Source organism: Coregonus clupeaformis, unplaced genomic scaffold (genome assembly GCF_020615455.1).
Source record: "Coregonus clupeaformis isolate EN_2021a unplaced genomic scaffold, ASM2061545v1 scaf0095, whole genome shotgun sequence".
Taxonomy (NCBI): Eukaryota; Metazoa; Chordata; class Actinopteri; order Salmoniformes; family Salmonidae; genus Coregonus; species Coregonus clupeaformis.
In genome coordinates this window covers 689,692-761,017 of record NW_025533550.1, presented here as the reverse complement: position 1 = coordinate 761,017, position 71,326 = coordinate 689,692, and the positions used below count along the sequence as shown (strand labels likewise).

Genomic DNA, 71,326 nt, shown 5'->3' with positions numbered 1-71,326 from the left:
GCTGGAAGTGGGTGTGCTTCATAATCTCAAGGCTTCTCTTGACGGATGAGAGGACATGAGTAGCATACTGTGTCTCACCTAACATAACAATGTTCTTAAGATTTTATTTTCATGGGTGAAGATAACTATGCCCAACTGAGTAGGATAATCTGAGTATTTTCTGTGCCCTGGAGACTATGTGATGGCAAAAGACTACAGAAGAAAGAGCTGGAAAGACCCTATGTGGAGGGGCCTGTACCAGGTGTTGTTGGCTACCTTAATGATGGTAAAACTGGTGGAGACAGATACTAAGATTCATGTTTCCCACTATAGGAGTGTTCCAACCTCAGCCATTGGGTAGCATTGTTGTCTTTTGTGTGTGTCTGTGCTTGTTTCTTTGCAGCAGTAACTCTGAGCTTCTCTATGGGAAGGCTGATAGAAGGACACTTTTCACAGACCGATGTCGATAGATTGAGAGGGACTTGGGTTGATCCGGAGACCCTAGTGACGGGGGAAGGTTAACAACAGAAGTGACCTACATATCGTTGTCCAGGTTATACCAACGATGGTACTGATAGAGGGGAGTATCGGGTATCATCTTAACCATTGTACCAGAGTGAGGGAACTGATGATTGAGAGATTCCAGACCTCCAAGATGCACCAGATATCCTCATCATTGATTTCTATGTACTTGACTAGTTACCTGAGAATAAGGGGAATGGAGTACTGATAATAATAATAAAGAGCAGAAGAACAAGACATAGAAGGGATATAGACAGGAGTAGAATGTAGATTCTTGCACAGGCAGGAACCATAACTAAAAATACAGGAAGGGATCACTATTAAAATACAAGGGTTAAAATATTATTGGTGTGTGAGAAACCAGCACAAAGAGTATGGGGAAGTCACATGGGGTAGTGTGACCTTAAGGAAATGAAAGAAAGAGACAGGTGAATCATAGACATAAGGAAAACAGTCCAAGACTTAGATAAACAATTTGATGTAGTATTTGGTGTTAGATTTCCAGGGGAGAGTGTTATTAGAAGAGAGAAGTGTAAGCAATTGTTAGAATAGGAACAAGGAAAGGGAAACACCAGAGTAATGTCAAATAGAGTATGAGCAAAAATATAGGAATGTTACAATAAAACAATTGGGTTATATAATTTGGAAGAATTCAAGGGAGAATGTGAAACATAATGATTTGTCATGTAGACAATGTTAATAGGGATGTTTTGGATTGGAAATTAACTCAACTGAACTGTTATGATCTGTCCTTTCCTGAGGTTACAACGGATGGTGTCGTAATGCATTGCAGAGATCAATTGGCCCAGAACGGTGTAAACCTCAATAAAAAAAAACAAAAATCCTTTACTCGGCTGAAGAGGAACAACAAAGGCGTTGAAGAGGTTCCTGTCTGACCCACCTCTGCCCTGAATCCAGCATCAAATCAAAGCAATCAAATGCCTTCTCTTTTGTGTTTTTTCTTTCAAGAATGTGAGGAAAGAGGTCTATGCAAATGCAACGTTCTTCCTAGTTTGGGTATACTGGTTTGCACATGGACAAAACAGGATGATGGTGGAGGTGTGGTGGTTCAGGTGTGACATTGGAATTGGGACATTGCTATGGGTAATACAAGATGAACTATGAAGAACATAATGAAGAACATAATGAAGACGCCAGAAGATTGAGTGCCGGTAGAGGAAGGGAGTGTTAGTTGAGGTAGTATATTGATTAAGGAGGTATTATACACTACTAAATTTATAGTAATTTGGACAATGCATTAGGGTACTGATCTGATGTAACGGTTGTTATGAGGAAGTTAATGCTAGAATTAGTATAATATAAATGTACATTCGGCCAGTATCGATATGTGCCAAGGTGAGAGTTTTAACTTTGAATGATGGAACAAAGGTGACTAATTAAGAATTGTCATTCTAAAGTTGTTTTGGGTAATTAATTTGATTATGATTATAAATTATAAGTGGATTGACTGATCTGAATAACTTATTAATATTAATGCTTAGTGATGTTGACATGGCAATTACTTGATTAGATTTGGATATTGATTATTTTGATTGTTATAATACTTGTGATATGGGTGATTAATCTTTGTATTGATGGGACATTGGTGGAATGTCCCATAGGGGGGATATATGGTATTATTTTATGTATCATTAAGGCAAATATAGGGAAAGGTCAAAGGTAAAATAATAATATTAGTAATAAGCATGGATATGTTGTAAAATTAAAAACCTATATGCCTTAAAATTTTTATGGATTGAGAAACCAGTTGAGGGGTGAATACAGAGCAGAGACATTTATGTGTTTTTCATAAAAACTCCCTGCAGCTGGTCTGGGAATGTCAATGACGTGATGGCTGTGTGGAGATTTAAGTAACAATGGAACTAGTGTTAGCATTTCTTTATGCTTATGACCTTATGACCTGACACATGGCCACATGCACATAATCTCAGGGGCTGGAGAGGATGATGAATGATAAATGTTTTATAATGTGTTATGAAATGATAATGGTGAAACAGAATGAACATGTTTGATATTTTATAATCCAGATATATGTTTAAATAATTAATATAGACATTGAGTATATGATGTGTTCTTTCACAGGGGCTCTTAAACTGTGGCCATGGGTTTGTTATAGACATATGGTATGCATTACATTAGTTTTTTAAGAAGGGGCTTTTAAGAAGGGGCCTAGGCACGCAGCCAATAGAATGATAGAATGAGAGGGGTGGTACAGAACTAAAAAAAGTTAGGAATGTACGAATGTTTTTTCCATATGGGTCTTTATAAGAGATCTCTTAGCCAGAGGGAGACAGTTCTTTCTCCATGGAGAAAGGCTCAGGCTTTGTTCTTCAATAAAGTCTAAATTCTTAAATTCACAGGCTCTGATGTCTTGAGAGATATTTTTGAGTTGATTATCTAGTCAAATGTTTCTACAACACAGGACAACAACCTCTCCCTCAACGTGACCAAGACAAAGGAGATGATTGTGGACTACAGGAAAAAAAAGAGGACTGAGCACGCCCCCATTCTCATCGACGGGGCTGTAGTGGAACAGGTTGAGAGCTTCAAGTTCCTTGGTGTCCACATCACCAACGAACTATCATGGTCCAAACACACCAAGACAGTCGTGAAGAGGGCACGACAAAGCCTATTCCCCCTCAGGAGACTAAAAAGATTTGGCATGGGTCCTCAGATCCTCAAAAAATTCTACAGCTGCACCATCGAGAGCATCCTGACTGGTATGGCAACTGCTTGGCCTCTGACCGCAAGGCACTACAGAGGGTAGTGCGTACGGCCCAGTACATCACTGGGGCAAAGCTCCCTGCCATCCAGGACCTCTATACCAGGCGGTGTCAGAGGAAGGCCCTCAAAATTGTCAAAGACTCCAGCCACCCTAGTCATAGACTGTTCTCTCTGCTACCGCACGGCAAGCGGTACCGGAGTGCCAAGTCTAGGTCCAAAAGACTTCTCAACAGCTTCTACCCCCAAGCCATAAGACTCCTGAACAGCTAATCATGGCTACCCGGAATATTTGCACTGCCCCCCCACCCCATCCTTTTTACGCTGCTGCTACTCTGTTAAGTATTTATGCATAGTCACTTTAACTCTACCCACATGTACATATTACCTCAACTACCTCAACTAGCCGGTGCCCCCGCACATTGACTATGCAACGGTACCCCCCTGTATATATAGCCTCCCTACTGTCACTTTATTTTACTGTATATATAGCCTCCCTACTGTCACTTTATTTTACTTCTGCTCTTTTTTTTCTCAACACTTTTTTGTTGTTGTTTTATTCTTACTTTTTTTGTTTAAAATAAATGCACTGTTGGTTAAGGGCTGTAAGTAAGCATTTCACTGTAATGTCTGCACCTGTTGTATTCGGCGCATGTGACCAATAAAATTTGATTTGATTTGATTTGATCCATGTCCATGAGGCCAAACAGACAGTCGACTACAACAGGCAAATGTGTCTTAGTTGTGTCAATGTTTGTGAATAAGTCCCAGGTGACACCTTATGCTAGCTAAGCTTCCCTGCTAGTGCCTACTGGCATTCTCTTTGGATCTTAATGGATCCATTTAAGGTCTGAATTCTCATACTATGCAGTTCGATGATTTCACCAACAATACTTGGTTTAGAAAAGTGTACATGTTCTAAGACGATCTGTAGTCTGTACAGAATATATTAGTTCATTGATAAGTTAAACCGTTCCAGGCATTGTAAAGATCAAGTACACTGAATCCATTCTTTAGGAGCCTGTGGTGCGATAAATGGACTAGCAGGAGGAATGAGCTACAGGTTAAAAATCTGTTGACGCACATGTGAATCAATTTGGGTAATATAAAAAAATCCATCAGTTTAAGCTAGAAATATCAGGTTTTTGCATGGACTGCTTCTCAATCCACTTCATCCGCCTATGTCGCCCTTCCGCATCTGCGGTGGATGGGGGCCGAGCTACAGCAGAGTTTGTCAGACCATGTGACATCACAAAAATTGGTCTTCTCACGACAACATCTGAACGGTTTGGCCTACAAACTATAATGACCACTATTTTGCATTTATTAAGATCCCCATTAGCTGCTGCCAAGGTAGCAGCTACTCTTCCTGGGGTCCTGCAACATTAAGGCAGTTATATACAATTTAAAACACATTATATTTCATAACACTTTACCCAGTACATTTATTGTGTTCCCTCAGGCCACTACTCCACTATCACATATTTACAATACAACATTACATTTTTTACATTTTAGTCATTTAGCAGACGCTCTTATCCAGAGCAACTTACAGTTTTAGTGAGTGCATATATTTTCATACTGCCCCCCGTGGGAATCGAACCCACAACCCTGGCGTTGCAAACGCCATGCTCTACCAACTGAGCTACACGGGACTACATCCATGTGTACGTGTGTAGAGTGAGCGTCTATATGCATGTGTGTATGTACCTGTGAGTGTGTCTCTTCACAGTCCCCGCTGTTCCACAAGGTGTATTTTTACCTGTTTTTTAAAATCTGATTCTACTGCTTGCATCAGTTACCTGATGTGGAATCGAGTTCCATGTAGTCATGGCTCTATGTAGTACTGTGCGCCTCCCATAATCCATTCTGGACTTGGGGACTGTGAAGAGACCTCTGGTGTCATGTCTTGTGGGTTATGTATGGATGTCAGAGCTGTGTGCCAGTGTTCCAAACAGACAGCTCGGTACATTTAGCTCGTCGACACCTCTCACATAAACAAGCAGTGATGAAGTAAATCTCTCTTCCACTCTGAGACAGGAGAGACTGACATGCATGTCATCAATGTCAGCTCTCCGTGTACTTTTAAGTGCCAGCCGTGCTATGGAAAGGGGAGACTCACGAACATGATTCCGTTTGCTCTATGGCCCCCACAACTTTCACAGACTCCTCTGAAGGTAACCCATACAAACAAATGGAAGTATGGAGGTAGTTGTGCCAACATACGTAAGGGGTTAAAGATGTGCCCAAAAAAACATTTATTGAGCCATCACCTAGATATAGGACAGACTTCAAAACTTTGCATTTATAAAGGTGTCATTCAATGCGTTTCTATGGGCTATAGTAGTAAAGGCTAAGTTATGTATTTATCAAATAATTTAATATTTTGATACCTAAAGGGTCCCACAAATTCATATAGCTAAACAATTCCATATGTTAGCTTAGTACTCTCCCTAAGGCTTAGAATGAGGTTGATGAGTAAATCAAGATTGTCTCAACACCGTATACAATGCATGCCTACATATAACTACATCTAAAGTGCACTACATGACCAAAACTATGTGGACACCTGCGTACATTTTTCAAAATTATGGGCATTAATATGGAGTTGATATCCTGTTCATGAGTATCCCTGTGTGGTGTATTGAGAAATGTATTATGTGAGGTATGTTTTTCGGAATAGGAAACAGTTGGCGGGAGAGACGTTAGCTGAGTATATAGCATCGCTAAAGGGACTGGCGGCTACATGTGTGTTTGGGGCTGCACTAGAGGAGTAGCTGAGGGATCAGCTAGTTTATGGAGTTGCCAGTAAGGAGCTGTAGGGTATTGGAGATTTATTATTCTCCTAAATTGATGGGATGACTAACTTAGAAAGAATGCATTCTTGACTGGGCTAATGTAGGTTGTGACACCTGGCAAGCTGTGATTGATGTGAATAGCTGTTTTAGGGGGTAAAGTGAGATAGGGATTGTGTCTCCAGATGCTGGAATATACTGGTTCTTTGTGATCTGTGAGCCTTCCTTGGACGTAGGAATGGTGTCTAAGGGAGCTGGCTCTTCTCACTATGACAGGTTGTTATGATATGGACATATGCCTGGTAACAGCGATGCATCAACGGATTGACTGAGTAAGTCTAAACCACGCTCAAGTCTCTACTCTAATTGGTCAGCAGAGAGGTGGGAAACTCCCTCTGTCAGAGTATTTGAGCAAGAACCCAGAACAATGGGTTAGTTCTCTGGGGTGCCCTGCGAGGTATCTCAGAGAGCCCGTATATACGAAACATCATATTTACCATTGAAGGTTTTTGCATTAATTAAAATAACTAGTAGATCTTAGAAGTCGTGTTGACCTCTTCTGTTCCTAATACCAGATTTGAATTGACGCGACTTTGACAATTGGTGACACTCCGACGTGATCTGGTAGAAGGGACTACGCTGGGTAATGTCCGGCCCATTTGGTCACCTCTTTCATCGAACCGTGTGTTTCACAAAGTGCCCGGGCTTCTAAAAAGGTAAGCAGATACCTATTGTTAAATAACTAAACTTCTGCACATTGGCTTTATTCAAATAAATTTTGTGAAACACCTGTCTGATGTAAGTGAACTAAATTATGAAACTATTATGAGTAGATAAGCACAATATTGTGACATGCAAACCTGTGATAAATGTGATGTTAAACCATGGTACCACAGAGAGTATTGGTTCTACCGGCAAGGTCCGTGAGATACGGCTAGGTTCAGGAGACAATACTGACATCTACCGGCAAGGTCCGTAATTGCGACAATACGGCTAAGGTTCGGAGATATAGGGAATTATTGATTTAAGTAATTGCTATCGGCAAGGTTCATAACTATGACAGTACGACTAAGGTTCGAAGAATTACACCGGCAAGGTCCGTAACTACGAGGATACGGCTAAGGTTCGGGAAATTTTAGATATAGGGAATAATTGATTTAAGTAATTGCTATCGGCAAGGTTCGTAACTACGACAGTACGACTAAGGTTAGAAGAATTACACCGGCAAGGTCCATAACTTTAAGGATATGGCTGGGTTCGGCAAATTTTAGATAATACTGGTGACTGGCAAGGTCCGTAACTAAGGGTTGCGGCTAGGTTCAGCACAGTGTTTTGAATAAAATAGATGCGGCTGTGTGCCCAAATAGATTGTGTGTGGAGTGTAGGTGTGTCATTTATGACTGTGTGACATATTTGACTGTGTGATAGGGTTATGACTGTATATTGTGAGTGAGTGCGATAACTGTGTACTATTTTTACTGTGTGATAACTGTATACTACTTTAACTGTGTACCATTTTTGGCTGTGAATACAAATAATATTTTAAAACAGTAAATAATGAGAACTACAATTAGGAAATAAAGTTTAAAGTGTGCAAACGTTAACAAAAGACACCCATAGGAGGTACTATAAAAAGTTAGACAGTGCGAGTGTTGTCGTATGCATGAAAGTGTGAATGATAAACCTGTATACCTTGATAGAAAACAAATTGGGAATCAAAAGACGTCTGTGGCTGTCCAAACGGTATAATTTGGGAATAAATGTTGGATTTGTGGTTACTCAAACCATATAACCCATCAGTGACAATCGAAAACATGAAATGAAAAGTGATGAATGAGTGTGACTGAACTAAAACGTTTGAACTGATATATTTGAAATATAACATTTGGTGTTTGACATAGCATAATACTGCTTTTGAATAGTTGTGTCGAAGCAATTCGGTTTAGTATTTGATTTGATGTTTGATATTCGACATAGCATAATACTGGTTTTAGGTGCTTGGTTTGGGCTATTTGGTTTATTATTTGATTTAACGTTTGATGTTTGACCGTGCAAAATACTGGTTAAACAATTAGACCGAAATAATTCGGTTTATCGTTGAGATATAGATATGCACCGACTTTAACTAATTAGGTGGGAATTATTTGATTTAAATAAATAGACTAAAGTACTTTGAATAACGGCAGAATATTGGAAACGCGCTAAAACGAGAAACAGCTCCTCACAGCTCCCCAAAAAGTAGAGTTGCGAGGGGAGGGGCTGGAGAGAGCGAAAGTGTGGCTTTTGGAGCCATGAAAGACTGGAAGTTGGCTGGGAACACCACGGGGTGATTATTTGAGAGGTGCAAGTGGGTTTCTGACGAGAGATGTTCTAAACTTGTTCACCTGAATGCAGACGTGCGTCATGGGTGAGAAAGTAGAGAATATTTACATTTGCGGTAATTTGGCAGACGCTCTTGTCTAGAGCGATTTATGGGAGCAATTGGGGTTGAGTGCCTTGCTCGAGGGCACATCGGCAGATTTTTCGCCTGGTCGGCGATTGGAACCGGCGACCTCTCGGTTGTTGGCGCGGCGCTATTGGTCACTAAACTGCCTGCCGCCCCATATGAGTTTAAGATTGTGGCGTTGTTGGATAATATGATGGTGGAATAAACTGACCATAAGTAATGTTGTTTTAGACGTAATGTATAATATAGTACAAAGCAAATAGAGGGTTAAATTGAACTAATTATCATGGTAGAGCTAACGTAGTACAGTGAGGGAACTTCATTTTGTGTCAGAGGGTAAGATGACATCATTAATGGTACTATTGGTGGAAATCTATTTATCATTTCAAGGCATGGAGTAACAATCTGCATTTATGAGTGTAAATTCCACTGCTGATGTGTTGATCGAATGGGTACGATGGAGTAGTTGGTTTGGTAATGTTGAATGGACTATTTGTAGCGTGTTTTGGGGTTAAATAGAAAGACTCACTTATTCAATAGGGAATGGGTAAGAGAGAGATAGTTTTTACGTGTATTAAAAGTTGCATAAGATAGCTTTAGTAGTATTTTAGATAAGTCTATGAAAATATGTTACAGGTACGAATGACATTATTGCCTAAGAAGGAAGATTGTAGGGAAGTTTCCCACGCCTCCCCCATAATGCAGGAAGGAGCAGGAGAGGGGGAGGAGATGTAAGAGACAGGACATAGTTCAGATGGTAGGAATGTCATTAAGCGTATGCTGATAAACGATAGCAAGTATTTGTTTTATTAATTAGGGCCTAATCAGAGAGAACAGTTAAAGAAATTGAATAGCGAACTGAAATGGGTTAGCGGGAAAATACAAAATAGTTGGACAATTTTAGAACTATAATTTATTTTGGTTAGGATGAAAGTATGCATTGACTGTTGTGCTGGGGAAATAGCGCCAGCCTGTGGTGGGTTCTGGATTGGTGAAACAGTGGGGGCAGGAACAATAGAAGGGGAGACAGATTTTCCTAGGGGGTTGAACAAATAATTGATAATGGATCATTTGAGATGAGATCACATGTAGCAGAGTTAGGGTAATCAATTAAATAATCATTGTATAATCGAGGAATTTTGAGTGGTTTTATGGATTAGTTATGAAGAATTAGATTGATACAAACAATTATTGATGGGTTAAGACTGGGGATATCTGTATCATGTTTTGTGTATACTACCATCTTTAGATTATAACTAGGAGAAAGAGATTAGCTCATCTCAGTTAGGCAGTATTTAGGTCATAAGAGGGAGCTACCAAATTAAGTTGAGCCTAACTATATCTGATTGTTATTTTTCAATTGGGTTTTTCAAATAAATAAATTAAAAAAACACACCCAGCATGATGTTTATAAAGGGTTGTTATGTTGAATTTAGGGGGATTTTCAACAGATCATGGGTGGTGTTTACTATGCTGTAGGATGGAACGGTTTGTTGGGGGATATTTGAACCTAAATTAATGGAATAAACTGCAGTAATCAGAGGAATGGTTATCACTAGGTAAATGGATAAAACAGGGGAAAAACATTACTGACTGGCAGAATACACCAAATGGGGATCAGTATGGCCACTCCACTGGGAGATATAGAATAAAGTTAAATTGGAGAGCAAAAACCCAGCCCAGGGTCCACCTGGAGATAAGTTTTAACGGATGACAGGAAGAGATTTTCTTAACTCAGGAACAGGAGGCTGAGTTAGCAGCAATTCCGTTCAAATTATGGTCACAAGGACAACAGATGTAGGACTAATTAAGGGGGTAGCTCCAGTACAAGTGATTCCTCGATCCGATAATAGACCATACCAAAAGCAATATACTATGAAACCAGAAGCAATAAATGGGATAACACCTACATTTGAGCATTTACTTGAGGTAGGGGTGATAATTCCTGGAGATGAGGCACAATGCAACTCTCCAGTATTTCCTGTTAAAAAGGCGGCACCTAGCGCCGACTGGAGGATGGTCATGGACTTACAGTTAGTTTAATAGAAATATAATTCCCAGAGTTCCATGTGTACCAGATCCACATACATTGCTGAACCAATTGAAACCAGAGAACTCCTATTTTACAGTGATAGATTTAGCTAATGCTTTCTTTAGTATCCCAGTTCATCTGGATAGTCAGGGGTGGTTTGGCTTTACTTTTCAGGGAAGGAAATGGACTTACGCTAGGATGCCTCAAGGCTACTCGGAAAGTCTTACAATCTTAGCCCAGGCTATAACTAGGAATTTGGGAAAGTTTGAACCTAGGGAAGGAAGCAAATGTTAGTTTATGTAGATGATATTCTATTGGCTAATCCCACTCAGGAGGGATGTAAGAGGGATACAATCCAATTGTTAACCTTCCTGGCAGAACAGGGACACAAAGTGAGCAAAAAGAAACTTCAACTTTGGCAGAGCGAGGTCATTTACCTAGGACACACTATAACTCAGGAGGGGCGAATGTTAAACTCATCCAGGAAAACTGCTATATTTGAAGCGCCAAAACCGTTAAACAAAAAACAAATGATGAGCTTTTTGGTAATGATAAAGCTTGGGTACTCCATTATGTACTGCATACGGGTAAATTAAGTGATCTTATCTATGGGAAGGCAATGGCAGCTCATGGTAAAGTAATTTGGAACTCTAAGGAGGCATACATACATCAGGGATGTTATCCAAATAGTAGAGAGTAAAGAGGGATATGACATTGGTCGTGATTTAAAGATGATGAGGTTTTTTGGTGGGCTATTAGATATAACTGGGTTAATCATGAACATAGAGATTTTTATTCTTTGTTGCTAGACAGAAGACTTAGGTGACCTAAAAATAGACTTGTCATGTCCAACAATTAGTCTTCAGGTCAAGCCCGGGAGAGCCTGGGTAGAACAGAGTTTGAACTAAACATAAGTGTTTTTACAAGATAAGAGATTGATTGATTGGATTACTAAATGATTCTGAACTGAATAAAAGTCGAATTTAGCTGCCATAAAAGACAAAGGAAGTGGGAGGAGCAATAAAGAAGCAAAAGACAATCTCAAAAATGAAAGGCATGGCAATTGGATGATAAATTACATAAGGGATGGTTTAGAAAGGTGGTAATAGACACATGGGCAAATCATGTGTCAAAAAGGGGGAGTGATAGGATTAAATAATAATGATAGGATTAAATAAATAAAAATACTTAAAAAAAAAAAAATAATAATAGAAATTGAGAGCTCAACATGTATGTGTGAAGATAGTTTATTAACTACACCCGTATGTCAGAGGTTTTGTGCCCCACAGGTGAACTAAAGGAGAAGGTGACCCACTCTATCTCACCAGGAGACTGGGTGTGGATCCAGTCCCTAAAAGAAGAAAAAAACTGGAAGCAGGCCTGTTGGGAAGGGCCCTATCAAGTCCTATTAGATCCACCTGGGTGCATGTCACACACTGCAAAAAGGTAAACCCAGTTACACCTGATGAACAAACACAGAGTTAGGAGAAAGAACCGATCACCACTAGGGCTCGGGGGTTGGCGAGGGTGGGGATTCACAGGTCTCCTGACGGTAGGTAGCTGTCTGATTGTGGGGGCCATATTCCTAACACACTCAAACCCTTCTGATCAGCCAAAAGTAGTAGTTAACCTAACACAAGTTGATAAAATAATACCTGAGCACAGTCTACGAAGGCATAGGAGACAGCTAGACGTAGGGAAAGGGGAAGCACTAGGGACTTTAGGGGAGGACATCACCATATGTATGTCACCATGTACATCCTGGGATTATGTAGTTGCTCATATCGAGAGGGGGGGGGATATGTAAATCTCCATACACAGTTTAGGGACAGGTGTAGTATTGTGAAAGTAGGGAATTACCAGAAATGGCAGTGCGACCCATAGAAGGGTAGGTACTGTCTGAAAGTCTGAAGTACGCAAAAACAGGTTTATCCTCCATGCAAGCCACCTGGGAATGTGGTGAAAGAGTCTTATGGTAACTTGAACTATCTGTATCCCCCGATAACAAAGTCATTCCGACCTAGGTTGCCTACGTTTGAAGTCTCAGGGGATTCTAATTATTTTTCTAGGACTCGTAAGATAGGATACAGAGTAGGGCATCTTAGCTCCTGCTCCTACACAGAGAATATCACAACTAAAAGAGACCATGACTAATCTCTCCTCTTTGTTGCAGCCAGAGGATTTTAGGAACTAAAACCAGGCCCGTGCTGACATCTGATGGTTGTGTGGTGATTACTGATTGTGAATTCACCTACATACGCAAATAATCAACCGTGTCAGAGACTGGTGAGTTGTCACATAGAAAGTAGGACCTCCTCCCGGGATCCTTTGATGAATGGATCCTTTGATGGGATAGGAGTACCTCGAGGGGTTCCAGAAAAATTCAAAGCTAGGAATCAGATCGCAGCTGAGTTTGAATCAAGTATTTTTGGTGGTCAACAATTAATAAAACGTAGATTGGATGAATTAGATTTACTATAACCAGCAAAGATTTATAAACCACACTCGTGATGCAATAAAGGGATTAGCTGAGCAGACAGCGGCAACCTGCTTAATGACATGGCAGAATAGAATAGCTTTAGATATGCTTGTTTGTGTTCTGTTTGGATATATGTGCTGTATTTTCATCCTCAAACAATATAGCACTGGACGGGTCCGTGACAAAAGAGCTTCAGGGGAGTAACTACGCTGACGAACGAACTGGCTGAGAACTCTGGTATTGATAGCTCCATAAACGGTTGGTTTGATAACATATTTGATAAATGGAAAACTATTGTTGTAACTATTCTGGGTGAAGTTATAGCTTCTATGGGTATACTTGTTCTTTGTGGATGTTGTCTTATTTCCTGTGTCTGAGGTTTGGTGAGAAAGGAGATGGGGAAGGTGATTTCCCAACAGATGGTGAGATACGGCCCAATCCTGGACTCCAACCTAGGAATAAAGGATATGACCTACCAGGCTTGGTGGAGTGACACTAGAGGGTGTCTAAAGGGGGCCAAAATATACTTCTCTGTTTGTGTTTTATGTTTTAATAGTCTTATGTTTTGTGTTCTATTAATCCTGTGTTTTATGCTTTATTAATCAAGTTAACCATGTGAATGTTTGTCTTTCCTTATGTGATGGTTTGAAGTTTTTTGATGACTGGTAACAATTTGCAAGTGGGGTGTAGATGGACTGAGGGTTTTTATTTTTTACTATCATTATGGCCTATTAATAAAAGTGTGATTCTTTTTGTTTGTATTGTATTATAATGAATGACACCCTGTGTTTTCTTATTTTTTGAATCACACCTTAGTAGGTGTGAAAAGGGGGATTATTGGGGATTTATTATTCTCCTAAATTGATGGGATGACTAATTTAGAAAGAATGCATTCTTGACTGGGCTAATGTAGGTTGTGACACCTGGCAAGCTGTGATTGATGTGAATAGCTGTTTTAGGGGGTAAAGTGAGATAGGGATTGTGTCTCCAGATGCTGGAATATACTGGTTCTTTGTGATCTGTGAGCCTTCCTTGGACGTAGGAATGGTGTCTAAGGGAGCTGGCTCTTCTCACTATGACAGGTTGTTATGATATGGACATATGCCTGGTAACAGAGATGCATCAACGGATTGACTGAGTAAGTCTAAACCACGCTCAAGTCTCTACTCTAATTGGTCAGCAGCGAGGTGGGAAACTCCCTCTGTCAGAGTATTTGAGCAAGAACCCAGAACAATGGGTTAGTTCTCTGGGGTGCCCTGCGAGGTATCTCAGAGAGCCCGTATATACGAAACATCATATTTACCATTGAAGGTTTTTGCATTAATTAAAATAACTAGTATATCTTAGAAGTCGTGTTGACCTCTTTTGTTCCTAATACCAGATTTGAATTGACGCGACTTTGACAAGGGCAAGATGTTAAGTGCGGCATATACGGGGAGATTTTAACATCTGCTATTGCCTGCAGGGTCCAGCACAGTCGGAAATTACCAGTCAGAAAAGGACTTGGGACTTTTTACTGTGTGTAGTGATCGTGAGTATGTGAAACCATATATGGTCATGGTGAGATGTAATGGGGAAAATATAAAGATGGACGTAGATACTGGGGCTGCCATGTCTATTATCTCAGAGAAGCTGTACAACAGCAGATTTAAGAAGCATAAACTGCAACCATGTGATGTTGTTTTGAGAACTTACTCAGCTCAGCCTATTCACTTATTGGGAAAGCTGGAGGTTAAAGTTAAATGGGGTGCTCAGGTGTTACCACTACCCCTATTAGTGTCAAAAGGGAAGGGTCCTACGCTAATGGGGAGAAACTTGATTCAGCACCTAAAATTAGATTGGTCAAGAGTGAACCATCTGTCAGACCCAGTTGCACAGCTGTGCGATAAATATACAGAGGTGTTTAGTGGTGAAATGGGTGTAGTAAATGGAGTTAAAGCCAAAATCCAAGTGTCAGAGAAAGCTGTTCCAAAGTTTTGTATGGCTAGACCTGTGCCTTATGCACTCAGTGAGGCAGTAGACAAACAGCTTACAGAGCTAGAAAAACAAGGAGTGATCACACCCATAGAATATAGTGAATGGGCAGCACCTATAGTTTGCGTTCCAAAGACAAACGGGGGTGTCAGAATATGTCATGATTACAAGGTGACTGTAAATGCATGGGTGGATGTGGACCTGTACCCCTTACCAAAGACCCAGGACTTGTTTGCTACTCTAGCCGGGGGTAAACAGTTCACAAAGTTAGACCTATTACAGGCCTACCAGCAAGTGGAGGTACAGTGCCTTGCAAAAGTATTAATCCCCCTTGGCGTTTTTCCTATGATGTTGCATTACAACCTGTAATTTAAATGGATTTTTATTTGGATTTCATGTAATGGACATACACAAAATAGTCCAAATTGGTGAAGTGAAATTAAAAAAATTACTTGTTTCAAAAAATCCTAAAAAATAAATAACGGAAAAATGGTGCGTGCATATGTATTCAGCCCATTTGCTATGAAGCCCCTAAATAAGATCTAGTGCAACCAATTACCTTCAGAAGTCACATAATTAGTTAAATAGATTGCACACAGGTGTACTTTAAGTGTCACATGATCTCAGTATATACAGTGGGGAGAACAAGTATTTGATACACTGCCGATTTTGCAGGTTTTCCTACTTACAAAGCATGTAGAGGTCTGTAATTTTTATCATAGGTACACTTCAACTGTGAGAGACGGAATCTAAAACAAAAATCTAGAAAATCACATTGTATGATTTTTAAGTAATTAATTTGCATTTTATTGCATGACATAAGTATTTGATCACCTACCAACCAGTAAGAATTCCGGCTCTCACAGACCTATTAGTTTTTCTTTAAGAAGCCCTCCTGTTCTCCACTCATTACCTGTATTAACTGCACCTGTTTGAACTCGTTACCTGTATAAAAGACACCTGTCCACACACTCAATCAAACAGACTCCAACCTCTCCACAATGGCCAAGACCAGAGAGCTGTGTAAGGACATCAGGGATAAAATTGTAGACCTGCACAAGGCTGGGGTGGGATACAGGACAATAGGCAAGCAGCTTGGTGAGAAGGCAACAACTGTTGGCGCAATTATTAGAAAATGGAAGAAGTTCAAGATGACGGTCAATCACCCTCGGTCTGGGGCTCCATGCAAGATCTCTCCTCGTGGGGCATCAATGATCATAAGGAAGGTGAGGGATCAGCCCAGAACTACACGGCAGGACCTGGTCAATGACCTGAAGAGAGCTGGGACCACAGTCTCAAAGAAAACCATTAGTAACACACTACGCCGTCATGGATTAAAATCCTGCAGCGCACGCAAGGTCCCCCTGCTCAAGCCAGCGCATGTCCAGAATCCCTGCTGCAGTGTGTGCAAACCTGGTCAAGACCTACAGGAAACGTATGATCTCTGTAATTGCAAACAAAGGTTCCTGTACCAAATATTAAGTTCTGCTTTTCTGATGTATCAAATACTTATGTCATGCAATAAAATGCAAATTAATTACTTAAAAATCATACAATGTGTTTTTCTGGATTTTTGTTTTAGATTCCGTCTCTCACAGTTGAAGTGTACCTATGATAAAAAATTACAGACCTCTACATGCTTTGTAAGTAGGAAAACCTGCAAAATCGTCAGTGTATGAAATACTTGTTCTCCCCACTGTATACACCTGTTCTCAAAGGCCCCAGAGTCTGCAACACCACTAAGTAAGGGGCACCACCAAGCAAGCGGCACCATGAAGACCAAGGAGCTCTCCAAAGAGGTCAGGGACAAAGTTGTGGAGAAGTACAGATCAGGGTTGGGTTATAAAAAAATATCAGAAACTTTGAACATCCCACGGAGCACCATTAAATCCATTATAAAAAATTTTAAAGAATATGTTATCACAAGAAACCTGCCAAGAGAGGGCCGCCCACCAAAACTCATGGACCAGGCAAGGAGGGCATTAATCAGAGGCAACAATAAAACCCAAAGATAACCCTGAAGGAGCTGCAAAGCTCCACAGTGGAGATTGGAGTATCTGTCCATAGGACCACTTTAAGCCGTACACTCCACAGAGCTGGACTTTACGGAAGAGTGACCAGAAAAAAGCCACTGCTTAAAGAAAAAAATAAGCAAACACGTTTGGTGTTTGCCAAAAGGCATGTGGGAAACTCCCCAAACATATGGAAGGAGGTAGTCTGGTCAGATGAGACTAGAATTGAGCTTTTTGGCCATCAAGGAAAACGCTATGTCTGGCACAAACCCAACACCTCTCATCACTCCGAGAACACCATCCCCACAGTGAAGCATGGTGGTGGCAGCATCATGCTGTGGGGATGTTTTTCATCGGCAGGGACTGGGAAACTGGTCAGAATTGAAGGAATGATGGATGGCGCTAAATACAGGGAAATTCTTGAGGGAAACCTGTTTCAGTCTTCCAGAGATTTGAGACTGGGACGGAGGTTCACCTTCCAGCAGGACAATGACCATAAGTATATTGTTAGAACAACACTCGAGTGGTTTAACGGGAAACATTTCAATGTCTTGGAATGGCCTAGTCAAAGCCCAGACGTCAATCCAATTGAGAATCTGTGGTATGACTTAAAGATTGCTGTACACCAGCAGAACCCATCCAACTTGAAGGAGCTGGAGCAGTTTTGCCTTGAAGAATGGGCAAAAATCCCAGTGGCTAGATGTGCCAAGCTTATAGAGACATACCCCAAGAGACTTGCAGCTGTAATTGCTGCAAAAGGTGGCTCTTCAAAGTATTAACTTTGGGGGGATTAATAGTTATGCATGCTGAAGTTTTCAGTTTTTTTGTCTTATTTCTTGTTTGTTTCACAAGAAAAAATATTTTGCATATTCAAAGTGGTAGGCATGTTGTGTAAATCAAATGATACAAACCCCCCCAAAATCCATTTTAATTCCAGGTTGTAAGGCAACAAAATAGGAAAAATGCCAAGGGGGGTGAATACTTTCGCAAGCCATTGTAGATCAAGAGTCAAAGCATTTCCTGACTATAAACACGCTGAAGGCCCGTCTGAAGTTTGCCAATGACCATCTGGATAATCCAGAGGAGGAATGGGAGAAGGTCATGTGGTCTGATGAGACAAAAATAGAGCTTTTTGGTCTAAACTCCACTCGCCGTGTTTGGAGGAAGAAGAAGGATGAGTACAACCCCAAGAACACCATCCCAACCGTGAAGCATGGAGGTGGAAACATCATTCTTTGGGGATGCTTTTCTGCAAAGGGGACAGGACGACTGCACCGTATTGAGGGGAGGATGGATGGGGCCATGTATCGCGAGATCTTGGCCAACAACCTCCTTCCCTCAGTAAGAGCATTGAAGATGGGTCGTGGCTGGGTCTTCCAGCATGACAACGACCTGAAACACACAGCCAGGGCAACTAAGGAGTGGCTCCGTAAGAAACATCTCAAGGTCCTGGAGTGGCCTAGCCAGTCTCCAGACCTGAACCCAATAGAAAATCTTTGGAGGGAGCTGAAAGTCCGTATTGCCCAGCGACAAGGATCTGGAGAAGGTCTGTATGGAGGAGTGGGCCAAAATCTCTGCTGCAGTGTGTGCAAACCTGGTCAAGACCTACAGGAAACGTATGATCTCTGTAATTGCAAACAAAGGTTTCTGTACCAAATATTAAGTTCTGCTTTTCTGATGTATCAAATACTTATGTCATGCAATAAAATGCAAATTAATTACTTAAAAATCATACAATGTGATTTTCTGGATTTTTGTTTTAGATTCCGTCTCTCACAGTTGAAGTGTACCTATGATAAATATTACAGACCTCTACATGCTTTGTAAGTAGGAAAACCTGCAAAATCGGCAGTGTCTCCCCACTGTATATGGTGGTAAGTTTACATTGCTGACAGACCATCAGCCTCTTGTGAAAATACTAGGACCAAAAACAGGAGTTCCAGCTCCAGCAGCAGCCAGACTCCAGAGGTGGGCGTTAATACTAGCTGCATATAAGTATGAAATACAATACTTCAGCTACAGCCACGGTAGAGACACTCCGGGGAATGTTCTCAGCCTACGGGTTAGTTGAGGAGTGTGTTTCAGACAATGGGCCACAGCTGGTGTCAAAAGAGATGGAGACATTCTTCTAGTTGAATGGGGTGAAACACATCAAGTGGGTTGTGGGTTCGTTTCCCACGGGGGGCCAGTATGAAAATGTATGCACTCACTAACTGTAAGTCGCTCTGGATAAGAGCGTCTGCTAAATGACAAAAAATGTTTTTTTAAATGTTTTTTAAAAGTCGGCTCCGTATCATGCAGCTTCAAATGGCGCAGCAGAGCGATTTGTACAGAATCAACAACAGGCTCTAGAGAAGGACAAGTCATCAGGACGCTCTGTACAGTATAGTGTGGACAACTTTCTGTTTGCCTACAGGAATACGCCACATGCCACAACTGGAAAAACTCCAGCAGAGTTGTTCCTAAAAAGACAGGCTAGAACAAGGTTATCACTGGTTAAACCCAGATTTTCAGCTGACATGCAGTCTAAGATACAGGATGATTTTCAGTCGGAACAAACAGTGCTTGTCCGAGATTACCGGGGAGGAGACAGAGAGAAATGGGTACACAGGGTTGTGAAAAGGGTACTTGGTCCTGTAACCTACTTGATGATGCAAGACAATGAAAGAATGTGTCAGAGTGGAACATCTCTGATTGGGACTTAGACACTACGACTGTGATGGGCACGCATACAGAGACACAGATTGTGCCAGGCCGTGAGCCTGAGGGTCCAGAGCGTCATGAGAGGCCATAAAGGGTCAGAAGGCCTTCGGACCAGTTGGATCCGTAAACAGGTTGTATATGAGTTGATAAGTGAAAAACTGTTTTGGAAAACCCATGATGTTTTCAGAGGAAGTGGGAAATTCCGGGGAGGAGTGTGGTGTATTGAGAAATGTATTATGTGTTAATGAGTTTAGATTTTAAATGGTTGCAAATAGTCAATGGGATTTGTATGCAGGGGTTGAGTTATTTGAATTAACAAATGACAATGGGCTTTCCGTTCTTGCATTGAAGTGACTGGATTAGGTGATGCAAGGGCGGCGAAAGTTCAATGATGTGTTGGGGAGCTGGGCTGAAGACACTATAGAGAGTGGTCAACTGGAATGTGTTAAGGAGAACATTAAATAAATCTGTTCTGTTTATTATACAGTAAGTATGCTTCGGAGTCTTCAGTAAAAGGACCCAGCATCTTAGGATGCAACACCCTGTATTCATGAATAAACAGAATATTCCTCATTTAGGTGTATGGGTTAAATGGAATAGTATCTGAAATATGGACACTGACTGCAGGCCTATAACCTTACATGTAATATTAACTTCTGCAGAATTATGGATTTCTTGCGGTGAAATGATACAAATGTAACTTTAAATTGTCTTGGGAACACGAGTGGATAAATATTTATATCAGCGTCTCTGGGGAAATGCAAATGCACGTGTAATGTGTTATCCTTGACTTTTCGCAAGCAGACAGCATTTCAACCACATAAAATAAGCACCCAAGACAAACTGAAGTTCCCATTCTCAGCTTCTCATTTCCACGGTTGGAGTTATAGCGTTCTACCTGGTCTCTAAATATATACTTTTAACAGTATTTGATTACCAATGCATTAATTCTCTCAATGTAAAACATCAAGTGAGCACTACTTTAGTCTTCTGGGGCAACAGGTAATGACAGGAAGCTGCATCTATTAAACTAGAGTAGACAAATGGCCTACCTAATGTCAGAAATAACCAGAAGCTTGTCTATATTAGGGGTGAAAGTAGCCATTATTCAATAGGCTACATTGTGGATTGAAATGCGCAGGTAGCCTACTTTGACGTGATTTGTTTGACAGATGAACACAGCACCCATGATATGCGAAACTGAGCCTGCACAGACGGGATAAGATTTTTACATGCCACAGTATCCCCTTCATCAATCAGCATATTGCAGGCATCTTATTCAGGTTTCTGATAACCGGGATAAGCTTTTTCAGGTTATTGTAAACGGGATATGTTTATGCGTCAACAGAATAAGTCAGTATCCGAAATAACGGGATATTAGTGTGCATGTAAACGTGGTCTGTGCCGCTAATGTAGAGCCAATCTTGGAATTTAACAAAAGATTTGAAAACCAAATGATTAGGAACTGAACCACATTCCCTTTCACTACAAACTCCACTGGCAACCCACACTGTTCGCAATCAGCAAGCCAAAGGTAGACATTAAAGAACTCAGTATTTCAAACACAAGTAGGCACAACAATATTTTATTGTTCAAGTAATGCAGGAGGAACTCCCTGGCCGAATCAAACGCATACAGTGGAACAAAAGAAAGCGTCAGCAACAACTCAGAATTGTCATCATTTCCGGTTATTTAAATCAAGTACTACCATTGGAGCAGCCAAAGGATGAATCCACCATTAGAATTCTATTGATAGATAATTAGTACAAAAGGACAACAAAATCAGAAACAAAGTTCAGATGATGCAATGTACAACTTTACACTCCCAGGAGCCTTTCCTTGTGGTGGGGTTCCTTTAGCAGGTTGAGAGTTTACCAGGTGGGGATATGCTTGGTTCAGAGATGCCAACATCACTACAGTCCTTGGGAGCATCTCTGCAATCCAAAAGGTATAACCTCCCCAGGGGTGTAGCAGGTTTGGGAGAAGACAGTTTTGCCATTCTCATAAATCGATTTGTAACTAGATTGGAATGAGAACAGACTGTTCAACGATGCTGCCTTGAGTACTACTGGAGCTGACATCTTGAGTGCGTTCATTGTCACCGACATCGGACCAAACATCCTGAGAACCATCACTGCTGCTAAAATCCAAGTTGCTTGAGAAGTTGGCCCTCCTGTTCAAGGCCTGTCGCTTCTGCCGAGGCAGGGGCGCCTGTCGCTTCTGCCGAGGCAGGGGCGCCTGTCGCTTCTGCCGAGGCAGGGGCGCCTGTCGCTTCTGCCGAGGCAGGGGCGCCTGTCGCTTCACCTAAGGTATTTGGGTCAGTCGTTGCTGAGGGGGCGTTGGGGCCGGGTGCTTCCGTGCTAGTGGGGGCCGGTGCTTCCGTTGCTGAGGGGGCGTTGGGGCCGGGTGCTTCCCGTTGCTGAGGGGGCGTTGGGGCCGGGTGCTTCCGTTGCTGAGGGGGCGTTGGGGCCGGGTGCTTCCGTTGCTGAGGGGGGCGTTGGGGCCGGGTGCTTCCCGTTGCTGAGGGGGCGTTGGGGCCGGGTGCTTCCGTTGCTGAGGGGGCGTTGGGGCCGGGTGCTTCCGTTGCTGAGGGGGCGTTGGGGCCGGGTGCTTCCGTTGCTGAGGGGCGTTGGGGCCGGGTGCTTCCGTTGCTGAGGGGGCGTTGGGGCCGGGTGCTTCCGTTGCTGAGGGGGCGTTGGGGCCGGGTGCTTCCGTTGCTGAGGGGGCGTTGGGGCCGGGTGCTTCCGTTGCTGAGGGGGCGTTGGGGCCGGGTGCTTCCGTTGCTGAGGGGGCGTTGGGGCCGGGTGCTTCCGTTGCTGAGGGGGCGTTGGGGCCGGGTGCTTCCGTTGCTGCGGGGGCGTTGGGGCCGGGTGCTTCCGTTGCTGCGGGGGCGTTGGGGCCGGGTGCTTCCGTTGCTGCGGGGGCGTAGGGGCCGGTTCCCTTTGTTGCGGGGGCGTAGGAGCCGGTTCCCTTTGTTGCGGGGGCGTAGGAGCCGGTTCCCTTTGTTGCGGGGGCGTAGGAGCCGGTTCCCTTTGTTGCGGGGGGCGTAGGAGCCGGTTCCCTTTGTTGCGGGGGCGTAGGAGCCGGTTCCCTTTGTTGCGGGGGCGTAGGAGCCGGTTCCCTTTGTTGCGGGGGCGTAGGAGCCGGTTCCCTTTGTTGCGGGGGCGTAGGAGCCGGTTCCCTTTGTTGCGGGGGCGTAGGAGCCGGTTCCCTTTGTTGCGGGGGCGTAGGAGCCGGTTCCCTTTGTTGCGGGGGCGTAGGAGCCGGTTCCCTTTGTTGCAATTTGGGGAAGATATCTATAGTCACCTAGGAAACGAGACAAAATGTCAAAAATAGTAAAATACCAGCATTTGAAGTTCTTTGAACTACACAAAATAATGTTATTTTAACTGAATGTGTAGAACACACCTTTAGGTGGAGGATAACAGGTTATCCCTACAATCAGCAGGCAACAAATCCAAGTAAATCTAAATAAAAAATAAACATCCTAATCAGTTAAACACAGCTACCTGTAAAACCTGAGAGACAAGGGAAACAAACTAGGGCGATACAACTTACCTCAAAGACAGACCAAAATTCACATCCATTTTTTTCTAAAACAAAAAAACACAGTATTCAGAACTAATGATAGCCAGAAGCCTTACCAGGAGATCCCCCTTATTATATCTGATTATCTTTTCTTGCTGTGCCTTATAAAGTAATCTTAGACCCTTCTAATCTGGCTGGTTAATTAGGTACAGCTGCCAGCCACTGAACATCATTTCCATTGGTCCAACTTCCCAATTGAGATTAGGTGCGCTTGATTTCATTCAGCTGGTGTGCTGGAGGGTTTGCACATCATGGACCAATCCGATGGTTTTAAAGAGTGAACTCTACCTACCCATTGCACTGGTTGAGTTTAACCAAGTGCACCTTTTAATGAATGCTAATGAAGTTCCTGCCAGGGGCTTTTGCAGGTGCAACCTCAGTGGTCAGGTAGAAATGTGTTGTGCAAAAAGGCTGCAGACACAGTAAGATTGTGACAAAATATAAACTGTAGTCGTCTGTTGACGTATGCTAGACTAGAGATTGTCCATCAACACAGAGTCTAACTTCTTACATAAAAGTAGACAATTGAATGCATATACAATTTCATCCATGTCCATGAGGCCAAACAGACAGTCGACTACAACAGGCAAATGTGTCTTAGTTGTGTCAATGTTTGTGAATAAGTCCCAGGTGACACCTTATGCTAGCTAAGCTTCCCTGCTAGTGCCTACTGCCATTCTCTTTGGATCTCAATGGATCCATTTAAGGTCTGAATTCTCATACTATGCAGTTCGATGATTTCACCAACAATACTTGGTTTAGAAAAGTGTACATGTTCTAAGACGATCTGTAGTCTGTACAGAATATATTAGTTCATTGATAAGTTAAACCGTTCCAGGCATTGTAAAGATCAAGTACACTGAATCCATTCTTTAGGAGCCTGTGGTGCGATAAATGGACTAGCAGGAGGAATGAGCTACAGGTTAAAAATCTGTTGACGCACATGTGAATCAATTTGGGTAACATAAAAAAATCCATCAGTTTAAGCTAGAAATATCAGGTTTTTGCATGGACTGCTTCTCAATCCACTGCATCCGCCTATGTTGCCCTTCTGCATTTGCGGTGGATGGGGGCCGAGCTACAGCAGAGTTTGTCAGACCATGTGACATCACAAAAATTGGTCTTCTCACGACAACATCTGTAGCGTCTGAACGGTTTGGCCTATTAGCTAATGCCAAGGTAGCAGCTACTCTTCCTGGGGTCCTGCAACATTAAGGCAGTTACATACCATTTAAAACACATTATATTTCATAACACTTTACCCAGTACATTTATTGTGTTCCCTCAGGCCAATACTCCACTATCACATATTTACAATACAACATTACATTTTTTACATTTGAGTCATTTAGCAGACACTCTTATCCAGAGCACTTACAGTTTTAGTGAGTGCATATATTTTCATACTGGCCCCCCGTTGGAATCGAACCCACAACCCTGGCGTTGCAAACGCCATGCTCTACCAACTGAGCTACACGGGACTACATCCATGTGTACGTGTGTAGAGTGAGCGTCTATATGCATGTGTGTATGTACCTGTGTGTGTGTCTCTTCACAGTCCCCGCTGTTCCACAAGGTGTATTTTTACCTGTTTTTTAAAATCTGATTCTACTGCTTGCATCAGTTACCTGATGTGGAATCGAGTTCCATGTAGTCATGGCTCTATGTAGTACTGTGCGCCTCCCATAGTCCATTCTGGACTTGGGGACTGTGAAGAGACCTCTGGTGTCATGTCTTGTGGGTTATGTATGGATGTCAGAGCTGTGTGCCAGTGTTCCAAACAGACAGCTCGGTACATTCAGCTCGTCGACACCTCTCAAATAAACAAGCAGTGATGAAGTAAATCTCTCTTCCACTCTGAGACAGGAGAGACTGACATGTATGTCATCAATGTCAGCTCTCCGTGTACTTTTAAGGGCCAGCCGTGCTATGGAAAGGGGAGACTCACGAACATGGTTCCGTTTTGCTCTATGGCCCCCACAACTTTCACAGACTCCTCTGAAGGTAACCCATACAAACAAATGGAAGTATGGAGGTAGTTGTGCCAACATACGTAAGGGGTTAAAGATGTGCCCAAAAAAACATTTATTGAGCCATCACCTAGATATAGGACAGACTTCAAAACGTTGCATTTATAAAGGTGTCATTCAATGCGTTTCTATGGGCTATAGTAGTAAAGGCTAAGTTATGTATTTATCAAATAATTTAATATTTTGATAACTAAAGGGTCCCACAAATTCATATAGCTAAATGATCATGTATGACCATTTAAAACAATTCCATATGTTAGCTTAGTACTCTCCCTAAGGCTTAGAATGAGGTTGGTGAGTAAATCAAGATTGTCTCAACACCGTATACAGTGCATGCCTACAAATAACTACATCTAAAGTGCACTACATTACCAAAACTATGTGGACACCTGTGTACATTTTTCAAAATTATGGGCATTAATATGGAGTTGATATCCTGTTCATGAGTATCCCTGTGTGGTGTATTGAGAAATGTATTATGTGAGGTATGTTTTTCGGAATAGGAAACAGTTGGCGGGAGAGACGTTAGCTGAGTATATAGCATCGCTAAAGGGACTGGCGGCTACATGTGTGTTTGGGGCTGCACTAGAGGAGCAGCTGAGGGATCAGCTAGTTTATGGAGTTGCCAGTAAGGAGCTGTAGGGCAAGATGTTAAGCGCAGCATATACGGGGAGATTTTAACATCTGCTATTGCCTGCAGGGTCCAGCACAGTCGGAAATTACCAGTCAGAAAAGGACTTGGGACTTTTTACTGTGTGTAGTGATCGTGAGTATGTGAAACCATATATGGTCATGGTGAGATGTAATGGGGAAAATATAAAGATGGACGTAGATACTGGTGCTGCCATGTCTATTATCTCAGAGAAGCTGTACAACAGCAGATTTAAGAAGCATAAACTGCAACCATGTGATGTTGTTTTGAGAACTTACTCAGCTCAGCCTATTCACTTATTGGGAAAGCTGGAGGTTAAAGTTAAATGGGGTGCTCAGGTGTTACCACTACCCCTATTAGTGTCAAAAGGGAAGGGTCCTACGCTAATGGGGAGAAACTTGATTCAGCACCTAAAATTAGATTGGTCAAGAGTGAACCATCTGTCAGACCCAGTTGCACAGCTGTGCGATAAATATACAGAGGTGTTTAGTGGTGAAATGGGTGTAGTAAATGGAGTTAAAGCCAAAATCCAAGTGTCAGAGAAAGCTGTTCCAAAGTTTTGTATGGCTAGACCTGTGCCTTATGCACTCAGTGAGGCAGTAGACAAACAGCTTACAGAGCTAGAAAAACAAGGAGTGATCACACCCATAGAATATAGTGAATGGGCAGCACCTATAGTTTGCGTTCCAAAGACAAACAGGGGTGTCAGAATATGTCATGATTACAAGGTGACTGTAAATGCATGGGTGGATGTGGACCTGTACCCCTTACCAAAGACCCAGGACTTGTTTGCTACTCTAGCCGGGGGTAAACAGTTCACAAAGTTAGACCTATTACAGGCCTACCAGCAAGTGGAGGTACAGTGCCTTGCAAAAGTATTAATCCCCCTTGGCGTTTTTCCTGTGATGTTGCATTACAACCTGTAATTTAAATGGATTTTTATTTGGATTTCATGTAATGGACATACACAAAATAGTCCAAATTGGTGAAGTGAAATTAAAAAAATTACTTGTTTCAAGAAATCCTAAAAAATAAATAACGGAAAAATGGTGCGTGCATATGTATTCAGCCCATTTGCTATGAAGCCCCTAAATAAGATCTAGTGCAACCAATTACCTTCAGAAGTCACATAATTAGTTAAATAGATTGCACGCAGGTGTACTTTAAGTGTCACATGATCTCAGTATATACAGTGGGGAGAACAAGTATTTGATACACTGCCGATTTTGCAGGTTTTCCTACTTACAAAGCATGTAGAGGTCTGTAATTTTTATCATAGGTACACTTCAACTGTGAGAGACGGAATCTAAAACAAAAATCCAGAAAATCACATTGTATGATTTTTAAGTAATTAATTTGCATTTTATTGCATGACATAAGTATTTGATCACCTACCAACCAGTAAGAATTCCGGCTCTCACAGACCTATTCGTTTTTCTTTAAGAAGCCCTCCTGTTCTCCACTCATTACCTGTATTAACTGCACCTGTTTGAACTCGTTACCTGTATAAAAGACACCTGTCCACACACTCAATCAAACAGACTCCAACCTCTCCACAATGGCCAAGACCAGAGAGCTGTGTAAGGACATCAAGGATAAAATTGTAGACCTGCACAAGGCTGGGGTGGGATACAGGACAATAGGCAAGCAGCTTGGTGAGAAGGCAACAACTGTTGGCGCAATTATGAGAAAAGAGAAGAAGTTCAAGATGCCGGTCAATCACCCTCGGTCTGGGGCTCCATGCAAGATCTCACCTCGTGGGGCATCAATGATCATAAGGAAGGTGAGGGATCAGCCCAGAACTACACGGCAGGACCTGGTCAATGACCTGAAGAGAGCTGGGACCACAGTCTCAAAGAAAACCATTAGTAACACACTACGCCGTCATGGATTAAAATCCTACAGCGCACGCAAGGTCCCCCTGCTCAAGCCAGTGCATGTCCAGGCCCGTCTGAAGTTTGCCAATGACCATCTGGATGATCCAGAGGAGGAATGGGAGAACGTCATGTGGTCTGTCTCCTGAGTGGCGCAGTGGTCTAAGGCACTGCATCGCAGTGCTAACTGTGCCACTAGAGATCCTGGTTCGAATCCAGGCTCTGTCGCAGCCGGCCGCGACCGGGAGACTCATGGGCGGCGCACAATTGGCCCAGCGTCGTCCAGGGTATTGGAGGGAATGGCCGGCAGGGATGTAGCTCAGTTGATAGAGCATGGCGTTTGCAACGCCAGGGTTGTGGGTTCGATTCCCATGGGGGGGCAGTATAAAAAAAATATGTATTCACTAACTGTAAGTCGCTCTGGATAAGAGCGTCTGCTAAATGACTAAAATGTAAATGTCTGATGAGACAAAAATAGAGCTTTTTGGTCTAAACTCCACTCGCCGTGTTTGGAGGAAGAAGAAGGATGAGTACAACCCCAAGAACAACATCCCAACCGTGAAGCATGGAGGTGGAAACATCATTCTTTGGGGATGCTTTTCTGCAAAGGGGACAGGACGACTGCAACGTATTGAGGGGAGGATGGATGGGAAGGTCTGTATGGAGGAGTGGGCCAAAATCCCTGCTGCAGTGTGTGCAAACCTGGTCAAGACCTACAGGAAACGTATGATCTCTGTAATTGCAAACAAAGGTTTCTGATGTATCAAATACTTATGTCACGCAATAAAATGCAAATGAATTACTTAAAAATCATAAAATGTGATTTTCTGGATTTTTGTTTTAGATTCCGTCTCTCACAGTTGAAGTGTACCTATGATAAATATTACAGACCTCTACATGCTTTGTAAGTAGGAAAACCTGCAAAATCGGCAGTGTATCAAATACTTGTTCTCCCCACTGTATATACCTGTTCTGAAAGGCCCCAGAGTCTGCAACACCACTAAGTAAGGGGCACCACCAAGCAAGCGGCACCATGAAGACCAAGGAGCTCTCCAAAGAGGTCAGGGACAAAGTTGTGGAGAAGTACAGATCAGGGTTGGGTTATAAAAAAATATCAGAAACTTTGAACATCCCACGGAGCACCATTAAATCCATTATTAAAAAATTGAAAGAATATGGCATCACAACAAACCTGCCAAGAGAGGGCCGCCCACCAAAACTCATGGACCAGGCAAGGAGGGCATTAATCAGAGGCAACAATAAAACCCAAAGATAACCCTGAAGGAGCTGCAAAGCTCCACAACAGAGATTGGAGTATCTGTCCATAGGACCACTTTAAGCCGTACACTCCACAGAGCTGGACTTTACGGAAGAGTGACCAGAAAAAAGCCACTGCTTAAAGAAAAAAATAAGCAAACACGTTTTGTGTTCGCCAAAAGGCATGTGGGAAACTCCCCAAACATATGGAAGAAGGTAGTCTGGTCAGATGAGACTAGAATTGAGCTTTTTGGCCATCAAGGAAAACGCTATGTCTGGCACAAACCCAACACCTCTCATCACTCCGAGAACACCATCCCCACAGTGAAGCATGGTGGTGGCAGCATCATGCTGTGGGGATGTTTTTCATCGGCAGGGACTGGGAAACTGGTCAGAATTGAAGGAATGATGGATGGCGCTAAATACAGGGAAATTCTTGAGGGAAACCTGTTTCAGTCTTCCAGAGATTTGAGACTGGGACGGAGGTTCACCTTCCAGCAGGACAATGACCATAAGTATACTGTTAGAACAACACTCGAGTGGTTTAATGGGAAACATTTCAATGTCTTGGAATGGCCTAGTCAAAGCCCAGACGTCAATCCAATTGAGAATCTGTGGTATGACTTAAAGATTGCTGTACACCAGCAGAACCCATCCAACTTGAAGGAGCTGGAGCAGTTTTGCCTTGAAGAATGGGCAAAAATCCCAGTGGCTAGATGTGCCAAGCTTATAGAGACATACCCCAAGAGACTTGCAGCTATAATTGCTGCAAAAGGTGGCTCTTCAAAGTATTGACTTTGGGGGGATTAATAGTTATGCACGCTGAAGTTTTCAGTTTTTTTGTCTTATTTCTTGTTTGTCTCACAAGAAAAAATATTTTGCATATTCAAAGTGGTAGGCATGTTGTGTAAATCAAATGATACAAACCCCCCAAAAATCCATTTTAATTCCAGGTTGTAAGGCAACAAAATAGGAAAAATGCCAAGGGGGGTGAATACTTTCGCAAGCCAATGTAGATCAAGAGTCAAAGCATTTCCTGACTATAAACACGCTGAAGGCCCGTCTGAAGTTTGCCAATGACCATCTGGATGATCCAGAGGTCACCGTATTGAGGGGAGGATGGATGGGGCCATGTATCGCGAGATCTTGGCCAACAACCTCCTTCCCTCAGTAAGATCATTGAAGATGGGTCGTGGCTGGGTCTTTCAGCATGACAACGACCTGAAACACACAGCCAGGGCAACTAAGGAGTGGCTCTGTAAGAAGCATCTCAAGGTCCTGGAGTGGCCTAGCCAGTCTCCAGACCTGAACCCAATAGAAAATCTTTGGAGGGAGCTGAAAGTCCGTATTGCCCAGCGACAGCCCCGAAACCTGAAGGATCTGGAGAAGGTCTGTATGGAGGAGTGGGCCAAAATCCCTGCTGCAGTGTGTGCAAACCTGGTCAAGACCTACAGGAAACGTATGATCTCTGTAATTGCAAACAAAGGTTTCTGTACCAAATATTAAGTTCTGCTTTTCTGATGTATCAAATACTTATGTCATGCAATAAAATGCAAATTAATTACTTAAAAATCATACAATGTGATTTTCTGGATTTTGTTTTAGATTCCGTCTCTCACAGTTGAAGTGTACCTATGATAAATATTACAGACCTCTACATGCTTTGTAAGTAGGAAAACCTGCAAAATCGGCAGTGTCTCCCCACTGTATATGGTGGTAAGTTTACATTGCTGACAGACCATCAGCCTCTTGTGAAAATACTAGGACCAAAAACAGGAGTTCCAGCTCCAGCAGCAGCCAGACTCCAGAGGTGGGCGTTAATACTAGCTGCATATAAGTATGAAATACAATACTTCAGCTACAGCCACGGTAGAGACACTCCGGGGAATGTTCTCAGCCTACGGGTTAGTTGAGGAGTGTGTTTCAGACAATGGGCCACAGCTGGTGTCAAAAGAGATGGAGACATTCTTCTAGTTGAATGGGGTGAAACACATCAAGTGGGTTGTGGGTTCGTTTCCCACGGGGGGCCAGTATGAAAATGTATGCACTCACTAACTGTAAGACGCTCTGGATAAGAGCGTCTTACAGTTAGTGCTTGTCCGAGATTACCGGGGAGGAGACAGAGAGAAATGGGTACACAGGGTTGTGAAAAGTGTACTTGGTCCTGGAACCTACTTGATGATGCAAGACAATGAAAGAATGTGTCAGAGTGGAACATCTCTGATTGGGACTTAGACACTACGACTGTGATGGGCACGCATACAGAGACACAGATTGTGCCAGGCCGTGAGCCTGAGGGTCCAGAGCGTCATGAGAGGCCATAAAGGGTCAGAAGGCCTTCGGACCAGTTGGATCTGTAAACAGGTTGTATATGAGTTGATAAGTGAAAAACTGTTTTGGAAAACCCATGATGTTTTCAGAGGAAGTGGGAAATTCCGGGGAGGAGTGTGGTGTATTGAGAAATGTATTATGTGTTAATGAGTTTAGATTTAAAATGGTTGCAAGTAGTCAATGGGATTTGTATGCAGGGGTTGAGTTATTTGAATTAACAAATGACAATGGGCTTTCCGTTCTTGCATTGAAGTGACTGGATTAGGTGATGCAAGGGCGGTGAAAGTTCAATGATGTGTTGGGGAGCTGGGCTGAAGACACTATAGAGAGTGGTCGACTGGAATGTGTTAAGGAGAACATTAAATAAATCTGTTCTGTTTATTATACAGTAAGTATGCTTCGGGGTCTTCCGTAAAAGGACCCAGCATCTTAGGATGCAACACCCTGTATTCATGAATAAACAGAATATTCCTCATTTAGGTGTATGGGTTAAATGGAATAGTATCTGAAATATGGACACTGACTGCAGGCCTATGGCTGCCGTTTTACAGCCCTCTAACCAATTGTACTATTATGTGTGTTTTTCCGCGTTATTTGTAATTTATTTTGTACATAATGTTTCTGCCATCGTCTCTTATAACCAAAGAGAGCTTCTGGATATCAGGACAGCGATTACTCACCTCGCATTGGACGAAGATTTTTTCTTCAACGAGGCGTTCGCGAAGGATATCCTACAGAGACCCGACAAGGCCCAGATCCCCGTCATTCGCGTGAGGAAGAGACGGAGATATCGCGGACGCAGATCCGGGTGCCTTGTAAGGATCCGACGGCGAGCGAGTAAACTGCCTCTCCCATCAATCCTATTAGCCAACGTTCAATCTTTTGAGAATAAAATTGACGATTTAAGATTACGGTTATCCTATCAACGGGACATTAAAAACTGTAATATCTTATGTTTCACGGAGTCGTGGCTGAACGACAACAATGATAACATTCAGCTAGCAGGCTATACGCTACATCGGCAGGACAGAACGGCAGACTCTGGTAAGACAAGGGGTGGCGGTCTCTGTATATTTGTAAACAACAGCTGGTGCACAAAATCAAATACTAAGGAAGTCTCGAGGTTTTGCTCGCCTGAGGTAGAGTATCTTATGATAAGCTGTAGACCACACTATTTACCAAGAGAGTTTTCATCTATATTTTTCATAGCTGTCTATTTACCACCACAAACCAATGCTGGCATTAAGATTGCACTGAATGAGTTGTACAAGGCCATTAATCAACAGGAAAACGCTCATCCAGATGCAGCGCTCCTAGTAGCCGGGGACTTTAATGCAGGGAAACTTAAATCCGTTCTACCTAATTTCTACCAGCATGTTAAATGTGCAACCAGAGGGAAAAACACTCTAGACCACCTTTACTCCACACACAGAGACGCATACAAAGCTCTCCCTCGCCCTCCATTTGGCAAATCTGACCATAACTCTATCCTCCTGATTCCTGCTTATAAGCAAAAACTGAAGCAGGAAGCACCAGTGATTCGGTTAATAAATAAGTGGTCAGATGACGCAGATGCTAAGCTACAGGACTGTTTTGCTAGCACAGACTGGAACATGTTCCGGGATTCTTCAGACAGCATTGAGGAGTACACCACATCAGTCACTGGCTTCATCAATAAGTGCATCGATGATGTCGTCCCCCACAGTGACCGTACGTACATACCCCAACCAGAAGCCATGGATTACAGGAAACATCCGCACTGAGCTAAAGGGTAGAGCTGCCGCTTTCAAGGAACGGGACTCTAACCCGGACGCTTATAAGAAATCCCGCTATGACCTCCGACGAACCATCAAACAGGCAAAGAGTCAATACAGGTCTAAGATTGAATCATACTACACTGTCTCTGACGCTCGTCGGATGTGGCAGGGCTTGTAAACTATTACAGACTACAAAGGGAAACACAGCCGCGAGCTGCCCAGTGACACAAGCCTACCAGACGAGCTAAACCACTTCTATGCTCGCTTCGAGGCAAGCAACACTGAAGCATGCATGAGAGCACCAGCTGTTCCGGACGACTATGTGATCACGCTCTCCGTAGCCGATGTGAGTAAGACTTTTAAGCAGGTCAACATTCACAAGGCCGCAGGGCCAGACGGATTACCAGGACGTGTACTCCGAGCATGTGCTGACCAACTGGCAAGCGTCTTCACTGACATTTTCAACATGTCCCTGACTGAGTCTGTAATACCAACATGTTTCAAGCAGACCACCATAGTCCCCGTGCCCAAGAACTCTAAGATAACCTGCCTAAATGACTACCGACCCGTAGCACTGACGTCTGTAGCCATGAAGTGCTTTGAAAGACTGGTCATGGCTCACATCAACAGCATAATCCCAGAAACCCTAGACCCACTCCAATTTGCATACCGCCCCAACAGATCCACAGATGATGCAATCTCTATCGCACTCCACACTGCCCTTTCCCACCTGGACAAGAGGAACACCTACGTGAGAATGCTATTCATTGACTACAGCTCAGCATTCAACACCATAGTGCCCCTCTAAGCTCATCACTAAGCTAAGGATCCTGGGACTAAACACCTCCCTCTGCAACTGGATCCTGGACTTCCTGACGGGCCGCCCCCCAGGTGGTAAGGGTAGGTAACAACACATCTGCCACACTGATCCTCAACACGGGGGCCCCTCAGGGGTGCGTGCTCAGTCCCCTCCTGTACTCTCTGTTCACCCATGACTGCATGGCCAGGCACGACTCCAACACCATCATTAAGTTTGCCGACGACACAACAGTGGTAGGCCTGATCACCGACAACGATGAGACAGCCTATAGGGAGGAGGTCAGAGATCTGGCCGTGTGGTGCCAGGACAACAACCTCTCCCTCAACGTGACCAAGACAAAGGAGATGATTGTGGACTACAGGAAAAAAAAAGAGGACTGAGCACGCCCCCATTCTCATCGACGGGGCTGTAGTGGAACAGGTTGAGAGCTTCAAGTTCCTTGGTGTCCACATCACCAACGAACTATCATGGTCCAAACACACCAAGACAGTCGTGAAGAGGGCACGACAAAGCCTATTCCCCCTCAGGAGACTAAAAAGATTTGGCATGGGTCCTCAGATCCTCAAAGAATTCTACAGCTGCACCATCGAGAGCATCCTGACTGGTTGCATCACCGCCTGGTATGGCAACTGCTTGGCCTCTGACCGCAAGGCACTACAGAGGGTAGTGCGTACGGCCCAGTACATCACTGGGGCAAAGCTCCCTGCCATCCAGGACCTCTATACCAGGCGGTGTCAGAGGAAGGCCCTCAAAATTGTCAAAGACTCCAGCCACCCTAGTCATAGACTGTTCTCTCTGCTACCGCACGGCAAGCGGTACCGGAGTGCCAAGTCTAGGTCCAAAAGACTTCTCAACAGCTTCTACCCCCAAGCCATAAGACTCCTGAACAGCTAATCATGGCTACCCGGACTATTTGCACTGCCCCCCCACCCCATCCTTTTTACGCTGCTGCTACTCTGTTAAGTATTTATGCATAGTCACTTTAACTCTACCCACATGTACATATTACCTCAACTACCTCAACTAGCCGGTGCCCCCGCACATTGACTCTGCAACGGTACCCCCCTGTATATATAGCCTCCCTACTGTCACTTTATTTTACTGTATATATAGCCTCCCTACTGTCACTTTATTTGACTTCTGCTCTTTTTTTCTCAACACTTTTTTTGTTTAAAATAAATGCACTGTTGGTTAAGGGCTGTAAGTAAGCATTTCACTGTAATGTCTGCACCTGTTGTATTCGGCGCATGTGACCAATAAATTTGATTTGATTTGATTTAACCTCACATGTAATATTAACTTCTGCAGAATTATGGATTTCTTGCAGTGAAATGATACAAATGTAACTTTAAATTGTCTTGGGAACACGAGTGGATAAATATTTATATCAGCGTCTCTGGGGAAATGCGAATGCACGTGTAATGTGTTATCCTTGACTTTTCGCAAGCAGACAGCATTTCAACCACATAAAATAAGCACCCAAGACAAACTGAAGTTCCCATTCTCAGCTTCTCATTTCCACGGTTGGAGTTATAGTGTTCTACCTGGTCTCTAAATATATACTTTTAACAGGATTTGATTACTAATGCATTAATTCTCTCAATGTAAAACATCAAGTGATCACTACTTTAGTCTTCTGGGGCAACACGTAATGACAGGAAGCTGCATCTATTAAACTAGAGTAGACAAATGGCCTACCTAATGTCAGAAATAACCAGAAGCTTGTCTATATTAGGGGTGAAAGTAGCCATTATTCAATAGGCTACATTGTGGATTGAAATGCGCAGGTAGCCTACTTTGACGTGATTTGTTTGACAGATGAACACAGCACCCATGATATGCGAAACTGAGCCTGCACAGACGGGATAAGATTTTTACATGCCACAGTATCCCCTTCATCAATCAGCATATTGCAGGCATCTTATTCAGGTTTCTGATAACCGGGATAAGCTTTTTCAGGTTATTGTAAACGGGATATGTTTATATGCGTCAACAGAATAAGTCAGTATCCGAAATAATAACGGGATATTTGTGCATGTAAACGTGGTCTGTGCCGCTAATGTAGAGCCAATCTTGGAATTTAACAAAAGATTTGAAAACCAAATGATTAGGAACTGAACCACATTCCCTTTCACTACAAACTCCACTGGCAACCCACACTGTTCGCAATCAGCAAGCCAAAGGTAGACATTAAAGAACTCAGTATTTCAAACACAAGTAGGCACAACAATATTTTATTGTTCAAGTAATGCAGGAGGAACTCCCTGGCCGAATCAAACGCATACAGTGGAACAAAAGAAAGCGTCAGCAACAACTCAGAATTGTCATCATTTCCGGTTATTTAAATCAAGTACTACCATTGGAGCAGCCAAAGGATGAATCCACCATTAGAATTCTATTGATAGATAATTAGTACAAAAGGACAACAAAATCAGAAACAAAGTTCAGATGATGCAATGTACAACTTTACACTCCCAGGAGCCTTTCCTTGTGGTGGGGTTCCTTTAGCAGGTTGAGAGTTTAGCAGGTGGGGATATGCTTGGTTCAGAGATGCCAACATCACTACAGTCCTTGGGAGCATCTCTGCAATCCAAAAAGGTATAACCTCCCCAGGGGTGTAGCAGGTTTGGGAGAAGACAGTTTTGCCATTCTCATAAATCGATTTGTAACTAGATTGGAATGAGAACAGACTGTTCAACGATGCTGCCTTGAGTACTACTGGAGCTGACATCTTGAGTGCGTTCATTGTCACCGACATCGGACCAAACATCCTGAGAACCATCACTGCTGCTAAAATCCAAGTTGCTTGAGAAGTTGGCCCTCCTGTTCAAGGCCTGTCGCTTCTGCCGAGGCAGGGGCGCCTGTCGCTTCACCTAAGGTATTTGGGTCAGTCGTTGCTGAGGGGGCGTTGGGGCCGGGTGCTTCCGTTGCTGAGGGGGCGTTGGGGCCGGGTGCTTCCGTTGCTGCGGGGGCGTTGGGGCCGGGTGCTTCCGTTGCTGAGGGGGCGTTGGGGCCGGGTGCTTCCGTTGCTGAGGGGCGTTGGGGCCGGGTGCTTCCGTTGCTGCGGGGGCGTTGGGGCCGGGTGCTTCCGTTGCTGCGGGGGCGTTGGGGCCGGGTGCTTCCGTTGCTGCGGGGGCGTTGGGGCCGGGTGCTTCCGTTGCTGCGAGGCGTTGGGGCGCCGGGTGCTTCCGTTTGCTGCTGCGGGGCGCTGTAGGAGCCGGTTCCCTTTGCTGCTGCGGGGGCGTAGGAGCCGGTTCCCTTTGCTGCTGCGGGGCGTAGGAGCCGGTTCCCTTTGCTGCTGCGGGGGCGTAGGAGCCGGTTCCCTTTGCTGCTGCGGGGGCGTAGGAGCCGGTTCCCTTTGCTGCTGCGGGGGCGTAGGAGCCGGTTCCCTTTGCTGCTGCGGGGGCGTAGGAGCCGGTTCCCTTTGCTGCTGCGGGGGCGTAGGAGCCGGTTCCCTTTGTTGCAATTTGGGGAAGATATCTATAGTCACCTAGGAAACGAGACAAAATGTAAAAAATAGTAAAATACCAGCATTTGAAGTTCTTGGAACTACACAAAATAATGTTATTTTAACTGAATGTGTAGAACACACCTTTAGGTGGAGGATAACAGGTTATCCCTACAATCAGCAGGCAACAAATCCAAGTAATTCTAAATAAAAAATAAACATCCTAATCAGTTAAACACAGCTACCTGTAAAACCTGAGAGACAAGGGAAACAAACTAGGGCGATACAACTTACCTCAAAGACAGACCAAAATTCACAGCCATTTTTTTCTAAAACAAAAAAACACAGTATTCAGAAGTGATAGCCAGAAGCCTTACCAGGAGATCCCCCTTATTATATATGATTATCTTTTCTTGTTGCGCCTTATAAAGTAATCCTAGACCCTTCTAATCTGGCTGGTTAATTAGGTACAGCTGCCAGCCACTGAACATCATTTCCATTGGTCCAACTTCCCAATTGAGATTAGGTGCGCTTGATTTCATTCAGCTGGTGTGCTGGAGGGTTTGCACATCATGGACCAATCCGATGGTTTTAAAGAGTGAACTCTACCTACCCATTGCACTGGTTGAGTTTAACCAAGTGCACCTTTTAATGAATGCTAATGAAGTTCCTGCCAGGGGCTTTTGCAGGTGCAACCTCAGTGGTCAGGTAGAAATGTGTTGTGCAAAAAGGCTGCAGACACAGTAAGATTGTGACAAAATATAAACTGTAGTCGTCTGTTGACGTATGCTAGACTAGAGATTGTCCATCAACACAGAGTCTAACTTCTTACATAAAAGTAGACAATTGAATGCATATACAATTTCATCCATGTCCATGAGGCCAAACAGACAGTCGACTACAACAGGCAAATGTGTCTTAGTTGTGTCAATGTTTGTGAATAAGTCCCAGGTGACACCTTATGCTAGCTAAGCTTCCCTGCTAGTGCCTACTGCCATTCTCTTTGGATCTTAATGGATCCATTTAAGGTCTGAATTCTCATACTATGCAGTTCGATGATTTCACCAACAATACTTGGTTTAGAAAAGTGTACATGTTCTAAGACGATCTGTAGTCTGTACAGAATATATTAGTTCATTGATAAGTTAAACCGTTCCAGGCATTGTAAAGATCAAGTACACTGAATCCATTCTTTAGGAGCCTGTGGTGCGATAAATGGACTAGCAGGAGGAATGAGCTACATGCTAAAAATCTGTTGACGCACATGTGAATCAATTTGGGTAACATAAAAAAAATCCATCAGTTTAAGCTAGAAATATCAGGTTTTTGCATGGACTGCTTCTCAATCCACTGCATCCGCCTATGTCGCCCTTCCGCATCTGCGGTGGATGGGGGCCGAGCTACAGCAGAGTTTGTCAGACCATGTGACATCACAAAAATTGGTCTTCTCACGACAACATCTGTAGTGTCTGAACGGTTTGGCCTACAAACTATAATGTCCACTATTTTGCATTTGTATTTATTAAGAATCCCCATTAGCTGCTGCCAAGGTAGCAGCTACTCTTCCTGGGGTCCTGCAACATTAAGGCAGTTATACAATTTAAAACACATTATATTTCATAACACTTTACCCAGTACATTTATTGTGTTCCCTCAGGCCACTACTCCACTATCACATATTTACAATACAACATTACATTTTTTACATTTGAGTCATTTAGCAGACGCTCTTATCCAGAGCAACTTACAGTTTTAGTGAGTGCATATATTTTCATACTGGCCCCCCGTTGGAATCGAACCCACAACCCTGGCGTTGCAAACGCCATGCTCTACCAACTGAGCTACACGGGACTACATCCATGTGTACGTGTGTAGAGTGAGCGTCTATATGCATGTGTGTATGTACCTGTGAGTGTGTCTCTTCACAGTCCCCGCTGTTCCACAAGGTGTATTTTTACCTGTTTTTTAAAATCTGATTCTACTGCTTGCATCAGTTACCTGATGTGGAATCGAGTTCCATGTAGTCATGGCTCTATGTAGTACTGTGCGCCTCCCATAGTCCATTCTGGACTTGGGGACTGTGAAGAGACCTCTGGTGTCATGTCTTGTGGGTTATGTATGGATGTCAGAGCTGTGTGCCAGTGTTCCAAACAGACAGCTCGGTACATTCAGCTCGTCGACACCTCTCACATAAACAAGCAGTGATTAAGTAAATCTCTCTTCCACTCTGAGACAGGAGAGACTGACATGCATGTCATCAATGTCAGCTCTCCGTGTACTTTTAAGGGCCAGCCGTGCTATGGAAAGGGGAGACTCACGAACATGGTTCCGTTTTACTCTATGGCCCCCACAACTTTCACAGACTCCTCTGAAGGTAACCCATACAAACAAATGGAAGTATGGAGGTAGGTTTGCCAACATACGTAAGGGGTTAAAGATGTGCCCAAAAAACATTTATTGAGCCATCACCTAGATATAGGACAGACTTCAAAACTTTGCATTTATAAAGGTGTCATTCAATGCGTTTCTATGGGCTATAGTAGTAAAGGCAAAGTTATGTATTTGATCAAATAATTTTATATTTTGATACCTAAAGGGTCCCACAAATTCATATAGCTAAATGATCATGTATGACAATTTAAAACAATTCCATATGTTAGCTTAGTACTCTCCCTAAGGCTTAGATTGAGGTTGATGAGTAAATCAAGATTGTCTCAACACCGTATACAATGCATGCCTACATACAGTGGGGAGAACAAGTATTTGATACACTGCCGATTTTGCAGGTTTTCCTACTTACAAAGCATGTAGAGGTCTGTAATTTTTATCATAGGTACACTTCAACTGTGAGAGACGGAATCTAAAACAAAAATCCAGAAAATCACATTGTATGATTTTTAAGTAATTAATTTGCATTTTATTGCATGACATAAGTATTTGATCACCTACCAACCAGTAAGAATTCCGGCTCTCACAGACCTGTTAGTTTTTCTTTAAGAAGCCCTCCTGTTCTCCACTCATTACCTGTATTAACTGCACCTGTTTGAACTCCTTACCTGTATAAAAGACACCTGTCCACACACTCAATCAAACAGACTCCAACCTCTCCACAATGGCCAAGACCAGAGAGCTGTGTAAGGACATCAGGGATACAATTGTAGACCTGCACAAGTCTGGGATGGGCTACAGGACAATAGGCAAGCAGCTTGGTGAGAAGGCAACAACTGTTGGCGCAATTATTAGAAAATGGAAGAAGTTCAAGATGACGGTCAATCACCCTCGGTCTGGGGCTCCATGCAAGATCTCACCTCGTGCGGCATCAATGATCATGAGGAAGGTGAGGGATCAGCCCAGAACTACACGGAAGTACCTGGTCAATGACCTGAAGAGAGCTGGGACCACAGTCTCAAAGAAAACCATTAGTAACACACTACGCCTTCATGGATTAAAATCCTGCAGCGCACGCAAGGTCCCCCTGCTCAAGCCAGCGCATGTTCAGGCCCGTCTGAAGTTTGCCAATGACCATCTGGATGTTCCAGAGGAGGAATGGGAGAAGGTCATGTGGTCTGATGAGACAAAAATATCACTTTTTGGTCTAAACTCCACTCGCCGTGTTTGGAGGAAGAAGAAGGATGAGTACAACCCCAAGAACACCATCCCAACCGTGAAGCATGGAGGTCGAAACATCATTCTTTGGGGATGCTTTTCTGCAAAGGGGACAGGACGACTGCACCATATTGAGGGGAGGATGGATGGGGCCATGTATCGCGAGATCTTGGCCAACAACCTCCTTCCCTTAGTAAGAGCATTGAAGATGGGTCGTTGCTGGGTCTTCCAGCATGACAACGACCCGAAACACACAGCCAGGGCAACTAAGGAGTGGCTCCGTAAGAAGCATCTCAAGGTCCTGGAGTGGCCTAGCCAGTCTCCAGACCCGAACCCAATAGAAAATCTTTGGAGGGAGCTGAAAGTCCGTATTGCCCAGCGACAGCCCCGAAACCTGAAGGATCTGGAGAAGGTCTGTATGGAGGAGTGGGCCAAAATCCCTGCTGCAGTGTGTGCAAACCTAGTCAAGATCTACAGGAAACATATGATCTCTGTAATTGCAAACAAAGGTTTCTGTACCAAATATTAAGTTCTGCTTTTCTGATGTATCAAATACTTATGTAATGCAATAAAATGCAAATGAATTACTTAAAAATCATAAAATGTGATTTTCTGGATTTTTGTTTTAGATTCCGTCTCTCACAGTTTAAGTGTACCTATGATAAAAATGACAGACCTCTACATGCTTTGTAAGTAGGAAAACCTGCAAAATCGGCAGTGTATCAAATACTTGTTCTCCCCACTGTACTTATTTAGCTGCTCTTAATTGAGCTTATCTGGCACTCCAGGCAGGCTCAATCAACCGTCAAAGGCATTTGAAAGAAAACCAATATAATGCAGTCTGGGGAATATATCTATAATTACCTAGGAAACAAATGCAAAAAGTTCAAAATAGTAAAATGCCAGAATTTGAAGTTATTGGAACTATACAAATACTGTTATTTTAACTGAATTAATTGGTGTAGAACAAACACCTTTAGGTGTAGAATAACAGGTTATCCCTCCAAATGAATAGATACATTTAAGGTCCGAATTCTCATAATATGCAGTTAGTGAATGATTTCAGCAACAATACTTGGTTTAGAAAAATTTACATGTTCAAAGACGATCTGTAGTCTGTACAGAATATATTAGTTAATTGATAGGTTAAACCGTTCCAGGCATTGTAAATATAAAGTACACTGAATCCATTCTTTAGTAGCCTGTAGTAACTAAGATTAACAATGGACTAACAAGAGGAATGAGCTACAGGTTAAAGAATAAATCAAGATTATCTCAAAACCATATACAATGCATGCTGTAGTATCTTAGGATGCTTCTTAGCTCGAGGACTCCAGACACGCAAGTACGTATTAGTATTTAATTGTAACTAAGAATAACATTACAGGAGTGCATCTGGAGTAAGCTACCTGCGGCTTTTTTGTGCACGGTTAATGGCAGACATTTAAAGGGGTACTGAAAGCGGTAAATATAATTTACAAGGTTACTACACACGCCTACATAAAACTACATCTAAAGTATGAACATATGAGGAAGGTCTGACATTTCACCACTGGACAGTGACCATGTTTACATGCACACATTATTCTGGATAGTAGCTCCAGGTTTTATTCGGGATGAGCGATTTAGATGCACCTTTGATATCCCGCTCATGAGTAACCATGAATAAACAGAATATTTCTCTTAAGTGTATGGGTTAAATGGGATAGTTACCAAAATATGGACACTGACTGCAGGCCTATAACGTCACATATGTCATATATTAACTTCTGCAGAATTATGCATTTTCTTGCAGTGACATTATACAAATGTAACTTCAAAATATCTTGGGAACAAGAGTGGATAAATATTTCAATCAGCATCTCGGTAAAAAAGCGAATGCACGTGTTATCTTTGACACTTTTGCAAGCAGACAGCATTTCAACCATGTTAAATATGCAACCAAGACTAACTGGTTCCCATTCTCAGCATTTCATTTCCTTAAAACCTGTCCAAATGAAATTCGGCACAGGACCAATGTTTCCACGGTTTGTGTTACAGCGTTGTACCTGGTCCCTAAACCAAACAGAATTTTAAGTGTTCGATTTCATAATAATAATATAATATGCCATTTAGCAGACGCTTTTATCCAAAGCGACTTAGTCATGCGTGCATACATTTTTTTTGTGTATGGGTGGTCCCGGGGACCGAACACACTACCTTGGCGTTACAAGCGCCGTGCTCTACCAGCTGAGCTAGAGGACCACGCATTATTTATGATTTCCAATGCATTATTAAATAAGCTCAATTATGGTGGATCGAACTGCTCAGGTAGCCTACTTTTTGAAGAGATTTGTTTGACAGATGAAATCACAGCACCCACGATATGCGAAAAGGAGCCTGCGCAGAACTCAAAAACAGGATAAGATGTTTACATGCAACAGTAACCATCTTCGATCAGCATATCGCAGACATCTCATCCGGGTTTCTGATAACCGGGCTACAAGCTTTTTCAGGATATTGTAAACGGGATATGATGTTTGTGTCAATGCAAACCGAATAATTCAGTATCCCAAATAATGATGGGATATTGGTGTGCATGTAAACGTGGTCAGTGGCTCTGATGTAGAGCCAATCTTGGAATTTGAACAACCAGTAGCAAAGATAAACAGATATTTGAAAATCAGAAGATTAGGAACTGAACCACATTCCCTTTTACTACAAACTGCACTGGCAACCAACACTGTTCACAATCAGCAAGCCAAAGGTAGACATTAAAGAACTCAGTATTTTACAAGGAGGCACTTATAAAATGTAAAATATTTTATTGTTCAAGTAATGCAGGGTAGTAGGAGCAGCAGTAACTCCCTGGCCAAATCAAAAGCATACAGTGGAACCTAAAAGAAAGTGTCAGCAACTACTAAAATGTGTCATCATTTTTGGTTATTAAAATCAAGTCCTACTATTGGAGCATCCAAAAGAGGATTCCACCATTAGAATTCTGTTGATAGATAATGAGTACAACGGATTTCAAAATCAGAAAGCGAAGTTCAGATGAGTAAAGTTGTACATTGCATCCCATGAGCCTTTCCTTGTGGTTCCTTCTGTTGCTGGGGAAAGAGCGCCGGTTCCTTTTGTTGCTGGGGCATAAGAGCCGGTTCCTTTTGTTACTGGGGCATAAGAGCCGGTTCCTTTTGTTACTGGGGCATAAGAGCCGGTTCCTTTTGTTGCTGGGGCATAAGAGCCGGTTCCTTTTGTTGCTGGGGCATAAGAGCCGGTTCCTTTTAATGCAGTTTTGGGAATAGATCTATAATTACCTAGGAAACAAGAGACAAAAACTTCAAAATAGTAAAATGCCAGCATTTTAAGTTATTGGAACTATAGTGTTATTTGAACTGAATTACTTTCTATAAAACAAACACCTTTAGGTGAAAGAGAACAGGTTATCCCTCCAATTAGCAGGCAACAAATCCAATAAATTATACAAATAAAATGTTATAAAGTCCTATTCAGTTAGACACTGCTACCTGGAAGAGAAGGGAAACAAACTCAAGCAACACAATTCGCTTACAAAAGTCAAATCACTTTTTGAAATCAAAACCTCAGTATTCAAAACTAATGGTAGCCAGAAGCCTTACCAGGATATCTCCTTTAATGTAGCTGATCATCTTTTTTTGTTGTTGCTGCGCCTTATAAAGGAATCCTAGACCCTGCTAATCTGTCTGGTTAATTAGGTACAGCTGCCAGCCACCGAACAAATTTCCATTGGTCCAATTGAGTTTAGGTGCACTTGATTTCATTCAGCTGGTGTGCTGGAGGGTTAGCGCATCATGGACCAATCCGATGGTTTTATAGAGTGAAATCTAACTAACCATTGCACTGGGTGAGCTTAATCAAGTGCACCTTTTAATGCAGGCTAATTAAGTTTCTGCCAGGGGCATTTGCAGGTGCAACCTCAGTGGTCAGGTAGATATGTGTTGTGCAAAAAGGCTGCGGACACAGTAAGACTGTCCAAACATTCCATAGTGACAAATTAACTGAAGTCGCCTGTTGACGTATGCTAGAAGAGATTGTCCGACAAGAGTAACGTTTTACAGGAAAGCAGACAATTTAATACATATACAATTTCGTCCATGTTCATGAGTCTTTGGCGAAACAGTCAGTCAAATCTGTCAAGTTGTCAATGAATAAGTCCCAGGTGACAATTTATGCTAGCTAAGCTTCCCTGCTAGTGCCTACCGGCTTCCTCTTTGAAACTTAATGGATCCATCTACGGTCTGAACTCCCATACTACGCAGTTAGATCAACAATACTTGGTTTAGAAAAATGTACATGTTCTATACAGAATATATTTGTTAATTGATAGGTTAAACCGTTCCAGGCATTGTAAAGATAAAGTACACTGAATCCTTTCTATTGGAGCCTGTGGTACAATAAATGGACTAGCAGGAGGAATATTGATGCACGTCAAAGTAACAAAAAAGCCCATCGAAATAAATCAGTTGAAGCCAGAAAGTTTTGTATGGGCTGCGTCTAAATCCACTGCATCCGCCTAGGTCGCCCTTACGAATCTGCGGTGGACAGTGCCGTTGGTCAGACGTCCCGAAAAGTGGACTCACAGGAACATCTATATCGTCCAAATGGATTGGCCTACAAACTATGACCAATAGGGAAAGGGGAGACTCAAACATTGTTTGGTTTGCTCAATGACCCCCACAAGTGTCAAGAATCAGCTTAATGTAACCCATACAAAGAGGTATGGAGGTAGTTGTGCAAATGGTTTGAAGTGTCCAAAACACCATCTTAGCTTTCACCTAGATATAGAAGACACTTCTAAACTGATTTATTTGACCCTTTACCATTTGTTTTACGGGCTATAGTATAAGGCCAAAGTCAATATTGTGATACCGAATGGGTACTAAAAATTCAAATAGTTAAGTGAGCCATGGTCTGACCATCTTAAAAGCTTAGACTGAGGTTGAAGTCAATATTGTCGCGACACTGTATATAATGCATGCCTACGTCTAAAGTATGAACATATGACAATGTCAGACATACCACCACTTGACAAAACTATTGTAGAGCTAATCTTTTAATTTGAACAACCAGTAGCAGACGTGAAAACGAGTCAAAAACCAAATAATTAACTGAACAGCATTCCTTTTTACTACAGACTGCTTCCAATCAGCAAGCAGTGGGTACAAGATAAACCTCAGTATTTCAAAGAGACTAGGCGTTTTTGAAAGTAAAATTGTTTATTGATTCAGTCATGCTAGAGTACCAGCAACTTCCTGGTCGAAACAAAAGCAGACCAAAACCTGAAAGAAAGTCGAACAATGTCAGCAACGCAGAATGTTATGTAAACAATTTGTCATTAAATCAATTCTCACCATTAGAGCTTCTAGAAGACGAATCCACCATTAGATTTTCCTGTTGATAGATATATGGTTATTACAAAGGACTTCAAATTCAGAAAGCAAAGTTCAGATCAGGTTAAAGTTGTACATTACCTTGCAGGATCCTTTACTAGTGGTGGGTATATGCTTGGTGCAGCAATGACAACATGATTGTCCTTGAGAGAATTTCCACTAGCAACAGGCATAGCCTCCCTAGGTGTGTAGCGGGTTTGGGAGAAGACAGTTTTGCCATTCTCGTAGCGCGATTTGGAACTGTAGGAATAAATTGGGACGAGAACCGACTGTTCAACGACGCTGGCTTGAGAGCTAGAGGCACCATCTTCAGTGCTTTCGTAGTGCTTCTGCGGAGACATTAAGGCCAGTTGCTTCTGGGGCATTTGAGCTACATGCCATAATTGCTCAGGCATAGGGGTCAGTTGCTGCAGTGGCATGGCGGTCTGTTGCTTCTGGGGCATTTGAGCTGGATACCACTCTTGCTGGGGCATGGCGGTCGGTTGCTTCTGCTGATGGGACATTTGAGCTGGATAGCGCACTTGCTGAGGTATGGCGGTCAGTTCCTTCAGCTGCTGAGGTTCAGTGGCTGGTTGCTTCTGGGGCATTTGAGCTGGATACCACTCTTGCTGGGGCATGGCGGTCGGTTCCTTCTGCGGTAGAGGCATGGAGGCCGGTTGCGTCTGGGGAAGTTGAGCTGGATGCCACACTTGCTGGGGTATGGCGGTCGGTTTGTTCTGCTGCTGAGGTTCAGCGGCCGGTTGCTTCTGGGGAAATTGAGCTGGATACCACACTTGCTGAGGTATGGCGGTCAGTTGCTTCTGCGGTAGCGGCACGGAGGCCGGTTGTTTCTGCTGCTGGGGAAATTGAGCTGGATGCCACACTTGCTGGGGCATTGGGGCCAGTTGCTTCTGCTGATGGGACATTTGAGCTGGATAGCGCACTTGCTGAGGTATGGCGGTCAGTTCCTTCAGCTGCTGAGGTTCAGTGGCTGGTTGCTTCTGGGGCATTTGAGCTGGATACCACACTTGCTGAGGTATGGCGGTCAGTTGCTTCTGCGGTAGCGGCACGGAGGCCGGTTGTTTCTGCTGCTGGGGAAATTGAGCTGGATGCCACACTTGCTGGGGCATTGGGACCGGTTGCTTCTGCTGATGGGACATTTGAGCTGGATAGCGCACTTGTTGAGGTATGGCGGTCGGTTCCTTCAGCTGCTGAGGTTCAGTGGCTGGTTGCTTCTGGGGCATTTGAGCTGGATGCCACACTTGCTGAGGTACGGAGGTGGGTTCCTCCTGCTGCGGAGGTTCAGCGGCCGGTTGCTTCTGCTGCTGTGGACATTGAGCTGGATACCACACTTGCTGTGGCATGGCAGTCGGTTGCTTCTGTGGTAGAGGCATGGAGGCCGGTTGCTTCTGGGGCATTTGAGCTGGATGCCACACTTGCTGACATTGCTGGGGTGTGGCCGTCAGTTCCTTCTGCTGCTGAAGTTCAGTGGCTGGTTTCTTCTGCTGCTGGGGCATTTGAGCTGGATGCCACACTTGCTGAGGTAGATGTGATATGGTGGTCGGTTTGTTCTGCTGCTGAGGTTCAGCAGCCGGTTTCTTCTGCTGCTGGGGCATTTGAGCTGGATGCCATACTTGCTGGGGCATTGGGACCGGTTGCTTCTGCTGCTGGGGCATTTGAGCTGGATGCCACTCTTGCTGGGGCATGGTGGTCGGTTGCTTCTGTGGTAGAGGCATGGAGGCCGGTTGCTTCTGGGGAAATTGAGCTGGATGCCACACTTGCTGAGGTACGGAGGTGGGTTCCTTCTGCTGCTGAGGTTCAGTGGCTGGTTGCTTCTGGGGCATTTGAGCTGGATACCACACTTGCTGAGGTATGGTGGTCGGTTGCTTCAGTGGTAGCCGCATGGAGGCCGGTTGTTTCTGCTGCTGGGGAAATTGAGCTGGATGCCACACTTGCTGGGGCATTGGGGCCGGTTGCTTCTGCTGATGGGACATTTGAGCTGGATAGCGCACTTGCTGAGGTATGGCAGTCAGTTCCGTCTGCTGCTGAGGTTCAGCAGCCGGTTTCTTCTGCTGCTGGGGCATTTGAGCTGGATGCCATACTTGCTGGGGCATTGGGACCGGTTGCTTCTGCTGCTGGGGCATTTGAGCTGGATGCCACTCTTGCTGGGGCATGGTGGTCGGTTGCTTCTGTGGTAGAGGCATGGAGGCCGGTTGCTTCTGGGGAAATTGAGCTGGATGCCACACTTGCTGAGGTACGGAGGTGGGTTCCTTCTGCTGCTGAGGTTCAGTGGCTGGTTGCTTCTGGGGAATTTGAGCTGGATACCACACTTGCTGAGGTATGGTGGTTGGTTGCTTCAGTGGTAGCCGCATGGAGGCCGGTTGTTTCTGCTGCTGGGGAAATTGAGCTGGATGCCACACTTGCTGGGGCATTGGGGCCGGTTGCTTCTGCTGATGGGACATTTGAGCTGGATGCCACACTTGCTGGGGCATTGGGGCCGGTTGCTTCTGCTGATGGGACATTTGAGCTGGATGCCACACTTGCTGAGGTATGGCAGTCAGTTCCGTCTGCTGCTGAGGTTCAGCGGCCGGTTGCTTCTGCTGCTGGGGCATTTGAGCTGGATACCACACTTGCTGAGGCATGGCGGTCGGTTGCTTCTGTGGTAGCAGCATGGAGGCCGGTTGCTTCTGCTGCATTTGAGCTGGATGCCATACTTGCTGGGGTATTGGGACCGGTTGCTTCTGCTGCTGGGGCATTTGAGCTGGATGCCATACTTGCTGGGGTATTGGGACCGGTTGCTTCTGCTGCTGGGGCATTTGAGCTGGATGCCATACTTGCTGGGGTATTGGGACCGGTTGCTTCTGCTGCTGGGGCATTTGAGCTGGATGCCACTCTTGCTGGGGAATGGTGGTCGGTTGCTTCTGTGGTAGCAGCATGGAGGCCGGTTGCTTCTGCTGCATTTGAGCTGGATGCCATACTTGCTGGGGTATTGGGACCGGTTGCTTCTGCTGCTGGGGCATTTGAGCTGGATGCCATACTTGCTGGGGTATTGGGACCGGTTGCTTCTGCTGCTGGGGCATTTGAGCTGGATGCCATACTTGCTGGGGTATTGGGACCGGTTGCTTCTGCTGCTGGGGCATTTGAGCTGGATGCCATACTTGCTGGGGTATTGGGACCGGTTGCGTCTGCTGCTGGGGCATTTGAGCTGGATGCCATACTTGCTGGGGTATTGGGACCGGTTGCTTCTGCTGCTGGGGCATTTGAGCTGGATGCCACTCTTGCTGGGGCATGGAGGCCGGTTGCTTCTGGGGAAATTGAGCTGGATGCCACACTTGCTGGGGTATTGGGACCGGTTGCTTCTGCTGCTGGGGCATTTGAGCTGGATGCCATACTTGCTGGGGTATTGGGACCGGTTGCTTCTGCTGCTGGGGCATTTGAGCTGGATGCCATACTTGCTGGGGTATTGGGACCGGTTGCTTCTGCTGCTGGGGCATTTGAGCTGGATGCCATACTTGCTGGGGTATTGGGACCGGTTGCTTCTGCTGCTGGGGCATTTGAGCTGGATGCCACTCTTGCTGGGGCATGGAGGCCGGTTGCTTCTGGGGAAATTGAGCTGGATGCCACACTTGCTGGGGCATTGGGGCCGGTTGCTTCTGCTGATGGGACATTTGAGCTGGATAGCGCACTTGCTGAGGTATGGCGGTCGGTTCCTTCAGCTGCTGAGGTTCAGTGGCTGGTTGCTTCTGGGGCATTTGAGCTGGATGCCACACTTGCTGAGGTACGGAGGTGGGTTCCTCCTGCTGCGGAGGTTCAGCGGCCGGTTGCTTCTGCTGCTGTGGACATTGAGCTGGATACCACACTTGCTGTGGCATGGCAGTCGGTTGCTTCTGTGGTAGAGGCATGGAGGCCGGTTGCTTCTGCTGCTGGGGCATTTGAGCTGGATGCCACACTTGCTGACATTGCTGGGGTGTGGCGGTTAGTTCCTTCTGCTGCTGAAGTTCAGTGGCTGGTTTGTTCTGCTGCTGGGCCATTTGAGCTGGATGCCACACTTGCTGAGGTAGCTGTGATATGGCGGTTAGTTCCTTCTGCTGCTGTGGTTCAGCGGCCGGTTGCTTCTGCTGCTGGGGAATTTGAACTGGATACCACACTTGCTGAGGTTGCTGTGGCTTCTGTGGCTGAGGCATGGCGGCCAGATGCTTTTGCTGCAGGGGAATTTGAGCTGGATGCTGCACTTCTTGAGGTGGCATAGGGGCCGGTTGCTTCTGCACGATTGCGGCCGGATATTTCTGTGGCTCGGTGGTCAGCTGTTCTTGCATTGGAGCTGCTGGAGAGTTGTAATATCCTATAGACCCAAGTGATCCTGCATAGAGCCATGCTGCATCAGAACTTTGTGCAGGATATCCATAATCTAGGCAACAACAAAAAATCTCTAAACTGTAAAATACCAGCCTTTGAAGATGTTGGAACTATATAACTTATTTGAAATGTGTAGAAACTCACCTTTTGATGTAGAGCAGGTTATCCCTCCAATTAGCAGACAAAGCCAAGAAACTCTTAAGAAAAAAATTAAGTGTTCAACATAACAACTGAAGGACAAGGGAAACAAATAAGATCAATACTTTTAAAACATACCTGAAATAGATCCCAATCATCACAGCCATTTTGCGCCTCAAACCCTCACCAGTATTCAGAACTGATGTTGCACATAAGCCCTACCAGAATTTCGCTTTTGCTGTATCTGCCAGTCTTTTGGTTGCTCATTTAAAGAAATCCCAGACCCTTCTAATATGGTTTGCTAATTAAGGACAGCTGTCAGCCACTGAACTACATTTAATTCCTAACTCCAAATGTACCCCTAAATCCTACACCCTGGCCTAGACACAAATTATTGGATAGGTATAAGCAATATGGCCACAATTGCATCCAGCCTATCAGAAGGCAAGGTGAAGCAATTTCCATATTGCTTTAACCTATCTGATCATTTCAAATGCCCATAAGTGACTAAGTGGTAGGTGTCGGGGCTAAGGGTTGATTTGGAATTCAGAAATTTACTCAGGTGTGGTTGATTCTCTAACTGAGTTCCTGACAAAGGACCATAATAAATTATTGCTTGCGTTTTCTCTTTTTGACAGGTTTGACAGCCCTTACTCTAAAGCACGCATCAAACTCATTACAAGGAGGGCTGAGTGTCTGTGGGTTTTCACTCCTTCTTTGTACTTGATTGCTGAATTAAGATCACTAATTACTTCCCTCACCTGGTTGTCTAGGTCTTAATTGAAAGGAAAAACCAAAAACCTACACACACTAGGCCCTCCATGGAATGAGTTTGACACCACTGCGCTAAAGTAAGAAACACATTTTGTCTTGGCACTTCATTGATCGGTTTAAATTATTGCTTGTACAAAATTCACTTGATTTATTTGAAGATTAGAGGCTAAATGAGCAGTTATGCACCACTATTTTACACATGCCTTCTTTTAAACAGTGTGGTTCATTTAGGATAGCAACATTTAGCTGGTTAACAGTTTCAGTTGCAGATAGTGCAAAATCTTGGACAAATTCTCAATTCAGACAGACACCAATTAAAACACTCACGTTATGCAAACACACCACACCAATGCATTTGAATATCTGAGTCTTTAATGTTTCAGAGGCAAACAGGGCTCGTTTGTATGGTTCGCCGTTTGGGTCTTTGCATGTCAAAAAACCTAATACTATTTGACGTGTCAAATAAGCTTGTTGACCAATCAGGACCTGAATATGACTGCATGTCACATAATATTTTAACGCGTTCATTAATTTTTTACGTAGTTATTAGACACTAATTACACGATCACTAGTATGCTGGTAAAGATGTCTCGAGCACCTACAGTGCTGGTCATTAAAAAAGCTAGCTAGCTGATGGATGCAAACAATGTTCTTCCCCAAAAACATAGCAAAACGACACAATCTGTTTCAATAGCGATAGTTTGCTAGCTAACTATCTAGCTAGGTGTCATCATCTAAAATAACCCTAATTGATAAGACAGTTCTTATTTGATTAATGGTGGTCGGACCCATCTATGTGAAGCTAGACACAATAAGGATTAGCCACAATAGTGGCCTTTGCGGTTAGCCTTCAAAATAAAAGTACGTTATTGACAGTGATGCAAATGAATACAAATAGTAGAATTATGCCATAATTGAATAGAACATGCTAAACGAGGTTGGAATGTTGTTATATAAAATCAACAAAAGACAATAATTTGTTAATTTGACAAATCTGTTGAAATCACACTGGATGTATTATATTTTAGAATTGATTTGGGGGCATACTTATTTCACGGTACAGCCTTACCTATGGATTGTGGATCAATGATGTGGTATCAGTCTACTCAGTGACACCCAGAGAACATTAGCGTCGTAGCTGTTATTGCGGGACTCTGAAACAACTGTGAATTGAGACACATTTATTGTCAACTTACTACGTGTATTGAACACTATTCCAGAGGAAAAACAAAACAGCGTGGATTTTTTGGAGTCTGATAACTCTGAGGAGGACGATGGGGGGAAAAAAGCTCTTGGGTACTGAGTAGACTGATACCCCATTTCATTGATCCCCAATATGAATGTCAATACGCACAATAGGCTGACTGGGGAGGTGATTTCACACAGTCACAGTCCCGCGATAAGAGCTACAACGTTAATATTTGCATAAACTCTTCACAGTTGTGTTCTGTGGGTGTCACCGAGTAGACTGATACTCAATTTCATTGCTCCACATTCCAACCTTGTTTAACATGATCTAGTCTAAATATTGCAAGATTTCACCAATTGTAACCTTCTGCATCACTTTCAAAGAGGTACTTTTATTTAGAAGGCAAACCGCAAATTCCACTATTGCGGCTAATCCTTATTGTGGCTATTTTCACAACACATTACCCGGTCCAGTCAAGCCACACCAGCCAGATGAAGTTTACTGGCTGCTTATAACATTAGCTTTGGGCAACAGGGTTAAGTAGCTGGCTAGCTAGTTATTTTAATGAACTGAAGTTCAATTTCAAGTTCAAGTGGCTACCTAGCTAATACTTAGTCACATGGATTCCTAAATCATTGATAAGAATATTGAAAATGACTGCAGTTTCTATTGGTCATTGTTTTTAGGCTAACGTTTGTTGCTAGCTAGGTAACGTTACCAAGCTAAAGCTAGCTAGCTACCCCAAACGCTTCTAACAAACATCTGTATCAAAGATATTTGTAAACATTGATCTTATTTCAAATGCTCACACAAACGTTCTCCAATTCGGTTAAACAAATAATACATTATTACCAAAGCGCTATTGTAAACACATCGTTGGTGGCCGGTGTGTCCTTGTTTGCAGACTTTTTTTTGTACAGCTTTGACAGTGCTACTGATAGTAGTGGTGGCGTTTGGCTTGCACATGCTAATTCAGCACACACAACATTATATAATAGAATTTTATTATTTAACGTGTCAAATTAAAAGCTTATTTGACATGCAAAGATCCAAACGGCGTTCCATACGTTTGAGTGGTAAGGCTAAAGCAACTGACTGTAGACCGAAGTCAGGAGAGGTGCATCTATGACAACTGAAAGATGGATACTAATGTCGTTTTACAACAGCAAGGCTCAGATCACCATGGCAGTGTTGCCATTGTTTATAAAAAGTTTTCTTTATAATGTAAAACTGATTGGTTGACAATGGAGCCTCCCTCAATGCAGGTGATGTTTGCAGGATGAACTTGGTGAAGAGCAACTGCAGAAACTTGGAGTCAAATCTTCATGACCTTTGATCACATGATTTTTGTTAATGCAGTGGACATATAGACTCAGGTCGGAAATGTTTTATTCCCAGAATTCAGCACACTTTGAAAGGCGGTGACCAACAATTGTCACAGACTTGACAATAGTGATCCGCTCGAAGATGCCCACTATCTCCATAAAAGGTCTCCCTCATGTGGATGAAATAAAACACAATACAACAACCCATCTCATCATCCTCTGACCATCTACCCTCATGTGGAAGCATTTTTTTCCCCAATGTTGTCTCAACTTTGATTGCAGTACACATTCACAAACACATACACTTGCATGTAACTGTATAGATAGCTATGCATATACAGTGGGGAAAAAAAGTATTTAGTCAGCCACCAATTGTGCAAGTTCTCCCACTTAAAAAGATGAGAGAGGCCTGTCATTTTCATCATAGGTACACATCAACTATGACAGACAAATTGAGAAAAAAAAATCCAGAAAATCACATTGTAGGATTTTTAATGAATTTATTTGCAAATTATGGTGGAAAATAAGTATTTGGTCACCTACAAACAAGCAAGATTTCTGGCTCTCACAGACCTGTAACTTCTTCTTTAAGAGGCTCCTCTGTCCTCCACTCGTTACCTGTATTAACGGCACCTGTTTGAACTTGTTATCAGTATAAAAGACACCTGTCCACAACCTCAAACAGTCACACTCCAAACTCCACTATGGTCAAGACCAAAGAGCTGTCAAAGGACACCAGAAACAAAATTGTAGACCTGCACCAGGCTGGGAAGACTGAATCTGCAATAGGTAAGCAGCTTGGTTTGAAGAAATCAACTGTGGGAGCAATTATTAGGAAATGGAAGACATACAAGACCACTGATAATCTCCCTCGATCTGGGGCTCCACGCAAGATCTCACCCCGTGGGGTCAAAATGATCACAAGAACGGTGAGCAAAAATCCCAGAACCACACAGGGGGACCTAGTGAATGACCTGCAGAGAGATGGGACCAAAGTAACAAAGCCTACCATCAGTAACACACTACTCCGCCAGGGACTCAAATCCTGCATTGCCAGACGTGTCCCCCTGCTTAAGCCAGTACATGTCCAGGCCCGTCTGAAGTTTGCTAGAGTGCATTTGGATGATCCAGAAGAGGATTGGGAGAATGTCATATTGTCAGATGAAACCAAAATATAACTTTTTGGTAAAAACTCAACTCATCGTGTTTGGAGGACAAAGAATGCTGAGTTGCATCCAAAGAACACCATACCTACTGTGAAGCATGGGGGTGGAAACTTCATGCTTTGGGGCTGTTTTTCTGCAAAGGGACCAGGACGACTGATCCGTGTAAAGGAAAGAATGAATGGGGCCATGTATCGTGAGATTTTGAGTGAACCTCCTTCCATCAGCAAGGGCATTGAAGATGAAACGTAGCTGGGTCTTTTAGCATGACAATGATCCCAAACACACCTCCCGGGCAATGAAGGAGTGGCTTCGTAAGAAGCATTTCAAGGTCCTGGAGTGGCCTAGCCAGTCTCCAGATCTCAACCCCATAGAAAATCTTTGGAGGGAGTTGAAAGTCCGTGTTGCCCAGCGACAGCCCCAAAACATCACTGCTCTAGAGGAGATCTGCATGGAGGAATGGGCCAAAATACCAGCAACAGTGTGTGAAAGACTTACAGAAAACGTTTGACCTGTGTCATTGCCAACAAGGGGTATATAACAAAGTATTGAGACACTTTTGTTATTGACCAAATACTTATTTTCCACCATCATTTGCAAATAAATTCATAAAAAATCCTACAATGTGATTTTCTGGATTTCTTTTTCTCATTTTGTCTGTCATAGTTGACATGTACCTATGATGAAAATTACAGGCCTCTCTCAACTTTTTAAGTGGGAGAACTTGCACAATTGGTGGCTGACTAAATACTTTTTTTCCCCACTGTATCTCCAGCCCCCTTAAACACAACATCTGGCAAGTAGTGTTTTCCCTATTTCGGCTGATGTTTCCACTTGGCACTCCAACCCTTCTAATTATCCTTGATTCCAAGTCTGGGCTTTGAAATTCCCTTCTCCTTTTATAGGAACTTTTAGGGATCAACCTTAATTTCTCTCTCTCTTTGGTGTGTGTCGTTTTCTTGTCCTGTTTCTTTCAGCACAGCATGCAGACAATCTGTTCTTTTATATTCACCCTAAGTGCTCCAATCCACTTTGAGTTTGCCAAAAGGCACCTAAAGACTCTCTGACCATGACAAACAAGATTTCTCTGGTCTGATGAAACCAAGATTGAACTTTTTGGCCTGAATGCCAAGCGTCATGTCTGGAGGAAATCTGGCACCATCCCTACGGTGAAGCATGGTGGTGGCAGCATCATGCTGTGGGGGTGTTTTTCAGCTGCAGGGACTGGGAGACTAGTCAGGATCGAGGCAAAGATGAACGGAGCAAAGTATAGAGAGATCCTTGATGAAAACCTGCTCCAGAGCGCTCAGGACCTCAGACTGGGGCAAAGGTTCACCTTCCAACAGGACAATGACCCTAAGCACACAGCCAAGACATCGCAGGAGCGGCTTCGTGACAAATCTCTGAATGTCCTTGAGTGGCCCAGCAAGAGCCCGGACTTGAACCCGATCAAACATCTCTGGTGAGACCTGAAAATAGCTGTGAAGCAATGCTCCCCATCCAACCTGACAGAGCTTGAGAGGATCTGCATAGAAGAATGGGAGAAACTCCCCAAATACAGGTGTGCCAAGCTTGTAGCGTCATACCCAAGAAGACTCAAGGCTGTAATTGCTGCCAAAGGTGCTTCAACAAAGTACTGAGTAAAGGGTCTGAATACTTATGGAAATGTGATTTTTAAAACCTGTTTTTGCTTTGTCATTATGGGGTATTGTGTGTAGATTGAGGGGGAAAAAACCAATTTAATCAATTTTAGAATAAGGCTGTAACGTAATATAATGTGGAAAAAGTCAAGGTCTGAATAATTTCAGAAGGCATTGTATGTCACTTAATCAGACCTGGGTTCAAATACTATTTAAAATATTTAAGTAAATTTCACATACATTCGAAGTAAGTATTCAGATATATTTTATTTGAAAAGATAAGTAGTTGCATTTTATGTATTTGGAAATACAATTGGAAAGTATTTGAAAAACTCAAATACACTGACTCAAAACAGTCCCATGCATTTAACCCTGGTATTTGAACATTTGAAATCAGTTTTTGAACATACCGTTAAATACAATTTGGCAGACTATTTGGTTTTTACAAATAACCATTAAAATACTAAAATAAAAGTACTTGTTTTGGGTCAAATACACAGAATGTATTTTTAATACCAGATACTCAAATACACATGTATTTCAACACAGGTCTGCACTTAATGTAGCATTTGCATGAAAATACACACAAATTAGTTGTATTGTAATATATTGCATCATTGTATTTGTTGTTTCTTTGTGATTGCATTTGGAATCTTCTGTTATTTTTTCCTGAGACAGATGCCAATTCTTCTTTCTCTGTTAGACCCTCCAGGCCCTGTCAGTCTTTTGAGGTCAGCCAGTTGTGATTGTAACCATCAGATCAGTGCCAATGCTAACAAACTAGGACAAAATCTCAGTGGTGAGTAGCCACTGACCTGTGGTCAACTCAGACTGTAGACGGCGGACTAGCCGTCACATAAAGACACACTCACGCCCTCCCGAGCACACACATGGAGATAGTAGCATATATAAGATTCAGGCAGAAAACAATACTCACTCCAAATCAGACACAATTGTCACAAAGCTTATTATTTACATTCATTTATTTGTTTGTTTTGCAACTCAGTTTTAGGATCAGGTACTACTGCCTGCTTCAACTCCTAAAAATAAGAAAAAAGTATTTGAGAAGCAATATAGTGTGGCAGACAAGGGGGTTTGATCTAAACGTTTACACAGATCAGACACAAGTGTGATACCTCAGTTTCAAGGGTGTTTATTTAAAACAAAGAAAAAGAAAAGAAAACAGGTCTCCTCCAGGAACCGCTCCTGTGAATACTCTCCTCTGGGGTAGAACACCGAGCCCCTCGGTTCTAGCAGACTGTGAGGACGTCTATCCGGTAGCAACCTCTCACTACCTCCAACCTCTCCCCTGTGCTGCCCTCCTGGCAGCTTTATGGGCCCCATACGGCTGGTGAGCAATCAGCCCCTTGATTACTCACCAGCCTCAATTAGTCCTGGCTGGAGGACCCGTCGAGACCTGGCACGTCCAGCAGAGGGAGCCACCGCCACGTTATGTGGACTCCCCCTGGTGGCTTGTCCGCAGTACGCCACACAACCCCCCGGTCAGATCGTTAAGGGGGGAGGCTATAGCCGCAAAGTTGGGGATAAACCGGCTATAGTATCCCGCCAGCCCCAGGAAGGACTTGACCTGTGTCTTTGTGTGGGGGAACGGGCCAGTCACGAACCGCCTGGACCTTCCTCTCCTGGGGCTTGACGTTCCCCCGTCCGATCAGATACCCCAGGTACTCTACCTCCTCGAACCCCAGCTTGCATTTCTTGGGATTCGCTGTGAACCCGTCTTGCCTGAGCGCGTCCAGTATCGCCTGGAGGCGCGTCAGGTTTTCTTCCCAACCTTGGCTGTGGATGATGATGTCATTCAAAAAGGCCGCTGCGTACTGTTGGTGGGGACAGAGGACTCGGTCCATCAGGCGCTGGAATGTGGACGGGGCTCCATGGAGACTAAACGAGAGGACCCGGTATTGGTATAAACCGTCCGGTGTCGAGAATGCCGTCTTCTCCCGGGAAGAGGCTGCCAAGGGTACCTGCTAATATCCCTTGGTCAGGTCCAAGGTGCTGATACACCGGGCCTTTCCCAACCGGTCGATGAGCTCGTACACCCTCGGCATGGGGTAGGCATCGAACAAACTGATGTCGTTCACCCCCCAGAAGTCATTGCAGAAACGCAGACTACCATCCGGTTTGGGCACCAACACTATGGGGCTGCACCATGTGCTGTGGGACTCCTCGACGTCTCTCATCCTCAGCACAGCCTCCACCTCCTGCTTCACTGCCTTCCTTCGGGGATCTGGTATGGCCTCTTTCGTACCGTTTCTCCGGGCCGGGTGTGGACGTGGTGTTCAATGAGGGTCGTTCGGCCTGATTTCTCTGAAAACACGGTAGTGTTCAGATCAATGAGCTCCCGGAGCTCTTGCTTCTGGGCTGGTCTGAGGTCCTCATTGCTCGGGACCACCACTGGTCCTATCGATGTCCCAGGTTTTGACCACAACACGGCCAAGGCTGTCCTAATGTGCCACCTCTTCACGTGGTATATCTGTTGGGTTTTCCGTCTCCCCTGCTGCCAAACGCGGTAATTTACAGGTCCCAGCTTCTCTGTCACCTCGTATGGCCCGTGACATGTTGCCAGGAACTTACTTTTTGTGATGGGGATTAAAACTAGCACCTTGTCACCCACCTGGAACTCTTGAGGCTGGGTCCCCTGATTGTAGACCTTGGCTTGGGCGCGCTGCGCCTTCTCCATATGTTCCCTTACCAGTGGCCATATGGCTGTCATCCGCTCCCTCATCATCTCTATGTGTTCCACCACGCTGCGTAAGGGGGTCGGCTGGGCTTCCCACACCTCCTTGGCGAGATCCAGTAGGCCGCGTGGTCTCCTCCCATAGAGGAGTTCAAAAGGGGAAAACCCAGTGGATGCCTGGGGCACTTCTCGGATCGAGAACATTAGGTGGGGTAGTAGCTGGTCCCAGTTCTTCCCGTCCCGCTCGATGACCTTCCGCAGCATTTGTTTGAGCGTCTTATTGAATCGTTCGACGAGCCTATCCATCTGTGGGTGAAAGACAGAGGTCCGGATCTGCTTTATCTGTAGGAGAGCACACAAATCTTTCATCAGTCGGGACATGAACGCGGTACCTTGGTCGGTCAGGATCTCATTCGGGATACCCAACCGGCTGAAGAGGTGGAACAGCTCCCGGGTGATTTCCTTGGAGACTGCCGCCCGTAGGGCAATGGCCTCGGGATATCAGGTGGCATAATCTACTATTACCAGGATGTACCGGTGTCCTCGGGCCGTTTTTACCAGGGGACCCACTATGTCCATGGCGATGCGTTCATACGGCACTCTGATGATCAGTAGGGGAACCAGTGGGTTCCTGAAGTGTGCTTTTGGGGCGGTGATTTGACACGCTGCGGCAATAGTCTTCCACTGCCCGCCTCATCCAGGGCCAATGGAACCGGTCGGCAATCTGTTCCTGTGTCTTCTCCATTCCCAGGTGCGCCCCCAACAAATAGGTGTGGGCCAGCTGAAGAACAGTTCCGACGTACCAGCGGGGCAGCAACAGCACCTCTCAAAGTTCCCCCTGTCCGTGCGACTCCTGAAACAAAAGGTTATTTTTGATTTGGAAATGTGGGTATCGCCAGTCACTCACCCCCGGAAGAAGCTGGCCATCCACCGCTATCACTTGGGCCGCAGCGGCTTTCAAGTTCGGATCCTTCCACTGGGCGGTCCCGAACAGTAACCCCCAGGGAGCTCAGGGCAGGTGTCTCGGCCCCCTGAGGGGACAGCAATCAGCCCCTTGATTAGTCACCAGCCCCAATTAGTCCTGGCTGGAGGACCCGTCGAGACCTGGCACGTCCAGCAGAGGGAGCCACCGCCGCGTGATGTAGACTCCGTCTGTCACCAGGCCTCGACGAGTCTCACTCCGGTGGCTTGTCCGCGGTACGCCACAATAGATACGTTATATAGAGGCCACTCAATATATAGAAAGCAGCAGTAAATTATACTATCAAAGCCACTTAAATGTATACTGCTCCATAGACATGGGTTCAAATAGTATTAGTTGTATTTCAAATACTTATTTAGCTGCTCTTAATTGAGCTTATCTGGCACTCCAGGCAGGCTCAATCAACCCTCAAAGGCATTTGAAAGAGAACCAATACTATTTGAACACAGGTTTGTTTTGACCTCAGACCTTGATCGCCTCTTATGAGTGACTGGCAGAATTCACGCACGCGCTCGGTGGAGATCTCTCCCTCGGGCATGAGCCATTTCATGTCTGAGTTGCCGTCGTAACTGCCCTTGCAGGGAAGGTCACGTGATATCAGGCCGAAGTAGCCCAGCGATTTCTCATTGGACTTCACCCAGTGTACCAGCGCAAACAGGAACTGTGAAAAAGAAATAACGGTCATGTTCAGTAGGACACACACTGTAGCAAAACGTTTTGCAACTAAAACTAAAATCTGTGATTTTATTGGACGAGACCAATGTCAATAGTAGTGCGCTATATATATGAATTTTGTTGATGGGCAGTTCCTTATCTCACGCTTTTGGTAAGGGTTTTCTCAGTTCAAAGAGCAGTTCAAAACATCTGACTCCAATGAATCAATTTACAAATTCAATTCAAGATGCAATTAAAGAGTTAATTCAAAAGAACTTATTCCAAATAGGGGATTAGTGACATTATCTCAAGAGCTGAATCAAAATTTTCAGCTCCAGTTGCTGCCTGCCTGCTCTCACCTTTCCAATGAATTCTGGGGCCAGAGCTCCTAGCCGGTCCTTGAGCACTTTAGTCACCACTCCCCCTATTGATGAAGAGCAGGAGGTGCACCATCACCTCAGACTGGAACAGACCCACTGCTGTCTGAGACAGAGAGAGCGAGAAAGAGAGAGATATCAAAATAGGCATGTGCCAGTACATTAACTGTCTGTAGGTATAGTCTGGTTATATGACTGAACATGATAGTCTGGTGTACATTTGCTGTCGAAGTAGTTGTAATGCGAGTCAAGCAGGTGATTTCTGATGGACATTGTGGACGGTTGCTTCTGCCGAGTCATTGTGGCTGGTTGCTTCTGCTGCTGAGGCACGGGAGCCGGTTGCTTCACCTAAGGTATTTGCGCCAGTTGTCACACTTGCTGAGGCATTGTGGCTGGTTGCTTCTGCCGAGGCATTGTGGCCAGTTGCTTCTGCTGAGGAGGCATGGGAGCTGGTTGTGTTTGTTGCTGGGACACAGAAGACAGTTCCTTTTGTTTCTGGGGCATATGAACTGGTTCCTTTTGTTGCTGGTTTATAGGAGCCGGTTCCTTATAATGCAGTTTGGGGAATATGTCTATAATTACCTAGGAAACCAAAGTAAAATGCCAGAATTTGAAGTTATTGGAACTGGACAAACTTATTTTAACTGAATTAATTTGTGTAGAACAAACACCTTTAGGTGTAGGATAACAGGTTATCCCTCCAATGAATAGATCAATTTAAGATCCGAATTCTCATAATATGCAGTTGGTGAATGATTTCAGCAACAATACTTGGGTTAGAAAAATGTACATGTTCAAAGACGATCTGTAGTCTTTACATAATATATTAGTTAATAGATAGGTTAAACCGTTCCAGGCATTGTAAAGATAACGTACACTGAATCCATTCTTTAGGAGCCTGTGGTAACTAAGATAAACAATGGACTAACAGGATGAATGAGCTACAGGTTAAAGAATAAGTCAAGATGATCTCAACACCATATACAATGCATGCTGTAGTATCTTAGGATGCTTCTTAGAGCAAGGACTCCAGACACGTAAGTACGTTTTAGTATTTAATTGTAACTTAGAATAACATTAAGGCTTTTTTGAGCACGGTTATATGGCTGACATTTAAAGGGCTACTGAAAGCAGGAAACAAACTCCATGTTGCCAATACTGCCATCTATTGGTAAATATAACACAACATAAATATACTAGGTTAATACACACGCCTACAATAACTACGTAGGCGTGTAGCCATTATTAAATAAGCTCAATTATGGATTGAACTGTGCAGGTAGCCTACTATTTGAAGTGAATTGTTTGACAGATGAACACAGCACCCATGATCTGCGAAACGGAGCCTGCACAGACCGCAGAAACGGGATAAGCGGTTTACATGCTACAGTATCCCCGTCGTCGATCAGCATATCGCAGACATCTTATCCGGGTTTCTGATAACGAGGATAAAAGCTTTTTCAGGTTATTGTAAACAGGATATGTTTATATCTATCAACGCAAACCGAATAAGTCAGTATCCCGGATAATAACAGGATATTGGTGTGCATGCAAACATGGTCAGTGGCTCTAATGTAGAGCCAATCTTGGAATTTGAACAACCAGTAGCAAAGACATAAAAAGACAGATATTTGAAAACCAAAAGATTAGGAACTGAACCACATTCCCTTTTACTACAAACTGCACTGACAACCAACACTGTTCGCAATTAGAAAGCCAAAAGTATTTCAAATGTAAAATATTTTATTGTTCAAGTAATGCAGGGTAGTAGGAGCAGCAGTAACTCCCTGGCCAAATCAAAAGCATACAGTGGAACCTAAAAGGAAGTGTCAGCAACAACTCAGAATTGTCATCATTTTCAGTTATTTAAATAAAGTACTACCATTGGAGCATCCAAAGGATGAATCCGCCATTAGAATTATGTTGATGGATAATGATAAGTACAAAGGAATTCAAAAATCAGAATGCAAAGTTGAGATGAGAGTAAAAGTTGTACATTGCATCCCAGGAGCCTTTCGGTTCCTTTAGGTTGCGAGTCTTCAGCAGGTGGGGATATGCTTGGTTCAGAGATGCCAACATCACTACAGTCCTTGGGAGCATCTCTGCAATCCAAAAGGTATAACCTCCCCAGGGGTGTAGCAGGTTTGGGAGAAGACAGTTTTGCCATTCTCATAAATCGATTTGTAACTAGATTGGAATGAGAACAGACTGTTCAATGATGCTGCCTTGAGTGCTACTGGAGCTGACGTCTTGAGTGCGTTTATTGTCACCGACATCAGACCCAACATCCTGAGAACCATCACTGCTGCTAAAATCCATGTTGCTTGAGGAGTTGGCCTTCATGTTCAAGGCCTGTCGCACTGGCCGAGCGCTTCACCTAAGGTATTTGGGTCAGTCGCCACGCTTGCTGAGGAGGCGTAGGGGCCTGTTGCAATTTGAGGAATATATCTAATTACCTAGGAAACAAGACAATAATAATCAAGTGCACCTTTTAATGAATGCTAATGAAGTTCCTGCCAGGGGCTTTTGTAGGTGCAACCTCAGTGGTCAGGTAGAAATGTGTTGTGCAAAAAGGCTGCAGACACTAAGATTGTGACAAAAAATAAACTAGTCGTCTGTTGACGTATGCTAGACAGGAGATTGTCCATCAACACAGTCTAACTTCTTACATAAAAGTAGACAATTTAATGCATATACAATTTCATCCATGTCCATGAGGCCAAACAGACAGTCGACTACAACAGGCAAATGTATCAATGTTTGTGAATAAGTCCCAGGTGACACCTTATGCTAGCTAAGCTTCCCTGCTAGTGCTTACCGGTGTCCTCTTTGGAACTTAATGGATCCATTTAAGGTCTGAATTCTCATACTATGCAGTTTGATGATTTCACCCAAAAAAATTTACATGTTCTAAGATGATCTGTACAGAATATATTTGTTAATTGATACAGTGAGGGAAAAAAGTATTTGATCCCCTGCTGATTTTGTACGTTTGCCCACTGACAACGAAATTGTCTATAATTTTAATGGTAGGTTTATTTGAACAGTGAGAGACAGAACAAAAAAATCCAGAAAAACGCATGGCAAAAATGTTATAAATTGATTTGCATTTTAATGAGGGAAATAAGTATTTGACCCCCCCCCCCTCAATCAGAAAGATTTCTGGCTCCCAGGTGTCTTTTATACAGGTAACGAGCTGAGATGAGCACACTCTCCTAATCTCAGCTTGTTACCTGTATAAAAGACACCTGTCCACAGAAGCAATCAAATTCCAAACTCTCCACCATGGCCAAGACCAAAGAGCTCTCCAAGGATGTCAGGAACAAGATTGTAGACCTACAAGACCATCGCCAAGCAGCTTGGTGAGAAGGTGACAACAGTTGGTGCGATTATTCGCAAATGGAAGAAACACAAAATAACTGTCAATCTCACCTCGTGGAGTTGCAATGATCATGAGAACGGTGAGGAATCAGCCCAGAACTACACGGGAGAATCTTGTCAATGATCTCAAGGCAGCTGGTCACTGAGTTCTTCAGTAAGGCCCTTCTACTGCCAATGTTTGTCTATGGAGATTGCATGGCTGTCCACTTGATTTTACACACGTCAGCTACTGGTGTGGCTAAAATAGCCGAATCCACTAATTTGAAGGGGTGTCAACATACAAAGTATGAACATGAGGAAGGGCTGACAGGTTCTATATTAGTGGTGACATATCTTAGAATTTGAACAACCAGTAGCAAAGGTAAAACCAGATTTGAAAACCAAAGAAACTGAACCACATTACCTTTTACTATCAACTGCACTGGCATCCCACACCATCTGTTTTCGAAATCAGCAAGCAGTGGGCACAAGAGAACCCTCAGTATTTCAAAGACGGACCTTTTTTGAAAGTAAAATTTAATCTGTAAACAATCATGCAAGAGCACCAGCAACTTCTAGTCAAAACAAAATAATGGCTTCTAAACTGAAAGAAATTAAAAGTGTCAGCAACACAGAATCGTATGTCATCAATTTTAGTTAAAATAAAGTCTCACCATTAGCTTCTAAAGGATGAATCCACCATTAGATTTTCCTGTTGGTAGATATATGGTTAGTACAAAGGACTTAATCTTCAGAAAGCAAAGTTCAGATCAGGTTAAAGTTGTACATTACCTTGAAGGATCCTTTACTAGTGGTGTGTATATGCGTCGTTCAGCGATGCCAACATGATTGTCCTTGGGAGCGTGTAGTGTCTTAGAGTCTGTGATTGTGCTGACATTTGCAAATGGTGTAACAGATGAACTTTACTCTGCTTTGCTGAAACATCTGGAAAGCATTACTAAATTCCTGGAAAAAAGGATATGGGAAGATATGTAGGAAAGCCAGGGATTGGGTATTAAAATCACGCCATACTATGTCATATAGGATATAAATACCATGTCTTGAGCAGGGGGGAGAAGAATAGCAAATCAGATTTGGGTCCGGCTGTTCTTCAGATATCTGCAGGTATCTGTAAATCTGACGCTGAAACTCTTTGTTATAATAAATCTTTATAAACAAAGTACAGTGTCGGCGGACTTCTTATCATCACGGCATTATCAGCAAAGTTTGTTTTGGACACCACAAGCGTTTCCATTGTCAACCGGCATAACCTCCCCAGGAGTGTAGCGGGTTTAGGAGAAGACAGTTCACCATTCTCGTAGTGAGATTTGGAAATTTAGGAATAAATTGGAATGAGAACCGAATGTGCAACGATGCTGGCCTGAGAGCTACCAGAGCCACCATATTTAGTGATTTTGTAGTGCTTCTGCTGAGACATTGGGGCTATTGCTTCTGGGGAATTTGAGCTAGATGCCAGAATTGCTGAGGCATGGCAACCAGCTGCTTCTGCAGCATGGTGGGAGGTTGCGGCTTCTGCTGAAGGGGCATTTGAGCTGGACACCACACTTGCTGAGGCTGCTTAGGATCGGTGGGTGGTTGTTGGGGATTTTGAGCTGGATCCCACAGTTCCTGAACCATGGGGGCTAGTTGCTTTTGCTGCTGAGGAATGGCAGTCAGTTGTTTCGCAGGCTCGGTGGCCAGTTGCTCTTGCATGAGCAGTTGGAATGGCCATATCCTACAGACAAAAGTGATCCTGCGTAGGGCCATGCAGCATCGTAACCTGGTGTAGGATATTTATCATCTAGGTAACAAAGAAAAATGTTGAACTGTAAAATGCCAGCCTTTGAAGTTACTGGAACTATATAACTGCCATTTGAAATTAATTGAATTAGTGTAGAAACTCACCTTGTAATGTAGAACAGGTTATCCCTCCAATTAACAAGCAACAAATCCAAGGAACTCTAAAGAAAAAAAGTCAGTTAAACTACTACCTGTAACACCTGGAGGAAAAGGGAAACAAACTAGATCAATACCTTCAAAAACTTAACTCAAACTCCAAAAGTCACACCCATCAAACCCTCACCACTATTCAGAACTAGTGGTAACCATCAGCCCAACCAGAATATCCTTTTCACTGTATTTGCCAGTCTTTTGGTTGCTCCTTATAAAGAAATCCCAGACCCTTTTAATATGGCTGGCTAATTAGGGACAGCTGTCAGCCACTGAACTACATTTAATTCCTAATTCCAAATTCACCCCTAAGTCCTACACCTTTGCCTAGACACTTCTGTGGATCAGAAATGAATGGATAGGTATAAGCAATATGGCCACAATTGCATCCAGCCTATAAGAAGGCAAGGTGATGCAATTACCATATTGCTTTAACCTATCTGTTTCAAATGCCCATAAGAGACTAGCTGGTAGGTGTAGTGACTAGGGGTTGATTTGGAATTCAGAAATTTACTCAGATGTGATTGATTTCCTAATTGACTTCCTGATAAAGGACCAACATTTATTATTTGTTGCATTTTCTCTTTTTGACAAGTTTGATAGCCCTAATGCTATAGCACGTGTCAAACCCATTCCACGGAGGGCTGGATTTCTGCGGGTTTTCTGTCCTCCCTTGTACTTGATTGAATCGTATATCCTTCATTTGAATTCCATGCTGTCACAGTCACTAGCCCATTCAAGCTTAACATCCTTATCATTTATCGCCCTCCAGGTTCCCTTGGAGAGTTCATCAATGAGCTTGATGCCTTGATAAGTTCCTTTCCTGAGGATGGCTCACCCCTCACAGTTCTGGATGACTTTAACCTCCCTATGTCTGCCTTTGACTCATTTCTCTCTGCCTCCTTCTTTCCACTCCTTTCCTCTTTTGACCTCACCCTCTCACCGTCCCCCCTACTCACAAGGCAGGCAATACGCTTGACCTCATCTTTACTAGATGCTGTTCTTCTACTAATCTCACTGCAACTCCCCTCCAAGTCTCCGACCATTACTTTGTATCCTTTTCTCTCGCTCTCCTCCAACACTACTCACTCTGCCCCTACTCAGATGGTAATGTGCCATCGCAAACTTCGCTCTCTCTCCCGCTACTCTCTCCTCTTCCATCCTATCATCTCTTCCCTCTGCTAAATCCTTCTCCCTCCGATCTCCTGATTATGCCTCCTCAACCCTCCTCTCCTCCCTTTCTGCATCTTTTGACTCTCTATGTCCCCTATCCTCCCAGCCGGCTCCGTCCTCCCCTCCTGCGCCGTGGCTTGACGACTCATTGCGAGCTCACAGAACAAGGCTCCGGGCAGCAGAGCGGAAATGGAGGAAAACTAGACTCCCTGCGGACCTGTCATCTTTTCACTCCCTCCTCTCTACATTTTCTTCCTCTGTTTCTGCTGCTAAAGCCACTTTCTACCACTCTAAATTTCAAGCCTCTGCTTCTAACTCTAGGAAGCTCTTTGCCACCTTCTATTCCCTGCTGAATCCTCCTGTGGATGACTTTGTCAACCATTTTGAAAAGAAGGTTGATGACATCCGATCCTCATTTATTAAGTCAAATGACACCGCTGGTCCTGCTCACACTGCCATACCCTATGCTATGAATTCTTTCTCCCCTCTCTCTCCAGATGAAATCTTGCGACTTGTGATGGCCGGCCGCCCAACAACCTGCCCGCTTGACCCTACCCCTCCTCTCTTTCCAGACCATTTCCGGAGACCTTCTCCCTTACCTCACCTTGCTCATCAACTCATCCTTGACCGCTGGCTATGTCCCTTCCGTCTTCAAGAGAGCGAGAGTTGCACCCCTCCTCAAAAAACCTACACTCCATCCCTCCGATGTCAACAACTATAGACCAGTATCCCTTCTTTCTTTTCTCTCAAACTCTTGAGCATGCTGTCTCTAGCCAACTCTCCTGCTATCTCTCTCAGAATTACCTTCTTGATCCAAACCAGTCAGGTTTCAAGACTGGTCATTCAACTGAGACTGCTCTTCTCTGTGTCACGGAGGCTCTCCGCACTGCTAAAGCTAACTCTCTCTCCTCTGCTCTTATCCTTATAGACCTATCTGCTGCCTTTGATACTGTGAACCATCAGATCCTCCTCTCCACCCTCTCCGAGTTGGGCATCTCTGGCGCTGCTCACTCTTGGATTGCATCCTACCTGACAGGTCGCTCCTACCAGGTGGCGTGGCGAGAATCTGTCTCCGCACCACGTGCTCTCACCACTGGTGTCCCCAGGGCTCAGTTCTAGGCCCTCTCCTATTCTCTCTATACACCAAGTCACTTGGCTCTGTCATATCCTCACATGGTCTCTCCTATTATTGCTACGCAGACGACACACAATTAATTTTCTCCTTTACCCCTTCTGATAACCAGGTGGCGAATCGCATCTCTGGTGGACATATCAGTGTGGATGTCGGATCACCACCTCATGCTGAACCTCGGCAAGACGGAGCTGCTCTTCCTCCCGGGGAAGGACTGCCCGCTCCATGATCTCGCCATCACGGTTGACAACTCCATTGTGTCCTCCTCCCAGAGTGCAAGGAACCTTGGCGTGACCCTGGACAAAACCCTGTCGTTCTCCGCTAACATCAAAGCGGTGACCCAATCCTGCAGGTTCATGCTCTGCGAATGTTGTAGAGTACGACCCTACCTTACACAGAAAGCGGCACAGGTCCTAATACAGGCACTTGTCATCTCCCGTCTGGATTACTGCAACTCACTGTTGGCTGGGCTCCCTGCCTGTGCCATTAAACCCCTACAACTTATCCAGAACGTTGCAGCCCGTCTGGTGTTCAACCTTCCTAAGTTCTCTCATGTCACCCCGCTCCTCCGCACACTCCACTGGCTTCCAGTTGAAGCTTGCATCTACTACAAAACCATGGTGCTTGCCTACAGAGCTGTGAGGGGAATGGCACCTCATTACCTTCAGGCTCTGATCAGACCCTACACCCAAACGAGGGCACTACGTTCATCCACCTCTGGCTTGCTAGCCCCCCTTCCTCTACCGAAGCACAGTTCCCGCTCAGCCCAGTCAAAGCTATTCACTGCTCTGGCACCCCAATGGTGGAACAAGCTCCCCCACGACGCCAAGACAGCGGAGTCACTGACCACCTTCCGGAGACACTTGAAACCCTACCTCTTTAAGGACTACCTGGAATAGTATAACAGTAATCCTTCTACCCTACTAAATTATTGATTGTACACAATTCACTTGGTTCATTTGAAGATTAGAGGCTAAATGAGCAGTTAGGCCCCACTATTTTACACATGCCTTCTTTTAAAGTGTTGGTGCATTCAGGATAGCAATATTTAGCTGTTTAACAGTTTCAGTTGCACATAGTGCAACATCTTGGACACATTTTTAATTCAGACAAACATACACCAATTAAATACTGTCTCCTGAGTGGCGCAGTGGTCTAAAGCACTGCATCGCAGTGCTAGCTGTGCCACTAGAGATCCTGGTTCGAATCCAGCCTCTGTCGTAGCTGGCCGTGACCGGGAGACCCATGGGGCGGCGCGCAATTGGCCCAGCGTCGTCCAGGGTAGGGGAGGGAATGGCCGGCAGGGATGTAGCTCAGTTGATAGAGCATGGTGTTTGCAACGCCAGGGTTGTGGGTTCGATTCCCACTGGGGGTTCGATTCCCACTGACATTATACAAACACACCACACCAATGCTTTTGATGATCTGAGTCTTTTATGTTTCAGAGGCAAACAGGGCGCGTTTGAATGGTAATGCTAAAGCAACTGACTGTAGACCAAAGTCGAGAAGCAACGTCAGGAGAGGTGCGTCTGCGACAGCCGAAAGTCAGACACTAATGTCGTTTTCCAACAGCATTGCAGTGTTAGCATTGTTTATAAAAGGTTTTCTTTATCATGTAAAAAAATACGTATCCAAAACCCACTCATACAGTTGAAGTCGGAAGTTTACATACACCTTAGCCAAATACATTTAAACTCAGTTTTTCACAATTCCTGACATTTAATCCTAGTAAAAATTCCCTGTCTTAGGTCAGTTAGGATCACAACTTTATTTTAAGAATATGAAATGTCAGAATAATAGTAGACAGAATTATTTATTTCAGCTTTTATTTCTTTCATCACATTCCCAGTGGGTCAGAAGTTTACTTTCACTCAATTAGTATTTGGTAGCATTGTCATTCAATTGTTTAACTTGGGTCAAATGTTTTGGGTAGCCTTCCACAAGCTTCCCACAATAAGTTGGGTTAATTTTGGCCCTTTCCTCC

General features: G+C 43.9%; 3 protein-coding genes and 1 long non-coding RNA gene across 10 annotated transcripts; all 4 read right to left on the bottom strand.

Annotated features, from left to right (window-relative positions):
- Positions 1-21,824: 21,824 nt before the first annotated feature.
- On the bottom strand, positions 21,825-23,335 carry LOC123483367 (S-antigen protein-like). The gene is made up of 3 exons (XM_045213296.1): positions 23,243-23,335; positions 23,093-23,151; positions 21,825-22,990 (listed from the first exon to the last, which is right to left on the bottom strand). The coding sequence occupies exons 1-3, from the start codon at positions 23,269-23,271 to the stop codon at positions 21,825-21,827; spliced, it is 1,254 nt and encodes a 417-aa protein (XP_045069231.1). The 5' UTR covers positions 23,272-23,335.
- Positions 23,336-36,211: 12,876 nt separating this feature from the next.
- On the bottom strand, positions 36,212-37,825 carry LOC121557755 (skin secretory protein xP2-like). 2 transcript variants are annotated; one of them, XM_045213303.1, is made up of 4 exons: positions 37,736-37,825; positions 37,586-37,644; positions 37,203-37,483; positions 36,212-37,153 (listed from the first exon to the last, which is right to left on the bottom strand). In XM_045213303.1, exons 1-4 carry the CDS (start codon positions 37,762-37,764, stop codon positions 36,881-36,883), a joined length of 642 nt encoding a protein of 213 aa, XP_045069238.1. In that variant the 5' UTR covers positions 37,765-37,825; the 3' UTR covers positions 36,212-36,880. The 2 variants fall into 2 exon arrangements, with proteins under 2 accessions (XP_045069238.1, XP_045069239.1); XM_045213304.1 differs by having other exon boundaries at positions 36,212-37,154; positions 37,269-37,483.
- Positions 37,826-43,834: 6,009 nt separating this feature from the next.
- LOC121557753 lies at positions 43,835-44,740 on the bottom strand. 2 transcript variants are annotated; one of them, XR_005998392.2, is made up of 3 exons: positions 44,665-44,740; positions 44,449-44,553; positions 43,835-44,343 (listed from the first exon to the last, which is right to left on the bottom strand). It is a non-coding gene; the product is annotated as an uncharacterized LOC121557753 (long non-coding RNA). The 2 variants fall into 2 exon arrangements; XR_005998393.2 differs by having other exon boundaries at positions 44,449-44,549; positions 44,665-44,712.
- A 1,520-nt stretch (positions 44,741-46,260) lies between these two features.
- On the bottom strand, positions 46,261-51,177 carry LOC121557752 (mediator of RNA polymerase II transcription subunit 15). Of its 5 annotated transcripts, none has more exons than XM_045213289.1 (7): positions 51,067-51,177; positions 50,935-50,987; positions 49,767-50,842; positions 47,056-49,592; positions 46,537-46,911; positions 46,417-46,456; positions 46,261-46,344 (listed from the first exon to the last, which is right to left on the bottom strand). In XM_045213289.1, the coding sequence occupies exons 1-6, from the start codon at positions 51,093-51,095 to the stop codon at positions 46,447-46,449; spliced, it is 4,080 nt and encodes a 1,359-aa protein (XP_045069224.1). In that variant the 5' UTR covers positions 51,096-51,177; the 3' UTR covers positions 46,261-46,344; positions 46,417-46,446. The 5 variants fall into 5 exon arrangements, with proteins under 5 accessions (XP_045069224.1, XP_045069221.1, XP_045069223.1 ...); XM_045213286.1 differs by having other exon boundaries at positions 46,537-47,486; positions 47,517-49,592; XM_045213288.1 differs by having other exon boundaries at positions 46,537-49,310; positions 49,395-49,592.
- Between the last annotated feature and the right edge of the window lie 20,149 nt (positions 51,178-71,326).

What these genes read in the sequence shown, in the direction of transcription:
- LOC121557752 (XM_045213285.1), bottom strand. Translation starts at nt 51,095, where the DNA reads ATGGCTGTGATGATTGGGATCTATTTCAG. An exon ending in ATGATTGGGATCTATTTCAG is followed by an intron (nt 50,988 to 51,066) that starts GTATGTTTTAAA and finishes TTTTTTCTTAAG; the next exon opens with AGTTTCTTGGCTTTGTCTGC. An exon ending in CGGTCCCAATACCCCAGCAA is followed by an intron (nt 49,593 to 49,766) that starts GTGTGGCATCCA and finishes ATACCCCAGCAA; the next exon opens with GTATGGCATCCAGCTCAAAT.
- LOC121557755 (XM_045213303.1), bottom strand. Translation starts at nt 37,764, where the DNA reads ATGGCTGTGAATTTTGGTCTGTCTTTGAG. An exon ending in AATTTTGGTCTGTCTTTGAG is followed by an intron (nt 37,645 to 37,735) that starts GTAAGTTGTATC and finishes TTTTTTATTTAG; the next exon opens with AATTACTTGGATTTGTTGCC. An exon ending in CTGTTATCCTCCACCTAAAG is followed by an intron (nt 37,484 to 37,585) that starts GTGTGTTCTACA and finishes CTCGTTTCCTAG; the next exon opens with GTGACTATAGATATCTTCCC.
- LOC123483367 (XM_045213296.1), bottom strand. Translation starts at nt 23,271, where the DNA reads ATGGATGTGAATTTTGGTCTGTCTTTGAG. An exon ending in AATTTTGGTCTGTCTTTGAG is followed by an intron (nt 23,152 to 23,242) that starts GTAAGTTGTATC and finishes TTTTTTATTTAG; the next exon opens with ATTTACTTGGATTTGTTGCC. An exon ending in CTGTTATCCTCCACCTAAAG is followed by an intron (nt 22,991 to 23,092) that starts GTGTGTTCTACA and finishes CTCGTTTCCTAG; the next exon opens with GTGACTATAGATATCTTCCC.